General features: G+C 41.5%; 1 protein-coding gene across 1 annotated transcript; it reads right to left on the bottom strand.

Moving 5' to 3' along the window:
- Window positions 1-25368: 25368 nt before the first annotated feature.
- LOC120914552 (serine-rich adhesin for platelets-like) lies at window positions 25369-46576 on the bottom strand. Its single transcript, XM_040325229.1, has 5 exons — window positions 46452-46576; window positions 45167-45219; window positions 28267-36888; window positions 27826-27920; window positions 25369-26179 (listed from the first exon to the last, which is right to left on the bottom strand). Exons 1-5 carry the CDS (start codon window positions 46574-46576, stop codon window positions 26117-26119), a joined length of 8958 nt encoding a protein of 2985 aa, XP_040181163.1. The 3' UTR covers window positions 25369-26116.
- Window positions 46577-72089: the final 25513 nt, after the last annotated feature.

The following is a 72089-nucleotide window of genomic DNA, read 5'->3' as shown; positions in this document are numbered from 1 at the left end:
GGTAAGCATTTTGAAGCTTCCCTCCAACCACTTTGCATATTATTTTATATATACTCTGATTCTGTACTTGCCAAATATGCTGCAGAAATCTCCCTCTACAGAGTCTGGCTCATGAATGAATGACTTGTATAGCGCTACTCATGCGAACTGAATCGCCTCTGGGCGCTCATGGCTCAAGTCCTGTGAGAACGCATGGGAACGGAGTTCCTGCACTTTTTTCACAGCAGGACCTCAGTTCCCTTTGCAGGACTAGAGCAGCCGAGAGCAACCAAGCCGCCCGAGCCAATCCTTCACTAAGCGGCGATGCCCAGCTCGAGTCACTGTCAGGGGCAGGCGAACCTTAGTAATCCTTTATGTTACTGGCCGCTTCCTGTATATGGATTAATCGGGTAGTGTGCGGGTATTCCGTCACTTCCTCGATGCCGCAATGTCTCCTGGGAGCTTTTGTTATTGTTCCCAGGAGACATTGCGGAGGTCTGCCGCGGGTTATCGCGGGATTTAGAAAGAAGCAACATTGCGGCATCGAGGAAGTGACGGAATACCCGCACACTACCCGATGAATCCATATACAGGAAGCGGCCAGTAACATAAAGGATAACTAAGGTACAGTGGATAAAAAAAAAACATGCAGTTTAGTAATTATGCATATGAGCGTATCATTTATTTATTTTTGGTGGGGGAGTGGATCTTGGGTGGGAGTTCCCACACTTTTTTCCCCAGGACTTGACCCCTGGTCTGGCTGGAGCCATTTTAACTGTGGGCAGCGCAAGCTGCTGCCTGTTCACGTCCTGGATTTAAGCAGACACACAGAGGCACACCTCCAGCTCTGCAGCACTCATCGGCCCTCTTATGACTCATTCCCCCCGCCCTTCCTGGCAAACTCTCATGAGACTAATGCCGCGTACACACGACCGTTTTTCAGGTTCTAAAAAATTATGTTTTTTTTTTATGTCATTAAAAACGATTGTGTGTGGGCTCCAGAGCATTTTTCACAATGTAAAAAATGGGCATTAAAAATTTCGAACATGCTCTAATTTTTCACGTCGTTTTTTACGTAGTAAAAAATGGTCGTGTGTGGGCTTTAACAACGTGAAAAAACCGCGCATGCTCAAAAGCAAGTTATGAGATGGGAGCGCTCGTTCTGGTAAAACTAGCATTCGTAATGGAGTAAGCACATTAATCACGCTGTAACAGACTGAAAAGCGCGAATCGTCTTTTACTAACAACAAGGGCAGAATAATATTAATAAATTATAGATGGAACATTGAAAAAAATGACTGAAGGTCAGCTTTAAGGAGTAATGAAAAAGCACTTATGCTCTGAATGCTGAGAAACATCGAAAACACCAAGCAACTGATTCCCAGACTACAACACAACAATACAAAGAAAACATATTACAGTTACTGTGACCCGTGATCTACAGTAGGTGTAAGAATCAGAAACAAAGAATTTTTTGACAACTGTAACTCTGAAACTCACATGAGCCCAACCCAAAGTCACAAGTTTTCATGTCTGTCATACAAGAAATCCCTTGCAGGCATGCCTTGAGCAACATCTTGCGGGAAAAGCAATCCAACTGACATCGTGATTGAAATTGTCAGTCACGTGATCGTGTTATGAGCCTGTTTTAGTGACATTTTCCTTATACACCAGAAACCACAATACAATAAGACTTTTTTTTTTTAAATAAAAATCACTGTGCACAAGGACTTGTCCTATTGTTTTTCAGTTGCAACAATGCATAACAAATGTGCGCCTTTGTTTTAATGTCTGTGTTTTATAACAAAAAAGGACATTACAAATATGGAAATAACAGCTTTACAACAAAGTGTAATAATTATACATACATCAATATAACAATAAGTCTACTGTACATATAAAATACAATTCAAGAAAAAATGTAACAAAACAGAGAAAGAACTAACAATCCAATTATAACATAAATATTATTAGTTACAAATTATTATGAATATACGAAACAACCACTAGGACAAAATCAAATATACACTGGGATCCGCTAAACCAGTGGTCTCAAAACTGCACCCCTGGGGCCAGATGAGTCCCTTTGCTTGCCTTTATCCGGCACTTTGGGCACTATCCCTTCCACTGACATTCACATTCGGGCATAATTCTGCCACTGATACCAACAATGGGGCACTATTTCTCCCACTGACACCAATGAAGGGGCATTATTCCTTTCACTGACACTAATGATGAGGCCGCTATTCCTTTCACTGATTTAAAAACTGGAGTCACCACTCCATCCACTGACACCAATGATGGGGCAATTTTCCTCCCATTAACACAAATGATGGAGCACTATTCCATCCATTAATAGCAATGATGGGGCATTGTTTACTCCCATTGATGTCAGGGTGTTTTCTACTATCACAGGCCACAGTCCAGCCCCCTCAAAGTCTGAAGAACAGTAAGCTGGCCCTTTGTTTAGAAAGTTTGGAGACCCCTGCTATAAACAATAGACATGTGCATTCGTTTTCGTCAGAATTTCGGGGATTTTAGTGTTCGTTTTAACAAAAGATAACGAATGTGCAGAGTCCGAAAACCGAAAGATCCAACATAAAAAATGCTTTATTTTCGTTTAGTTGCGACAACAGTTTGATATAGATAGAAGATTCTAAATGACGGTGACAATAGCGATCTGTGTCTATCGAATCTGTGGTTGAATGTGCCTAACCTAACTCTATTAGTCCGAGATTATTCGACATAGAGGGAAAAGATTCAACATTATAGAGAGGAAAGATTCAACATTTTAGAGACATGAAGTTTCGACAGAGAGAGAAAAGAGTCGACATAGAGAGAAAAGATTTGACATTATAGAGACACAAAGATTCAACGAAGCAGCTAAAAACATACAATCCCCATGAGCGGACATTAATGGTCAAATGCTCCTCCCATAGGCTATAGAAGAATTCTAATGTTGGTTGACTAATAATAATAATTAATAAATATAAATATTACTAGTCATACAACATTAGCTTGTGGGCGGAGCATTCGACCGTAAATGTACTATTGCGGCGTCGTACAGTTTAGCTTCTCCTTCGAATCTTCTTAGAACATTCGACAGACACCATGGGCCTGATCCACAAAAGGGATACTCCGGCGTATCTACTGATACGCCGTCATATCCCTGTTTCTATCTATGGAACTGATCCACAGAATCAGTTTCTCATAGATAGGCAGGAGATCCGACATGTGTAAGGGACTTACACTGTCAGATCTTAGGATGCAGTACCGCAGCCGCCGCTGGGGGCATTTCTCGTCGAAATCCAGCGTCGGGTATGCAAATTAGCACTTACGGAGATCCACGAAGCTTTTACGCTTCATTTTTTCTCTGTAAGTATTAGTTTGCCGTCGCAAAATTAGGGCTGCTTTTACAAAGTGTAAAGTTAGTACACCATGTAAAAGTAGACCCTTCTTTCCCGCGACGCTATCAACATTTAAAAAAAAAAAAGATTCACAAAACTCGGCGTAACGTAATTTTGCGCAATGCACGTCGGGAAAATCGCGTCGGGAGCATGCGCAGTATGTCCGGCGCGGGAGCGCCCCTAATTTAAATGGGACTCGCCCCATTAGATTAGGAACGCCTTGCGCCGGACGGATTTAAGTTACACCGCTCAAAATTTCTAGGTAAGTGCTTTGTGGATCGGGCACTTAGGTAGAGATTTTGTGGGGGTGCAACTTAAACGGGAAAAATTAAGTTACGCTGGGTTTTTGTGGATCAGGCCCCATAAGCATTGCTCTTTGAATGGACTTTGGTGCCCAGTGGGCTAGCACTGCAAGACACATGATCATTGCTCAGTGGTCGTCAAGTCCTGTGACGAGTGATCAGATCCTGCTTTTTCCTGTGCTATACCCAGTTTTTCCTGATCTCAATCCCTCTGGTACCTGACCTCTAGTCTTGCTTCTGGACTCTGCACCTTGCCTATTCCTTCATCTCATCTTTTGTTTGTGTGATACTGACCTTCGCACTGGCTTTCATTCAATGCTCTCATCTTCAGAATCAGTTTTGAATCTTTGCTGCCCTCTCATTGCTAATTTCTGCCTCTCTGACAATGTTTCTGCTTTTGCATAGTCACTTTGATTTTGAAATGTGACAGTGAACGTGGGGAAAGTAACCCTTGCCCACTGTCACAGGGAGGGGGATTCTGGTGGTGGGTGCCATGTGAATAGGAGCATGTTACATGTTACACCCTAAATACAGGTGTAACAGGTAACATACCTGTAAAGGTGAACTTATCCTTTAAGCTGGGCTCCTTCCCTCAGACTGTGCCTGAGCAACATGAATCCAGGGATATGCTGAGTGCCCCCTGTGTTTCCTAGTGGAGCAGCTTAATAATGTCCAGGGCTTCCTTAGAATATTATTTCTAACCCCAAGATTTCTAGTGTCCCTGACTTCTTGAGAAGATTCCAAGTGTCCCCTATACTCTTATGCCGCATACAGACGATCGGACATTCCGACAACAAAACCGTGGATTTTTTTCCGACGGATGTTGGCTCAAACTTGTCTTGCATACACATGATCACACAAATGTTGTTGGAAATTCCAAACGTCAAGAACAACGAGCCGCAAAAAAATAAGTTCAATAGGCAGTGCGGCTCTTCTGCTTGATTCCGAGCATGCGTGGAATTTTGTGCGTCGGAATTGTGTACACACGTTGTCGGAAAATTTGAGAACCAGCTCTCAAATTTTTGTTGTCGGAAATTCCAACAGCAAATGTCCGATGACGCCTACACAGGGTTGGAATTTCCGACAACAGGCTCACATTGAACATTTGTTGTCGGAAATTCCGACAGTGTGTGCATAGCATTAGTGTTCTATGTTCTGAGAGACTCTTAGTGACCCTGATATTAATATGGAGCTTTTAGGTGTGTGAGCAAGGTGCAGCATGGTGTGGTGGGCAGCAAGCACAGAATCCAAAATAGGCAAGAGAAATATACAGTATTGAAGGAAAGATCAACACAGTACAACTAGGCCCGGCGAGTAGGCACAACCATCTAGAACAGGGGCCTCAAACTGGCGGCCCTCCAGCTGTCGCAAAACTACAAGTCCCATCGTGCCTCTGCCTGTGAGAGTCATGCTTGTAATTGTCAGCCTTGCAATGCCTCATGGGACTTGTAGTTTCACAGCAGCTGGAGGGCCGCCAGTTTGAGACCTCTGATCTAGAACCACTTATTAACTGTAACAGCGGTCTGTAGACTTGAAAGATGCCGACAGCGTCTGCAAAGAAGGGTGGAATATGTCCTGGCTGGCCCACCCCCAAAGAAAAGGCTTCCTGAAGCAAGGTAGACATAGTCCCTGCACTGTCCCTCCACCTCCAGAACCTTTCCCTATCTTTTCCAAGCACTGTCCGTGACAGACTGGGAAATTGCTGTGCATGATGTCATAAGTCTAGACTTTTTACCAGACAAGAAACAGGAAGTGGGCTGTATAGGGTATTTAAAAAACACATGCTCTGAATTAAGTACGAGACGGAAGCGATCGGTCTGGTAAAACTAGCGTTTGTAATGGAGATAGCACATTTGTCACTCTGTAACAGGCTGAAAAGCACGAATCGTCTCTCACTAAACTTCTACTAGCACGACTCGTATTGAACTTCCCTTTAATAGTGTCGTCGTACGCGACTGCGTTCTTGGCGTTTGGCATTTCCGACAACATTTGTGTGACCGTGTGTATGCAAGACAAGTTTGAGCCAACATCCATCGGAAAAAAATCCATGGTTTTGATGTCGGAATGTCCGATCATCTGTACGCGGCATTAGTGGGGGCAGTTTGTTCTAAAACCTTAATTAAATGCAAACAGGTATGGAGTCACGTTATAAGCGATTTAGTCGAGGACCAGTAGATAGCAGCATTAAAGCTCCTTCTAGAAGTTTCACTTTCCTCCCCAATAAAAGCTGACACCGTTATATACTCCATAGTGTCTATTATTATACCCCTCAAAAATTGTTCTCTTGGGGTTGTTGACCTTCACCTAATTACATACGGGCACGTTAATTCATACGTTAAGGCACTGTCCTAAACTATTTCAGTATTGGAAAGATATATTTAAAACGTATCCAAACTTTGTTAAATTCAACTGACTCTTAGGCCCAGATTCACAGCGGAGATACGACGGAGTATCTCAGATACTCCGTCGTATCTCTCAGAGTATCTATGCGACTGATTCATAGAATCAGTTACGCATAGATAGTTCCTAGATCCGACAGGTGTAATTGTTTTACACTATCGGATCTTAGGATGCAATACCGCGGCCGCCACTGGGTGGAGTTCGCGTCGTATTCCAGCGTTGGGTATGCAAATGAGGTTTTACGCGATCCACGATGGTTTTTCGCGTTCGGTACGTCGTCGCTAGTCTAGTTTCCCGTCGCAATTTTAGTCGTCGTTTTCCCTGCCCTAACTTTACACAGCCCACGTATGTGCTGTATAAAGTATGGCCGTCGTTCCCGCGTCGAAATGTAAAAAATTTTTGTTCTTGCGTAAGACGTCCGGGAATACGAAAGTACGCTACGCACGTCGCCGTTCGAAAAAATTATGTTACTTCGCGCAAAGCACGGCGGGAATTTCAAAACGGAGCATGCGCAGTAGGTCCAGCGCGGGAGCGCGCCTAATTTAAATGGCACACGCCCCTTTCAATTACGCGGGCTTACGCCGGAGGCCGCCGGCGTAAGTTTTCATGCAAGTGCTTGGTGAAGCGATGAAAACTTGCGATGAAAACTTGCGGCGGTGTAACGTATCTACGATACGTTACGCCGCCGCAGTTCTATGTGAATCTGGGCCTTAGTCCTAAACTTGCCCTGTTGGGTATGTTTCCAGAGGATTGGACATTATTCTCTCTGAAAATTGTATTTACCCTTTTGTTATTTCTTGCCGGTAAGTTAATTTCTCAACATTTGCTATCTTCTAACCCACCAGCTTGTTTTCAGTGGTGCACGGCGGTAAACACTGTGCTGGATAGAGAGTGACTTATTTATAAGCACAGGGGTTATATGCATAAATTTAATAAGGTCTTGTCTTTTTGGTTATCCTCCCCAAATATAATATCCACTACTGTTGATGATCTCTTTGTTTATATCGGTAGCGTTGCTGCACCATGATGGACCTATGGCATTTAATTGAATTAATGACTGTTCTATAATGCTAAACAGCGATGACTGCTATATACCAAAACAAATTACCGGTATTGTTATTGTTAACTTTATTTATTTAACCACCTCAATGCTGGGCATTTTCACCCCCTTCCTGCCCAAGCAATTTTTCAGCTTTCAGAGCTGTCACAATTTGAATGACAATTGCGCGGTCATGCAACAATGTACCCAAATGTTTTTTTTTATAATTTTTTTCCTCACAAATAGTGCTTTCTTTTGGTGGTATGTGATCACCTCTGCCGTTTTTATTTTTTGCGCTATAAACAAAAGAAAAGCGCCAATTTTTTTAAAAAAAAAACTATATTTTGTACCTTTTGCTATAATAAATCTCCCCAAAAAATACATAAAAAAAAAAAAAAATTTTCCCCAGTTTTGGCCGATATGTATTCTTCTACATATTTTTAGTAATTTTTTTCTGCAATAAGCATATATTGATTGGTTTGCGCAAAAGTTATAGCGGCTACAAAATAGGGGATAGATTTATAGCATTTTTTTTTTTTTTTTTTTTACTAGTAATGGTGGCGATCTGCGATTTTTATGGTGACTGCGATATTGTGGAAGACACATCGGACACTTTTGACACTTTTTGGGACCATTCACATTTATACAGCGATCTGTGCTATAAAAATGCATTGATTACTGTATAAATATGACTGGCAGGGAAGGGGTTAACACTAGAGGGCGATCAAGCGGTTAAATGTGTTCCCTAGGGAGTGATTCTAACTGTGGGGGGAGGGGACTGACTGGGGGAGGTGACCGATCAGTGTCCCTATGTACAAGGGACACACCATCAGTCTCCTCTTACTGACAGGACGTGGATCTGTGAGTTTACACACACAGATCCACGGTCCTGCTCATTTACAGGGCAATCGCGGGTGCCCGGCGAACATCGCGGCCGCTGGGCACGAGCATCGGGTCCAGCCAAAAGTGCGCGCGTGCCCCCTAGTAGCTCGGGAATGGGAAGACGTCATATGACGTCTGCCCAGACAAGAACCTCATCGCTTGCTGTCATATGACGGAGGGCAGTAGGCTAGTGGTTAAATTATTTTTTTATTATTATTGTATTTGTTTTGTTCTGTATAGGTATTTGTACTTTGTTTGTATATGTGTAAGAAAAAAAGACTAAAATATTGTACTTGTGCTTTGTTTGTATATGTGTAAGACTAAAAAACGTAAGGCCCGGATTCAGAAAGACTTACGACGGGCGTATCTGTGGATACGCCGTCGTAAGTCCGAATCCGCGCCGTCGCAACTTTAAGCGTATGCTCAAACTGAGATACGCTTAAATGTTGCTAAGATAGGACCGGCATAAGTCTCCTACGTTGTCGTATCTTAACTGCATATTTACGCTGGCCGCTAGGGGCGTCTACGCTGATTTACTAGATACGCCTATTCACGAACGTACGCCCGGCCGTTGCAGTACAGATACGCCGTTTACGTAAGGCTTTTTTCCGGCGTAAAGTTACCCCTGCTATATGAGGCGCAGCCAATGTTAAGTATGGACGTCTCGCCAGCGTCGAATTTTTCATCGATTACGTCGTTTGCGTAAGTCGTTCGCGAATAGGGCTGTGCCTCATTTACGTTCACGTCGAAAGCATTGGCTTTTTGCGGGTTAATTTGGAGCATGTGCACTGGGATACTTTCACGGACGGCGCATGCGCCGTACGTAAAAAGCGTCATTTACGTGGGGTCACAATAAATTAACATAAAACACGCCCACATGTTCCAGATTTGAATTAGGCGGGCTTACGCCGGCCTATTTACGCTACGCCGCCGCAACTTTTCTTTGTGAATACTGCACTTGCCTGCCAAAGTATCGGAGGCGTAGCGTAAATAGGATACATTACACCCGCACACAAATACGCGCTCCCTACCTGAATTCACCCCTAAAACTTTAAATTCAATAAAAATTGAGCGTGCCGGTTTTCTGAATGGGAAAATGCCGGGCCCGCGCACATGCGCGGGAGTGATGTCATCGCTGCTCCGGCCAATCACAGCACTGGAGCGGCGATACCCGGAAGACAGTCGGAGGGGACATGGCGGCGGCGGAGGGGAACGAGGAGCGCATCGGGGGCTTTGATCTCAGGTAAGTGACACATAATGAGCTAGTATGCTAGGCATACTAGCTCATTATGCCTTTAGCTTTCAGGTTTTTTTCCCCGTTTTTTTGGGGGGGTTTTCTTCCTCCTTTAATGGATGTATTAGCCTTTTATTTTTATTTAGCCATTTATTGTTTTTTTATTTAGGCTTTTATTTTTTTGTATTTATCTTTTCAATGAATTTAGCGGATATGTTTTATGAACCGTAAAGAGACGTAACTTGCCATTTTTTCTAAATTGTAGGGATCCTTTAAAAGGGAAGCCTCAAAGATATATTTAGAACTATAGTTCAGCAGCATCTGGTTTCTCAGTGAAGTTGGAGAGGTTTTAGCATATTTTACTGTCAATCTGTCTGTAGGTCCCCTGGTATGGGGCGTGGTGTGTATTGTATGACCTTCACCACTTGAAAGTCTTTCATAACAATATAGTCAAGGCAAACTGTAAATACATTTAACCATGTAAGCCTTTAAAGCTTTACTGGAAACTGTAAAATGGCCATTTCTCAATGTTCTGAGTTGCTTTGTGAAAATATTCAAGTAATCTTCTGACATCATATAACCAAATGCGTTTTTCAAGAATAGACAGCTTAATAAATGATTGCGTACTTTAGAGGGGGAAACACCCTAAAAATAATCCTGGCTTGTTTGGATGTAACAATACATAGGTTTGCCTGAAATGCCTGTCAATGATTTTTTATATGTTGCTTAAAGAAGGAAATATGAAACTACTAAGTATTAGGAAGCTAATTATATTTTGGTAAAGATATTACACACCTTATGTAAGCAATTCCTTGTGCAATTCTTTCTGTAATTCAAGCATGTCCATGTGTGTCAAGTAAAAGAATAACCGTTTCTTTCTTGATTTATTATGCTCAAGATCAAACAACATATTTTTTTTAAGACATATATAGTAAAAAAAGAATTATACAGTGGAACCTTGAATTGCGAGTAACGCGGTTAACGAGCATTTCGCAATACAGTACGAGCACTGTATTTAAAAAATTCCTAACTCGGTTTGCGAGTGTTGTCTGGGAAAACGAGCAGGATTCAGGCCAAAGTGGTGTGCAGTACCGCGTTTGGCCTGAGGTGGGGGGGCGCCGGAGCCATTCGGAAATGCACGGAAAGGCCTGAGGACAGCTCGGCTGACCTTGGAAAACCTCGGAAAGGCTTGTGAACGGAGTCTTTCTGAGGTTTGCCGAGGTGTCCTCTGACCTTTCCGTCTGTTTCCGAGGCTCTCCGGTGCCCCCCACCTCTGGCCACATGCGGTATTGCATGCCATTGAAGTCAATGCAGAACAAATAATTTTCGTTTCAATTGACTTCAGTGGGGAAACTCGCTTTGATATGCGAGTACTTTGGATTACGAGCATTCTCCTGGAACGGATTATGCTCGTAATCCAAGTATAGTAAAAAAAATTAATCCATGCTTAGGATAAAAAGGCCAAACCAGCAACTGACAAAATACTCTGATACAAAGTATAACAAAAGTAAAATACAAACATTATATATGGTGAACCACGTAGGAAGGCGCTGGGACACATGCGCATTGAGCTGCGGCCATCTTTGATGCTTGTAACCCAGTTTTTTTTAACCAGTTAAAGGAGAAGTCCAGCCTGAGCTTTTTACGCTGGGCTCTTCCTATGGGTCACAAGAGTGCAATTCGTTTTCAGCGGAGATCGTTCTGAAGTCCGTTTTCCGCTGACGTCACTGCCATCAGTCGGGGCAGCGCGCCATCACGACTTCCAGGTCGGGATCTGCGCACACACACATGAACTTTTAATGGCATCCCAGTCTTAGCCCGTAGGGTACAATATTTTGTTGTCCCATCCTTTGCAGCTTCAGCTCTTCTGGGAAGCTGTCCACAAAGTTTAGAAGTGTGTCTGTGGGAATGTTTGACCATTCTTCCTGAAAAACGTTTGTGAGGTCCGGCACTGATATTGAATGAGAAGTCCTGGCTCGCTGTCTCGGCTCTAATTTATCCCAAGGGTGTTCTATAGGGTTGAGGTCAGGACTCAAGTTTCTCCACCCCAAACTCACTCATCCATGTCTTTATAGACCTTGCTTTGTGCACTGGGCCAAATCATTGGTGTAGGGAATTCTAGTGTGGGATTGTGTTTTAAGGGTCGTCTTTGGCCCCTTAGTTCCAATGAAGGGAACTCTTAAGACGTCAGCATATCAAGACATTTTGGAGAATTTCATGCTCTGAACTTTGTGGAAACAGTTTGGGGATGGCCCCAACATGACTGTGCACCAGTGCGTAAAGCAAGGTCCATAAAAAGACAATCCGCCCAACAATTTTGGTTCGTAGTTTGTCCTTTTAGTGGTTTAGATAGTGCCTATCCTCTTTTACAAGATTATTTCCAGTATTTAACCTTTATTTTGTATACCTATATGCATTCAGGATTTTTAGTGTAGGGTTTAATCAATTATTAGCAAATACAGTATGTTTTTGTATTTTGGAGCATTTAATAGATTTTTACATTACAGTTTTCCTTCTTATTTTGATTTATCCCAATTTATTTTACAACAGCTTTTAAAACTATTACAATTATGTACATGCACCCTGCAATATAATAGTGCAATGTAAATATATATTTTTACAGCAAAGAGGGACTTTACCTGAATATTGTAAATAAATAAAAAACAAAAGTTATCCTCGACTAGCAAAGAATTAAGGAAGTGGGAACGAGTACTGCTAAAAAAAAAATAGCTCCCCCCAAAAAATTACCATTATGTGACAGGCTAGGGGGAGAGGGTAGATAAAGAACACTTTTATTTTCAATATATATGCCTATTAAACTTTAAAGGGTCACTAAAGGAAAACATTTTTTTAGCTGAAATGACTGTTTACAGGGCATAGAGACATAATAGTTAACTCATTCCTTTTAAAAATGATTAAAAATAGATAAAAAAACAATCATATAATGTGCCTGCAGTGTAGTTTCGTTTTTGCTGTTGTTTGCTGGTTCTCTGATGTACAGAGAGCCACTAGAGGGCAGTCAGCCAATAGAGAGCAGTGATACTTTGTCTAAAACTCCTCAGCACCAATCCAGTTTCGTTTTACACACAGCTCCTTGATTAGTGACCACCGTGAGAAATCTCCCAGTACTGTGGTTATCAGGAAAAAGGCAACCAGGAAGTGTCCAGAACAGAGAGGATTTACAGCAACATCAAAGCAAAAACGAACAATGAGCACATGAAACCAGGACTGCAGCAAGGTAAAGGAAGCTATTTAGCTAAAAAAAAAAATTCCTTTAGTGACCCTTTAAGGAAATCTGGGACCATGGCGATGAAACCGAGGCTTGGATCAGGCCGATAGCCGGGCGTGATGATGTCACTGGTGGGTTGCAACTGCGTTTTGGAGCATACACACTGGTAGATGGGACTCAGGGTGACAAAGTAGGGCGCTCTGAGTCCCATCTACCAGTGCGCATGCTCCGAAACACAGTTTTAACCCACCAGTGACGTCTTCACGCTCGACACCGCGTTCCAGCCCTTACCATCGGCCTGATCCAAGCATTGGTTTCATCGCCATGGTCCCAGAGATCCTGCTGGCTAGGATTTCTCCCCCACAGGCAGAAAAATCAGCTGTTCAGAGCACCGCTCTGCAGTGAACGCCACGCCAGTGTAGATGGACTTGTGCCTTACTTCCTTAACCTCCATGTAAGTGGATAATGCACCTCTATCTCATTAAAATGTTTAAAGTTCTAACCTAGAGACGCCTGTGTTTCTCTTTTCATTTTCATTAAAGTATGTTAACCCGGATGCTGCACAGCTAGCGCTTCCTTTCCTTTGTTGTTTTCTATCATTTGAATTACACAGAGCCGCACACAAGTCCGAGGATATCAGCTGCAGGTGGTCCAGAGCAGCCTCCCCCCCTCTGCCTTTATATCTTGTCCTACAAGGTTAGAGACTACTTTGAACTACCCCCTACCCCCATTAATGGTCTCATAAACATTTCATTGACAATTGAAAATGATCTCTCTTTTTAATGATCATGGTGTCACTGAGCTTGATTGGCTAGCAAACTCGCCTGACCTAAACCCCGTAGAGAATCTGTGGGATATTGACAGGAGGAAGATGAGAGGCACTTGACCCAGTAAAGCAGATAAGCTGCAGGCCGCTATCAAAGCAACTGATGTATTATGTAATGAGTGTAGCGCCCTGCTACTTTTATAGCGGGTGCTGCCTTAAATTTAGAGGGTGGTCAGAGATATAGTTGCCTCTGACCGTGTTATTTTTGCCAAATTTGGGCCTCTGTTCCAGCCATGGCTGTACTGTGAGTGACCACTATTGCTGTCTGGGGTGTTGGAACCCCCCAGGCCAAGGGTGGCAGCAGTCGAGTCAGGGCGTATTGGGTGTTTTTCCTCAGCAGCCAATCAGTGGGGGTTGATCGCCTCGCTGTGCATGCTGGGGGAGAGTACTTAAGGGACAGACGTCATTGGTTCGTGGTCGACAATCGCTGGTCTGTCATCCCACCACCCCCCGTGTGTGGCCCTAATGGCCGGGGGTGCGTGTTCAAGTGTTCCTAACTCCGGGACCACGTTGGTCCAGGGTTGTGATCTACCGTCTAGACCTGGTAGTCAGACTGGGTCTACAGTTGCAGAGTGGTCCTGTGCTGTCCGTCCTGAGGGAGGAAGCAGTCCGATGAAGACCCTGTGTGGGGGAGTACCGAGCACAAGGCTGGTATCTCAGGAGAGAACAACAAAACCTGGGGAATGCCCAGGGAAAAACCAAGCCTCCTTACCGGCCAGCTCACAGAACAGCCAATTAACCTGTCTAACAGTATGCGGTAAAAGCAGGGGTTTTGTCCGCACGTATTTGCAAACGCATGCGTGAGCCACAGAGTCGCGCCAAGGCACCCTCTCAGGAGAGGCCTTGAACTTCATCGAAGGACGCACGCTTGCTGAGAGGCTGAATGATGGTCGCCTGTCAGTTCTGAATTCGCTAACGTTTACTCGAGAGGGAGATCTGGGTGCCTAATCCTTTGAAGGATTCTGGACCGAATACATCTCCACCTTTGGGAAGGTCTGTGGCAGAGACTTTGCTAAAGTTTCCATGTGACACTCTGGGGGTGATTTACTAAAGGAAAATCCACTTTGCACTACAAGTGCACTGCAAGTGCACTTGGAAATGCAGTCACTGTAGGTCCGAGGGGGACATGCAAGGAAAATAAAAAACAGCATTTTAGCTTGCACATGATTGGATGAAAAAGTCAGCAGAGCTTCCCCTCATTTCAGATCTACCCCTCAGATTTACAGCGACTGCACTTGAAAGTGCACTTGTAGTGCAAAGTGGATTTGCCTTTCGTAAATAACCCCCTCTGGCTGCTAGGCTGGTGAGAGAGGCCTATCCAGGTGCACAACACTCACTCTGGCTAGAGTGGCGACGAAAGTTTTATTGCTGGAAGCAGGACTGTTTCCGAACAAAGTTATACACCTGAACCTACTACTTACTATCCTTCCTATCTCTTCAACTACTACTACTTTTATTATTTTACCCCGTTGGGTAATAAAGCACAGAAAAAGACACCTTAAGTGTGGACATTGCAGTTCTTCTCAGCTCTCATCGTACACCCTAGACTGCGGAGGAATAGAGGTAACATGCCACCCAAAACTAACCAGCAGCTCCTTCGGGGGTAGTGCTACACAAGGATTCCACACTTAGGTATGGGCCAGGCTGCAGCCTCCCCTAAAGAGCTCCACAGAGAGTGTAAATGTGTATGTGAATCAGAGAAATGGCGCTGCCTAAGACCTAAAGAGTGACCTAATAGATTGCCTTTCACAATTAGAAGTGCACCAATTTATAACATAGGTGACTAAACCAGTGGTTGGTGTTCTTACAAAATACACTCGTTACTTAAAGGGTCACTAAAGGAAATTTTTTTTTTAGCTGCTCATGGTGAATAATGACAGTCACATGGCTAATGCATTCAAGTGAATGTGAATATGGTAGAAGGGAGACAAAAAATCTAATAAATCTCTTACAGTAAATGCATTGACTGGCAGTCTACAGCTCTCGATGCGGCATTGGACTGATGCTGCATCCACCTAGGTAAGTAGTCACTGTGTTGGACGGCAGAGAGGTGGACATCTGATTATCACATAGGAACCGAGTGCACTCTGTAGGGAGATTCCCTGTAAGATTATACGTCACAGCAATACAGGAGGGATTGGGAGGATTTAAATCTGAAGGCAGCCTGGTTATTGCTGTGGTCCCTTAGGCTACTTAGGAAGTGAATAGCAGCAAGATCTTACACTAAGGACATTTCTGTTTGTCGAGATCTGCATGTCCATTCTTCATCGTTGCCCATTATTGGACTTGTGTGGATTGGTAGGGACCTACCCAATTACCTTGTCCTTGGACATAGGAGGTGTATCTGTGCCTGACTTAGTCTGTTGCTGGTCCAGCAGTGAATTACAGTGATGAGTCTTTTGGTGTGATCCCGTCCAGACAGAAGCCCCTGACGAAGAGACGGACTGTGTCCCGAAACGAGCCGGGCCGACTAGTGTCATCTATGTTTTAAATTGTTTTTAATTGTTTTGCCATTCTATAATGTATATGTAGCACTATCCCCGAAGGAGCTGCTGGTTTGTTTTGGGTGGCATGTTACCTCATGGCTCCTCCGTCGTCTAAGGGTGTATGGTGGATGTAGCATTAACCTCCCTGGCGGTATGACTTTTTCAGAAAAAAGGTGCTGAAAGAGGTACCATTATTTGCAAGGAAATTTGGCGTTTTATACTGTAGGCCTGTAATTCTTAGGAATAACTCACTTAAATCTGACCAAACAAGAGTCTAGTAGGCATCCCGGGTATGGATTTTGTTTAAAAACAAAATTATAAATGATAATATAATAAATAATTATAACAAATAATAATATAATTATAATACAAATTATTCAATAATGTAATCAACTCAAAAACACTGAAATTTGCTCAGTGGCAGAATTGTCGATGTCATTACTTTTATTTTTTTATGACGAATTTCCCAACAAATCGCTATCGCACAATTCTGCAAGTGATTATAATTTATTATCGCTGTTTTCTAGCTGCTCTAAAACCATTTTTGACATAAAGGGACACTTTTGGTTGCTATGGACAATCTACAGTTTGCAGGCAGAAAGAAGAGTTTTTATATATAAAAGTACATGTAGGGCACTGGGCAGACCACTAGGGACAAGAGGGTGTGTATTTTTTACATACAGTACTGTAATCTATAAGATTACAGTATACTGTATGTAAGGTGTTTGTTTACCTTTTTGAATTTGGTGCCGTTCTCCGCTCCCGTGCGTCGTAACGTCGCAGGGAACAGAGATCGGCGGCACAGGAGGACGCTGTGTGAATCGAGCGAGGTCCCGCTCGCTCACACAGCGCGGTGGCATCGCTGGATCCAGGGACAAGGTAAGTAAACGAAGCCTGTGGATTCTGCGAGGCAAGCCCGAGTCTGACTCGGGGTTACCGATCGCAGCACAAAAATGTAACCCCGAGTCAGACTTGGGAATACTGCCAGGGGGGTTAACAGAATGTCCACAACAGGTGTCTTTTTCTGTGCTCTTTATTACCCAGCCGGGTAAAAACAATAAAACTTTGTGGTGATAGAAGAGTTAAAGTAGAAGGAGAAATAGCAGATTCAGGCGTATAAAAAGGGAAACAGTCCTGCTTCCAACAACACTTTGGGGTTGATTTACTAAAGGCAAATAGACTGTGCTCTTTGCAAAGTGAATTTGTACTCTGCAAGTGCAGTTGCTCCAGAGCTTAGTAAATGAGGTAAAGCTTCACTTTGCAAAGAGTACCCAATCACATACCAGGAAAAAAATAAAATAATGTTTTGCTTGCATATGATTGGATGATGGAATTCAACACAGCTTTTCTTCATTTACTAAGCTCTGGAGCAACTGCTCTTGCAAAGTGCACAGTCTTTTTTCCTTTAGTAAATCAACCCCTTAGTCTTCTTTGCCACTCCAGCCAGAGTGGGTATAGTGTACCTGGACAGGCCTCTCTCACTGACCTGGCAGTCAGAGTATCACTCGGAACTTAGAGGAAAAGTCTCTGCCACAGACCCTCCTTAGGATTGAGGTAGCGGAGGTAATCCTCCTTAAAAGACTTTGGCCTGGATCTCCTTCAGGTAGTTTACAGGTGACTGACTGACAGGTGACCAACGTCCAGCCTGTCAGTATTCGGTTCCCTTGATCCCCGGTGGATTGTCGAGACCCTATTGGATTGCCAGCCTCTCTTGGCTCTCCTCAGATGGACTCCCCACTGAACAGCTATATCGCTTGGGATCTTCTCAGGATTGGGGACCCAGTCGATTATTGGGGCCCGCCACCGCTTTAAATGTTCCGGACCAACATGGTCCTGGAACCAGGAACACCGCGTGGCACGTGCACCCCGCCGGGGCGCCGTGATTCAGTCACCCTAAAGGTGGATGCTGCACTCGAAGAAGAACCCAGACCAATGGCGTCTGTCTCATAAATACCCTCCCCCAGCATGCACAGCGGAGAGAAACCCCCCTGATAGGCTGCTGGGGAAAAGCACCCAAACCTCGACTCCACTGCTGCCACCTATCGTCCTTGGGTGGGAACAGCACCCCAGGAACAACAGAGTAAGCCCACAGCACAGCCAAGCTGAGACAGAGACGAAAATTGAACAGATTAACTGGATCAGAGCCAATTAACTCTCTGATCCCCCTCTAAATTTAACAAAGCACCGGTACTTGGAAGTAACCAGGCGCTACACATATTTGTACAATTTGTTAATAAATTATATCTAATCTTATTCATACTGTTGTTGGCGTTAAAGTCCCATTTGGGGGTATCTTCTTTTTCGAGTTACCTATCAGGGATGTTGGCAGCGTTATTGGGTCTAATGGGATGTTCTTTTTATATCCACCTAGGTATGTATGAAACTAAAAAAATCCCATACTTCTCTTTTAAGCTTTGACAAAACCTGGAAGCTGATTGGTTTCTATGCAGAACTGTTAGTATCTCAGTGTCTGGCAGAGGGGAATCTTTCAGCACTGACTCTGAGATGTTACTGTATGTGATGGAATGCATGAAGTTGCAAAGCAAACTGAAGCTGAACAATTCACCACTAAAGAGAAGCCTCTCCATGTGATCACATTAGCCACCCATCCACAGCATAGCCATGGTTTAGGTGAAGGGGCTAGCACAGCTCGTCTGCAGAAACACAATCAAAAGAAATCCAGATACCAATCCTCCCCTAATGTTAGTATTGTGCTTTCAGCACCTCAGCCATTGTGTTACCTAATTTTTCCTTATGACTAAATAAAATCTTGTAACATAAGAGGCAAACCCAATAGAAACTGATACGTTTTCTCAATATCTGCATTCCTGTATGACACTGAGCTGTGTATTTCATATACAACTACTTTTTTTATTAGTGACACCCAGCAATGCTGTCATTCAAAGAGCAAACGACTATACAGCCAGTGACAAATAATTGATTCAGATGTCATCTTTGTAGTCATATTATAGTTATAATCCTATGCTACATGTAAATACGTGAGAACAATAAGATTGCAAACAGGGAGAAGAGTATCTAACATAGCTCCCAACTGTCTCTGATTTCGAGGGACTGTCCCTGATTTGGAGCAATGTCCCTCTGTCCCTCTTCCCCCCCCCCCATTTTGGTTTGATCTATATAGTTGGATATAAAATGCACTTTTTATCTTTAAAAAAAGTGTTTCTCAGTGCTAAACCTTTCATCAAATTTCTACATTTGTATATTTAAAAAGCCAATCCATATAAAGGAATAGCAGTGGTTAAAAAAGAAAAAAGCCCTTTTGGATTTAATATTTTTTTTTAATTCTCCTTTAAGGGTGTGTGGCAAAGGGTGTGTCCTATGCCTCATACATTTGCTAGTAGGTGTCTCTCAAGCCTTGTACACACGACCGAGTTTCTCGGGAAAAAAACAGCAAGAAACTTGCTGTTTTTTTTTTTTTTTTGCCGAGGAAACCGGTCGTGTGTACATTTTTCGATGAGGAAACTGTCGAGGAACTCGACGAGCCAAAAAGAGTGCATGTTCTCTTTTTCCTCAACAGGAATGGAGAAAATTGGCTTGTCGAGTTCCTCGACAGCCTAACAAGGAACTCGACGAGCAAAACGATGTGTTTCGCCCGTCGAGATCCTCGGTCGTGTGTACGAGGCTTTATTCTCATCTCAAAATGTTGTGAGGTATGATCTAACCTTCCCAGAACACAGGGGCAGGTGGTAAAGTGTGTCTCATGTTGTTTTTTGTAGTTTCTTAAAGTGACTGTAAAGCTAAGTTTTTTTAAAAATAACAAACATGCCATACTTACCTAGCTTTGCACAGAGTGGCCCCGATCATCCTCTTCTGGGTTCCCTCGACGGTGCTATCAGCTCCTCCCCGCATCGTATAACCCCCTAGAAGAAGCGCTCTGCCAGGGGGGTTACCTTGCAGACGTACTCCTGAGTCCAGCATTTGCATCCTCGACTCCACCCCCCTCGACACATGCATAATTTAATTTGATTGACAGCAGCGGGAGCCAATGGCTGCGTTTCTATCAATCTATCCAATCAAGAGCCGAGAACCACGGGAAGAGAGGAATAGCGCGTCTCCGCCGTGGGAATCACAGGGCTCAGGTAAGTAAAATGGGGTGTGAGCTGAGGGGCCGGTCACTGTAAGATGTTTTTTAACCTAATGCCTAGGATGCATTAAGGTGAAAAAACACAAGGGTTTGCCTTTAAGTAACCTTTCAACTGGGAGGACCATTGTTGCTATCATATGCAAAATGTGCCAGTATTAAAAAGTGTCCTTGTTGTTCCACCATCCATTTTACATATACATATTCCAGCTGGCATTCAAGCAGGTGAGGATTTGGTGTTAATTCTTATAATTAATGTAATATGATACTGTGGTTTTATGAAATACCCGCGCATGCAAATGATTACTTATTGAACAGCCTGTTTGGCTTGCTAAAGCTGTGTTATAACTGGCACTAGTTGTTGACTGTGCTGTTGCTGGGTTTACTGGAGTCAACATGCCTTGAAACCCCAATCTTTGTGGTTTGATGGGCAATGCACTAAAAGTGGGGCTTCAAATGTACCAACTAGGAATAAGCGTTATGTTCGGGTCGAACATGAGCTTGACTCGAACATTGGCTATTTGCCCGTTCGCCGAATAGCGAACAATTTGGGGCGTCAAATTCAAAAGCGGAACACCCTTTAAAAATCTATAGGAGAAATCAAAAGTGATAATTTTAAAGGTTAATATGCAAGTTATTGTCATAAAAAGTGTTTGGGGACCCGGGTCCTGCCCCAGGGGACATGTATCAATGCAAAAACAAGTTTTTTCAGGAGCAGTGATTTTAATAATGCTTAAAGTGAAACAATAAAAGTGAAATATTCCTTTAACTTTCGTACCTGGGGGGTGTCTATTGTATGCCTGTAAAGTAGCGCATGTTTTCCGTGTTTATAACAGTCCCTGCACAAAATTACATTATTAGAAAAAAAGTAATTTAAAACTATGGCTATAATGAAGGGTGTGCCAGGCACACCTGGCACACCCTTTGTACATGCCTATGAATAGAACAGTGGATATTTTTCTTTACTCTGGTTGCTGAACAAAGTATCTGGTAAGTGAGGGAAGGTGAGGGCAACAGATATGTAAACTTTTTGCTTTATCTTACATGGTTAAAACAAAAGTTCACTTTAGGCCAGTGGTCCAGATAGTGCCAGGGAAGCCATTTGAGAGCTACTGTGTGTTACAGCATTATTAAAGATGAACTCCAAGATTATTTTTTTTTTAACACATACATTGGACAAGATTTGGCTTTGTTTGAGTATACAGGGCCAGATTCACGTAGAATCGCCCTACGCTGCCGCGGCGTAACGTATTACATTTACGTTACACTGCCGCAAGTTTTCAGCGTAAGTGCTTGATTCACAAAGCACTTGCCTGTAAACTTGTGGCGGCGTAGTGTAAATCCGCCCGGCGCAAGCCTGCCTAATTCAAATGGGGCGGGGACCATTTAAATTAGGTGCGTTCCCGCGCCGAACGTACTGCGCATGCTCCGTCCCTAAAATTTCCCGACGTGCATTGCGCTAAATGACGTCGCAAGGACGTCATTGGTTTCGACGTTAACGTAAATGGCGTCCAGCGCCATTCACTGACGTCTCACGCAAACGACGTGAAATTTCAAATTTCGACGCGGGAACGACGGCCATACTTAACATTGGCTAGACCACCTAGAGGGCAGCTTTAGTTGTACGCAGTGTATCTCTACCGAAACAACGTAAATTTACAGCGACGGGCAAAGCGGACGTTCGTGAATCGGCGTAACTAGTCATTTGCATATTCTACACCGACCGCAATGGAATCGCCACCTAGCGGCCGGCCTAGAATTGCAGCCTAAGATCTGACGGTGTAAGTCACTTACACCTGTCGGATCTTAGGGCTATCTATGCGTAACCTGATTCTATGTATCAGGCGCATAGATACGCCATCGTATCTCTGAGATACGATTGTCGTATCAGGAGATACGCCGTTGTATCTCTTTTGTGAATCTGGCCCACAGTATATATCTGATAAGTAGTGGGCCACTGGGGATGCTGTAAAACACTTCTTTAGTAGTGCTACATATAGTGAGAGCCATGATCTTCCAGGTTCTGTATGAGTGGCTTTCCCTCTGCACACAAGGGGGTGATCTCTCACCACCACTACCACCTCTACCGTTCCACAGTGGGCATGGTTTACATGCTTGATTGAAACTGTGGTTTACAATACATAGGGAGGACCTCTAGGCCCCTACACATGCACATAGGTAAGCATGTAAGTAATATTAAAAAGGGCATAGTAACACATAATGTGTCCAAGCATTTTGGTTTATGTCATAATAGGGCCCCGACACACTTAAAATTTTGGGGTGCTGAGATGGTTAAAAAACATTGGAGGGGAGGGAATTTTGTGAGGCAATTGAGCAGAAGAGAATGGTATTGAATACATAAGACCAAAGTTTTTGTGCCATTGGGTTTGAATTTGACCTAAATTGTTTATATCTGATCGTTATAGTTTTAAGTACTATTTTATATATAATTTATATACCAGATGATGGCCACGGATGATTTTATTATTCATTTTCAATTTATGATTGAATTTTTTTATATTAATTGTATTTATTTGCTATTTTATTGGGGTTATGCAAAGTTTTCTAAGTTTTCTCTTGTACTTACACTGGCAATTAAATAATGTATGTTTTTCAATGCTTACTAATCAGATGCGGATGCTTATTCCTTAGTAGGTGATCATGTGATGCGCCATGAGTATCCCATAATATGTCATTGGCCCAGAGTATAAATATGCGGGGGAGGCAACGTGATTCCGTATCCGCTGATGAACAAAATAAATCACGTGACATCATCCGTGGCCATCATCGTGGTTATACTGAATGCTTGTTTACCTGGCACTAGGTGATAGTGCCACGTCTGTAAGTTTTATTCTGCAATTTTTTATAAAAATATTTTTTTACAGAGAGCACTAGATATCTCCCTTTGCTACATGTGCCATAACCGTTTGTAGATCTGCTATATATTGCCATAAGGACATCAGGATTTGGAATATCAGACCTACGCCCTTGTCCCTGCTGGTGGTCACCTCATTCTTCGATACGGATATTTACCCTTTATGGGAGGGTGCAATTGACCCATCTGTTCATTCAGAGGGTCCACGTTTTGAGGTGAGCGGCTAGTAACATCAAAGGTGCTGAACGTTGTCACCGTTATGAATATACATCACAAGAGATCACCACTTTGAGGAATCAAATATATGGACTATATTTATTTTTTCTGTATAGTTATTTATTGCTTTAGTGCTGCACTCATTTATTTGATATTACTGGGCTGGGATTTGGTTTACTCACTCAGTGTTCAGCAGATTACTTTATTTTTATTTTTATTAATTTGGATGGTAGTGCTGATTGATTTTCTGTATAATATCATTCATAGAATGTGTAAAAAATAGTACAGCGCTCAAAAAAACAAGTGAAAAGGATCTAAAATAATAGATCTTAGATATACAATATTGAATAGTGAAATGGGAAAAAATTCTCTCACTGGTAGATAGAATAAAATAATGTGACAAAAATAAGTGAATATAAGAAAGTTCCACTGTGTGAATGTAACATCCAAGATATTTGAAAAATAAATAGAATTAAGTCCTTGCAGGATAGATAATTCCTTGAAGGGAAATCCGAATGGACACCGAGAGAGGATAGAAGGAAATTCATCCACCAGGAAGACACCCAAATGTGGTAATGTAGTCTCCTTACCCTGTCAGTGCGATCACCATTACAGTGATCTCAGCGCACCTGAGGATTTTAGGTCTCCCTCTGGACCCTCTGTAAGATGTATGAAGTGGTGCCTGTGGTCTGCAGAGTAAATGCCCTGAAGTGTTACATACAATATTGCTGACAGAGGCATGCAGCATGACTACAATAGCGAGGTGACAGACAATGCAGCAGATGTATGAATGGGATGTATACACTCATACGTTGGACACATAAGAGGTGCAGGTGACAGTACCTGGTGGAGAGGGCGGTAGCTTTGTATATGGCTGTTACTAAGCAGATTTCGGAAATCTGCCTAGTTTCTAGTCCAAGGTGGTAGAACTTCACTTGTTTTTTTGAGCGCTGTTGTCACGTATCTGGTTATAGAGCCCAACGTGCAGGGAGCGGCCTCTCGTAAGCCTCTGACTCAGGAGCCCCTGATAGAGCAGACAGAGGGTCAAGAGTCTAGAGGGGCACAAGCGCCTGGCGGTAAGCTGGTAGCGGACCTGAAGAGGACGTAGACAGGTGTAGACGGGGTCCGGGTAAGGAGCCAAAGCACACAGGAACAGTGGGATAGCGCTTGCTGAAGAAGGACCAAGTGACAGGCACACACTGGATCAGGTAACAGATCAGGAGAACGGAACAGATCCGAAAGGGTTAATCAAGTCCAGGCCGGGTCGGTTTATCAGGCGGGCAGGTAACAGAGCCAGGGGTCAAGCAGAGTCGGTGGTCAGATCAAGCCGGGGTCAAGGGCAGGCTGCAGGCAGAGATAAGTCACAGGAAGCCGGGTCAGGTAACAGTAATCAAATAGGTAGCAGGTGCAGGTTCTTTCAGGAAACGCTGTAGTCTGGTCAGCAAGATGGTGAGGGACTGGACAGTTTAAATAGCACTTCCTTGGCGGCAAAACGCCGTCAGCGGGCGCGCCGCGCACATGGCCGCGCACATGCGCGCGCAAACGCGCGCCAATGCGCATGCGTCGGGACTGAATTCTCCTGACGTTACCACTGATGGCAGAATTGCTGGATCTTCTATCATGACAGCTGTACTATTTTTTACACATGTTTTAGGAATTTTTTGTATCACGATTTTTTGGTACTGGCAGCTTACTATTCATTTGATTTTGATGTTCATCACTTCATCTTTGTATCTAGTGCAGTGTTTTTTCTTCTGGATTTTTTTTTTTTTATATCATTCATAGAATGCCTTGTATTTTTCTTTTTTTTTTCAATAAATGCAAAGCATTCTCTGGATAAGGTGAAGAGAAGGGGCTGTGACATCACATTCTTGACTCCATCCAATCAGTCAGCTGGTAAGTTGTAGCAACAGGATTTCTAATGCCTCATACACACGGTCAGACTTTTGAGCGTTGAAAAGTCTGCCGTGAGTCCGTCGGAAGAACAGGTTCTCTATCTAAGGTCGTCGGACTTCCGACATAAAAAGTCTGATGGAGGCTACACATGAACGGACTTTCCGAGAAAAAAAGCCTGTCTGACTTTTTTTCTCTGAAAGTCCGGTCATGTGTACGAGGCATAACAGACCACTTACCTTTTGCAATGGATGCACTCTTTTTCTGGCTAGACAAATGAGATGTCGCTCCTTTCTAGCAGGTGAGATTTTTCAATATTCCTGGCCAGCAAGGGAGTGCCTCCATAAGAAATAAAAAAAAGCCTCCCCTCCAAGATTTAGCATCAGGATTGCCCCTGTGACATGGCACCCAAAAAAGGGGAATTTTTAGAAGACTTTCATCATTGTTGATGCATTAAACAGACTGTACCCCCTCACCCCTGAAAACTCAAAGTTGTGCTCATGGTAATGGTAAGTTTAATTATATTAGAAAAATATAACAGTGCAGTTATGCATCCATAATAACATATAGCATTCAATGTAATACTTTATTCATTTTCACATAGCCGTATTGTGGCCATGCGATATTACAAATAGTAATAAATATATTATACAGCAATATATCATAATACAAGCCACCCCTTGACTGGCTATGGTTTTGCCTGCAATACCAGTGTAGACCATCAGAGGCGTATTTTCAAGTAGGCAATATTTAATGTATATAAAATATATATATAAAATTACGACACACAGTGATCACCAGGATCATCCTTCACACTGATTTCCCATTTGATTGCATCCCACCCCCTGGCTGAACCTCTCTATATATCTTATACAATGCTTGGCAAATGCTAGTACACTAGATCTAATTTATCTTGAAGGTATATTATGCTTGAAGTAGTACACAAGCATTGATTTGTAGGCTTCAATATTATAAAGTGGTGACTAAGGAAGTATTTAGTAGATCCTCTTGTGCTCAGTGGATATAGATGACACCACCATTCCAAGGACATGTAGCACCGTATCAATAGGAATAGACCTCTTGCATACCCAGTGAGTACACATCACTGTATTTCAGTCATAGGAATACACCCATTACAGCATGCCACCATATTGTATGATAGTTCAATCTAGTCCAATAGTCCACGAACACTGCTTTTGTTGAATGTAAACATATTGAAAATGAAACAAGGTAATTGGGATTGTCCTTATACTCCCACGTTGGAAACATTATAACTGGTTGTAGTGGATCTTCTTATGCAGTAGGCAATCTGAAGGAGAAAGAAGAAGATTCAAATTAGCAAATGTTGCACATTTCAGTCATCCTCAAATATCTAACCATTATTAGTAGTAATTGTAGTACTAGTAATTATAATTAAAGTGATATACATAATGGCATTAGACAAAAATTACATTGGAGTAAGTGCTTTCAATGGACATCTTTTATTTACATGGTTTAAAAATTTGCTCCTAAAGCGGAGTTCCGGGCATAACATTTAAAAAAAAAATCTCAAATGTATTTTGTAATCTATAAATATTAATTTAAACATATTATTAATGCGCGATCGGTACATGAATAGTTACAAACACTTACCTGATATCAGGGATCTTGTGGCGGTTTCCATTTTAGCTGTGGGCATTATGAAGTTCATGTGTCTTCCTGTATTTTCCGAGGAAGGTGCATGCTGGGTAACCAACATGCACCTCTCGATCTCACGCATGCCCAGTATAACGGTGCTCGTAGCGCCGTTAGTTTGGATTGTTGCCATGACAACGGGAGGCGACGGAGGAACGTCTTGCCCGTTGTTATGACAATGTAGATTGCTTCATTTCCTGTATGGAAATAACGCAATTTTAAGGCACAGAAATGCCCAGAGACTCCTGGGAAAGGAGTATCATAATTTCCCAGCAGGCAATGGGGTCTTAGGACAGGAAGTTTTACCACCGCGGACTAGGAACTAGGCAGATTACGAAATCTGGCTAGTAACAGCCATATAGAAGTGAGTAAAAACATTTGCCCAGATTCTCAAAGGGCTCTCAAAGTCCTAATCTGGGCCGTCGTATCTATGCGACTGATTCTTAGAATCAGTTACACATAGATATCCATTAGATCCGACAGGCGTAAGGCTCTTACGCCGTCGGATCTTAAATGCAATTTTTTTTTGTCCGCTAGGTGTTGCCTCCGTCGTTTTCCCCGTCGAGTATGCAAATTAGCTATTTATGCGAATTCCCGAACATACGCGCGGCCGACGCAGTAAAGTTACGACGTTTACGTTAGGCTTGTCCCGGCGTAAAGTTGCCCCTGGGTATATGAGGCGCAATCAATGTTAAGTATGGCCGTCTTTCCCTCGTTGAAATTTATAAATTTACATTGTTTGCGTAAGTCGTCCGTGAATGGGGCTGGACGCCATTTACGTTCACGTCGAAACCAATGACGTCCTTGCGACGTTATTTGGAGCAATGCACCCTGGGAAATTTTACGGACGGCGCATGCGCAGTACGTTAGGCGCGGGAACGCGCTTATTTTAAATGCTACACGCCCCCTACCCGCCTAATTTGAATTAGGCGGGCTTGCGCCGGGTGATTTACACTACGCCGCCGCAACTTTACAGGCAAGTTCTTTGTGAATAACTTGCGGCGGCGTAACGTAAATGAGATACGTTACGCCCGCCCTAAGTTACGCAATTCTACGAGAATCTGGCCCATTTGTTTTAAGAATTTATTTTTTTTTTTACATTAAAGGCAAGCTGTTCATAAAAAGTTTGTTTTTAGGTTGGAACTCCGCTTTAAGTGACTTATTTGCTAAAATAAAAATACTAAATATAATGCAAAGAAAATAACTAATATGCACCTCTCCCTCTGCCTTTAAAAATAATATATATACAGTATGTATCCCATGACTATTAAGGTCACTTACCAAAAATCCAAGAGCCAATATTGACACTAAGGTAAGGATCACGGCAAGACATATGAGAATGATGCCCCATGCAGGAATAACGGTGGTTGATGGTCCTGTAATCAATTGGAAACAGTGAGATTGCATGTTTGGAAAGGTCAGCACCATCAACACTCTCTTATTCTTCAGAGACTGTGACAGCAGGATCTCTGAACATGAGTAGTTGGATTTTGCTTTTTTTTTTTTACATTACTGATAACAAGGGGAGCATGACTCCGTTACTGCAGAAACAGAGGCTGGAACTCCAGTGAAGAGGTCCCGCTGCTGGAATTCTTATAGATATAAAACAAGTACTATAAACAAGAATCCCTTCTAAGTAAATATCAGTTTAAGAAATACCTATTATTCAATTACTTTTTACTATCAATACTCATTTTTTTATTATTAGTATAGTGACCATACCTGGGCTTGCAGCAATAGTTGAATTTGTAGTTTTTGTATTAGTGGTCACTGTTGAGGTTCCTCCAGTTGTTGTAAGTTGACTCTTATTTACAGTTACACTTGATGTTATACTAGTTGAGGTTGTAGTGCTCGAACTGGTTGTCACCGATGTACTTGTTGTAGGACTAGTTGTAGAAGTAGTGCTTGAACTGCTTGCCACTGAAGTTCTTGTTGTAGGACTGCTTGTAGAAGTAGTGCCTGAACTGCTTGCCACTGAAGTTCTTGTTGTCGGACTGCTTGTAGAAGAAGTGCCTGAACTGCTTGCCACTGAAGTTCTTGTTGTAGGACTGCTTGTAGAAGTAGTGCCTGAACTGCTTGCCACTGAAGTTCTTGTTGTCGGACTGCTTGTAGAAGAAGTGCCTGAACTGCTTGCCACTGAAGTTCTTGTTGTAGGACTGCTTGTAGAAGAAGTGCCTGAACTGCTTGCCGCTGAAGTTCTTGTTGTAGGACTGCTTGTAGAAGAAGTGCCTGAACTGCTTGCCGCTGAAGTTCTTGTTGTAGGACTGATTGTAGAAGAGGTGCCTGAACTGCTTGCCACTGAAGTTCTTGTTGTAGGACTGCTTGTAGAAGAAGTGCCTGAACTGCTTGCCACTGAAGTTCTTGTTGTAGGACTGCTTGTAGAAGAAGTGCCTGAACTGCTTGCCACTGAAGTTCTTGTTGTAGGACTGCTTGTAGAAGAAGTACCTGAACTGCTTGCCACTGAAGTTCTTGTTGTAGGACTGCTTGTAGAAGAAGTGCCTGAACTGCTTGCCACTGAAGTTCTTGTTGTAGGACTGCTTGTAGAAGAAGTGCCTGAACTGCTTGCCGCTGAAGTTCTTGTTGTAGGACTGCTTGTAGAAGTAGTGCCTGAACTGCTTGCCGCTGAAGTCCTTGTTGTAGGACTGCTTGTGGAAGAAGTACCTGAACTGCTTGCCACTGCAGTCCTTGATGTAGAACTGCTTGTAGAAGTAGTGCCTGAACTGCTTGCCACTGAAGTTCTTGTTGTAGGACTGCTTGTAGAATTAGTGCCTAAACTTGTTTCCACCAATGTTCTTGCTGTAGAGCTGCTTGTAGAAGAAATGCTTGGACTTGTATTGGAATGACTGGTTGATGTGGTAGTGGATGATGTATTTGGAATAGTTGTTTTGGATGTGGAGCTAGTTAATATAGTTAAAGTTGCAGAACCACTACTAGTAGGAAATGGTATAGAACTAATAGTGGAAGGCGTTTTGTTACTGGTTATTGTAGTAAATGTTGTAACAGTCTTGCTGGAAGTTGGGTTAATACCTGTTGAATTAGTAGAAGAAGGAGGGTTAGTAGTTGAAGTTTTCTGGCTATTAGTTGTGATAGCTGAAGTTGCGGCCGTATTAGTAGATGTGAGTTTACTACTAGTTAAAGGAGAGATAGTGTTAACAGTGGAAATATCCAGGATAGTGGTTGCATTAGTTAAAAAGGTTACTGTGTTAGAGAAAGTTATTTTACTTGTAGTTAAAGTGGATGCACTGTTACTTGTATTTGTCTGCTTTGTGGGTACTGTAACTGAATATGTCACTATGCTGGAGGATGTTGGATTGGTTGTGGTCAGTGTAGTAGGTGAAGTTGAAATAATAATGGAAGGTTTCTGGCTATTGGTACTGCTGGTTGGGAATGTCATTGTATTGGCAGAGGTTACTAAGTTTGTTGGTTTAGTAGTGATTAAAGTGGTTGAAGAAGATATAGTATTATTGGAAAGGTTTTGGCTATTGGTAACAGGGGTTGAAAATGTAGCTGTATTGATGGAGGCTGACTTAGTTGTGGACACTGTAGATAAAAAGGGAACAGTGTTACTGGTAGGTGTAAGATTAGTCGTTTTAGCAGATGATGTGGTTGTAACTATAAATGGTGAAGTATTAGAGAAGGTTGAGTTATTAGTAGTAAGCGTAGATGAAGAAGATACATGAGTAGTACTAGAAGTCTTCTGGCCAGTGGTTGCTGAGTACCCCGCTGTTTTGGTGGTGGTTGATGAACTATTTGTCAAACTACTTGTCGAATATGAAATATTGTTAGTGGACGTTGTACTACTTGTCACAGTAGATGAAGGTGCAACTACATTAGAGGAGGTTAGGTTATTAATTATAGTATTCGAAGGAGATACAGTAATACTGGAAGATGGCTTCTGGCTATTGGTTGCAGAAGATAGGGATAACATTGTGTTCAGGGAAGTTAGTTCCCTGGTGGTTAAAGTAGCTGAAGAAAATACTGTGTTACTACTGGAAGCTTGATTACTGTATGGTGAAATGAAAGAGGTCACAGTGCTGATAGATGCTGCATTATTGATAGTAGAAGCTGTTTGGCTACTTATTGCTAATGTATTAGAATATGTCACAGTAGGGGTTGATGCTTGAGTTCCAGTTCCAGTTCCAGTAGAAGATGTTGATTGTGATGATGGTGATGACTGGCTATTGCTTACACTATTTGAAATTGATGTTTGCCCAGTTGTAGATGTGTTACCTGCCAACGTGCTTGATGAAACTACATGGTTAACAGTAGAAGGGGTTAGGCTGCTTGTTGCCAAATTACCAAAAGATGTACCTGTGGCGATTGATGTTGGAGTACCAGATGAAGATTGGTATGGGATATCTGATGGCAGCTTGCTGCTACTTCCAGTATTTGAAGCTGATGTGTGATCAGTGGTAGGTGTGCTACCAGACAAAGTAGTTGATAAAATTGCATTCGTAATGATAAAAGGTGTTTGGCTGCTAGTCGCTAGAGTACTAAAAGTTCCAGTAGCAGTTGCTGTTTGTTTTCCAGGAGAAGATGTCAGTGGTGAAGATGTTGATGATGGTCTGTTGCTAACAAAATTTGAAACAGACGAGTGCCCAGTTGTAGGTGTGCTACCTGACAATGTAGTTGATAAAACTGAAGTGTTAATAGTGGAAGGTGTTTGACTGCTTGGTGCTAACGTACTAGAAGATGTACCAGTAACAGTTGACCCTTGAGTTATAGAAGAAGATATCAGTGGGGATGATGCAAATGACTGACTGTTGCTTGCAGTATTTGTAATTGATGGGTAAATTGTTGTAGGTGTGCTACTTGATAAAGTAGTTGATGATGCTGAATTGGTAATTGTAGAAAGTGTTTGGACATTTGCTGCAGAAGTACTTGGAGATGTCCCTGTGGCAGTTGATGTAGGAGTAACAGATGAAGATAGATATGGGACACTTGATGGCATCTTGGTGCTACTTCCAGTATTTGAAGCTGATGTGTGATCAGTGGTAGGTGTGCTACCAGACAAAGTAGTTGATAAAATTGCATTCGTAATGATAGAAGGTGTTTGGCTGCTAGTCGCTAGAGTACTAAAAGTTCCAGTAGCAGTTGTTGTTTGTTTCCCAGGAGAAGATGTCAGTGGTGAAGATGTTGATGATGGGCTGTTGCTAACAAAATTTGAAACAGATGTATGCCCAGTTGTAGGTGTGCTACCTGACAATGTAGTTGATAAAACTGAAGTGTAAATAGTAGAAGGTGTTTGACTGCTTGGTGCTAATGTACTAGAAGATGTACCAGTAACAGTTGACCCTTGAGTTATAGAAGAAGATATCAGTGGTGATGATGCGGAAGACTTACTGTTGCTTGCAGTATTTGTAATTGATGGGTAAATTGTTGTTGGTGTGTTACCTGATAAAGTAGTCGATGATGCTGAATTGGTAATTGTAGAAAGTGTTTGGACATTTGCTGCAGAAGTACTTAGAGATGTCCCTGTGGCAGTTGATGTAGGAGTAACAGATGAAGATAGATATGGGACACTTGATGGCATCTTGGTGCTACTTCCAGTATTTGAAGCGGATGTGTGATCAGTGGTAGGTGTGCTACCAGACAAAGTAGTTGATAAAATTGCATTCGTAATGATAAAAGGTGTTTGGCTGCTAGTCGCTAGAGTACTAAAAGTTCCAGTAGCAGTTGCTGTTTGTTTTCCAGGAGAAGATGTCAGTGGTGAAGATGTTGATGATGGGCTGTTGCTAACAAAATTTGAAACAGATGTATGCCCAGTTGTAGGTGTGCTACCTGACAATGTAGTTGATAAAACTGAAGTGTAAATAGTAGAAGGTGTTTGACTGCTTGGTGCTAATGTACTAGAAGTTGTACCAGTAGCAGTTGACCCTTGAGTTATAGAGGAAGATATTAGTGGTGATGATGCGGATGACTGACTGTTGCTTGCAGAATTTGTAATTGATGGGTAAATTGTTGTAGGTGTGCTACCTGATAAAGTAGTTGATGATGCTGAATTGGCAATTGTAGAAAGTGTTTGGATATTTGCTGTGGAAATACTTGGAAATGTCCCTGTGGCAGTTGATGTAGGAGTAACAGATGAAGATAGATATGAGACACTTGATGGCAGCTTGGTGCTACTTCCAGTATTTGAAGCTGATGTGTGATCAGTGGTAGGTGTGCTACCAGACAAAGTAGTTGATAAAATGGTATTCGTAATGATAGAAGGTGTTTGGCTGCTAGTTGCTAGAGTGCTAAAAGTTCCAGTAGCAGTTGCTGTTTGTGTTCCAGGAGAAGATGTCAGTGGTGAAGATGTTGATGATGGGCTGTTGCTTACAAAATTTGAAACAGATGTATGCCCAGTTGTAGGTGTGCTACCTGACAATGTAGTTGATAAAACTGAAGTAGTAGAAGGTGTTTGACTGCTCGGTGCTAACGTACTAGAAGATGTACCAGTAGCAGTTGACCCTTGAGTTACAGAAGAAGATATCAGTGTTGATGATGCAGATGACTGGCTGTTGCTTGCAGAATTTGTAATTGATGGGTAAATTGTTGTAGGTGTGCTACCTGACAAAGTAGTTGATGATGCTGAATTGGTAAATGTAGAAAGTGTTTGGGTATTTGCTGCAGAAGTACTAAGAGATGTCCCCATGGCAGTTGATGTAGGAGTACCAGATAAAGCTTGATATGTGATACCTGATGACTGCATGCTGCTGGTTCCAGTATTTAAAGCTGCTGTATGCCCAGCTGTAGGTGTGCTTCCTGGCAATGTGCTTGATGGACTTGCAGTGGTAACTGTAGAAGCTGTTTGACTGCTTGTTGCTACAATAACAGAAGAAGTTCCAGTGCCAGGTGATATTGTAGCTCCAGTGGAGTATGCTGTAGGTGATGATGATAAGGGCTGGCTAATGCTTACAGTATTGGAAGTTGAAGTGTAACCACTTGGTGTGCTACTTGTCAATGCGTTTGCTGAAACTGAAGGGCTAAGAGTAGAAAGTGCTTGACTGTTTAATGTTACAGTACTGGAAGATGGCCCAGTAGAGGTTGATGTTGGAGCACCTGATGATAATATGCTGCTGCTTCCAGTATTTGTAGATGATATGACTTCTGCAGTAAATAAAGTTGTCTTAGTTGGCGTTGAGATTGAACTGCTAGTAGAAGGACCCACAGAGGTCCCTGATAGAACTGTGCTGCTGCTTCCGGGGTTTGAAGGAGTAAAATTTGTAGATGCTGTTTGACTGTTGGTTACTGTGGTGGCCAATGTTGTAGTGGTGCTTGATGTTAGAGTACCAGTAGAAGATGTTACTGTGGTACCTGGTGGGGATGATTGAATGATGCTTATTGTATTTGAAGTTTGTGTGTTTCCAGCTGCAGATGTGCTACTTGTCCCTGTAGCTGATGAAACAACATTAGTAGTTGAAGCAGTGTGACTACTGGAAAATGTTGCTGTAGTTGAAGATGCGGGAACACTAGTTACACTTAAGGTTGATATGCCACTGGTTACAACTGATTGACTGCTTGGCACTATAGTAGCTGAAAGTGGCTGGCCACTGGTTCCAGTAGATATGGATGAGCTGCTAAATACCCCAAGACTAGAAAACGTTTCAGTGTTGGCTGATGAGGACTGTGTACTGGGGTTATTAAATGTTGTTATGTCACTTGATACAATTGATTGGCTGGGTAGTTCTGTGACAAAAGAAGTAAATGCATTATCTGTAGATGGATGGTTACTGGTTGCGGGAGTTAAACTGCTTAGCTGCGAAGATGTTTCGCTGCTTGAGGAAGGTGATTGGCTAATCGTCTCAGTTATCAGTGATGAAATGCTGCCGGTAAGAACTGACTGACTGCTTGCACCTACATTTGAAGATGTGAATACATTGTCTGTTGATGGTTGAATACTTGATGTGGAAGTTCCAGTGGAGCTGCTAAATACAGCATGGCTACTTGTGCCAAGTAGTGAAGATGTTATTGAACTGGCCGAAGGTGATTGGGTACTTGTCTCAGTATTCAGGGTTAATATGCTGCTGGTTTCGATAGACTGGCTGCTTGGTTCAGAAATAGAAGACATGAAAACATTGGTTGTGGTTGGTTGGTTACTTGTTTTTGCAGTAAAAGCGGAGTTACTGGATACAGTTTGACCATTTGTGCCCAGACTTGAAAATGTTTCCGAGCTGATAGATGGCGGTAGACTGCTGATTGCAGCTCCAGTGGAGTATGCTGTAGGTGATGATGGTAAGGACTGGCTAATGCTTACAGTATTGGAAGTTGCAGTATAAACACTTGGTGTGCTTTTTGTCAATGTTTCTGCTGACACTGAAGGGCTAAGCGTAGAAAGTGCTTGACTGTTTAATGTTAAAGTACTGGAAGATAGCCCAGTAGAGGTTGATGTTGGAGCACCCGATGATAATATGCTGCTGCTTCCAGTATTTGAAGATGATGTGGCACTAGTTTCTGTAGTAAATAAAGTTGTCTTAGTTGGGGTTGAGATTGAAGTGCTAGTAGAAGGAACCTCAGAGGTACCTGACAGAACTGTGCTGCTGCTTTCAGTGTTTGAAGTAGAAAAATAAACAGATGCTGTTTCACTGCCGGTTGCTGTGGTGGCCAATGTATCAGTCATACTTGACATTAGAGTACCAGCAGAAGATGTCACTGTGGTGCCCGATGGGGATGACTGAATGACACTTATTGTATTTGAAGTTTGTGTGTTTCCAGCTGCAGATGTGCTACTTGTGCCTGTAGCTGATGAAACAGCATTATTAGTTGAAGCAGTGTGACTACTGGAAAATGTTGCTGTAGTTGAAGATGTGGGGACACTAGTGGAAGGTATAAATGTGTTGTCTGATGTTAGTGTACTACTGTTTTCAATATTTGAAACTGGTGTGGAATAACTAGTGCTGGTAACAGTACTTATTATATTAGGGGATTGAGTATTAGTTACACTTACGGTTGGTATGTCACTGCTTACAACTGATTGACTGCTTGGCACTATAGTAGCAGAAAGTGGCTGGCTACTGGATCCAGTAGATATAGATAAACTGCTGAATACCCCAAGACTAGAAAATGTTTCAGTGTTGGCTATTGATGACTGTGTACTGGGGTTATTAAATGTTGTTATGCCACTTGTTACAATTGATTGGCTGCTTGTTTCTGTGACAGAAGAAGTAAATGCATTACCTGTCGATGGCTGGTTGCTGGTTGCGGCAGCTAAACTGCTAAACTGCAAAGATGTTCCACTGCTTGATGAAGGTGATTGGCTAATCGTCTCAGTTATCAGTGATGAAATGCCGCTGGTAAGAACTGACTTACTGCTTGCACCCAGGTTAGAAGATGTGAATACTTTGGCTGATGATGGTTGAATACTTGATGTGGCAGTGCCAGTGGAGCTGCTAAATACAGCATGGCTACTTGTGCCAAGTAGCGAAGATGTTGTTGAACTGGCTGAAGGTGATTGGCTACTTGTCTCAGTATTCAGGGTTGATATGCTGCTGGTTTCGACAGACTGGCTGCTTGGTTCAGAAATATATGTGAAAACGTTGGTTGTGGTTGGTTGGTTACTTGTTTTGGCACTAAAAACTGAGTTACTGGATACAGTTTGACCACTCGTGCCCAGACTTGAAAATGTTTCAGAGCTGATAGATGGTGGTAGACTGCTGGTTTCAGTAATGAGTGATGTTAGACTTCCAGTTACAGGTGGTTGACTACTGCTTACTGAATTTGAAGAACTGAGTTCAGTGGAAGATGGTTTGTAGGTAGTTTGAGTGGCTGTACTACTGGTAAAGTCAGTAGAGCTACTTATTCCATCACTGGAGGATGTTACCAGATTAGTTGAAAGTATTTGACTACTTGATTCAAATGTTGCAGTTACTACTGTGTTAGTTACTGACTGACTAATTGCTCCAGTACTTAAGGGTGTTGCTGTATTCTGTGTGCTAGTCAAATGTCCTGTGCTGGCTGTTAATGTTACTGGATTTGTTGACACTGATAACACACTAGTTCCAGAGATAGGTGTTGATGTTAAGTGGCTACTTGTCCCAGTATCAAAAGGCGTCACAGTGTCAGTTGATGACAAAAGTGTACTTGTGCTGCTACTAGTAGAAGATGTTGAACTACTGGTGGAAACTGAAGAAGCACTGGTTGCAGTACTAGAAGATGTGCTAGTTGATGTAGGCTGTTGAGTGCTGGTTTTAGTGGTAGTTGCAGTCACTGTGGTACTGGAAACTGTAGGAGCTGCTGTAGTTGTAGGACTCAATGCGTTGCTTATCTGGCTTATTAATTTTGTTATAGCTTGAGCCAGGGTTGAAATTATACTATTAATGGCCTGAAGTATTGCGTTAGTACTCTGTGCTTCAACAGGAGATGCTGTAAAAAAATAAAAATGGTTATTAATGATATAGAAACCATTGATGTTTAAATGTTTGTCTTTTGAAAATTATTAGCAATGTATCTTTATGTAGCCTTTAATGCATTGTTACTATATACTGAATTATTTATTGGCACTAGTCACAGGGCTTTCTGCTGCTCCTCCAAAACCTGCTAGACCTCTGCAGCATGTTGTACAGAAGTAGCAGTATGGGTCTTTTTTTAAATGTTATGAAACAAATGCAGTTGTAAAATGTCAACATTTAAAAGTGTAAAATACCTTGTATTCATTTTAGTAAATCATGTATTGGTGGGTCCTTGTATTTGAATGAGTTTTTAGGTGAACCCAAATCCAACTGTTCATTATAAAGTCAGTAAAGCCATAAAACTGTTCTTTAGCTCAAAAAGGAGGACTGTAGCATTTTACCAATAAGAAACGCCCTTAATTAAACCTAATATAGCCCATTAGTAAGGTATACTACTCAGTTCATAACTATGTTCAGTATAGCAGTGGGAAAGCTACTTGAATATCACCAGCCTGATCACTGACCTAAGATAGAGGTCAGGAAATATTACTGTTAACAATAGTAGGCATGTATACGTATATGAAAAAATATATGAAAAAATATATATAAAAATAGGGGTGCAATCAGCGCAAAAATATCACTTAATTTTATACTTTATTGATTTATAGTTATACTTATTTCACATAATACTGGATATATTCAATTGAATATGTTCTTATTGGTTTTGCGCTGCACTGCTTTCCTTTGTATTTATGTATACTTATACCCTGGGTGAAAACCGCTACCACTGGCTGAAATTGGAATGAACAATAGCAAACAGTTGGGAAAATCAAGTCCAGCCAATCAATTCTTCCCCCGAGATAAAAGGTCCATAGGGATGCCTCTGGAGAATGAACTGTGCCTGAAGACATGCAATCATGTCCCAATCAGACCAAGATTAGGTAGAGTGTGAGATTATGTGACTAGATTTAAGTGAGAAGATGGTTGCACTGGACCATTTGTTACAATTGGAGTATTCCATGTGTAGATGTGTATCTCCAGTAAGTGTAACTGAGACACCTCTGAAGTCACAATTGCTATGCCAATGATGGAACCTCACAAAAAAATCAGGTTTATGAAGCCAAAATCCTATACTTTTTCGGGGATCAGGAGGCATCCCCCCTCATCAGGGCCTCAAAAAGGTTAGCCCTGATGAGGAGAGTATATCTACTGATTAATTGTGTCTCTACATGAAACTTAGGCCGCGTACACACCGTTGGTCCAAACCGATAAAAACGGACTGAAGAACCTTTTCATCGGTCCAAACCGATGGGCCCCATCGGTCCGTTATCCTTTGGTCAAAAATTTTAGAACTTGCTTTAAAATTGAACCGATGGACGCCTAACCAATAGGTCAAAACCAATGGTTAGTATGCAAAAGCATCGGTTAAAAACCTGCGCATGCTCAGAATCAAGTCGACGCATGCTTGGAAGCATTGAACTTCATTTTTCTCTGCACGTCGTTGTGTTTTACGTCACCACGTTGGACTCGATCGTTTTTTAAACTGATGGTGTGTAGGCACATCAGACCATTAGTCAGCTTCATCGGTTAACCGATGACAACGGTCCTTCGGACTGTTCTCATCGGATGGACTGATTGTGTGTACGCGGCCTTAAGGATGTTCATAGATGTCCCAGTTAGTACAAGCAATGCTTCCAATTTGAGCATTACATAGGAAAACCAGGCCAACTGCGAACTTCAAAAGTGCAACAGCAAGCTTCTCTGGTGGTCAGAGGGCTTTTTTGTCACACCTAAAGATTTTAGGACTGCATATGTGGGAGAGACCCTATCAGTTCCTCTTCTATGTATATTGTATATGACATTACAAGCTTATGAGCATCCATTTGTCTACCTTTCAGATTTCTGTGAATGTTTTTGCTTCTGTTAAAGATACAATCATATGTGTTAATTCTGTGATGCAATGCTAGTAACTATAAACATTTGTATGCACCAAAACCAAAGCGTGACTTACCAGATGTAAAACACAATGTGTGTAAATAATGTGTTAACTAAGGTGGGGAAGTGCATACAATTCCTGTCTAAGTCATGTGATCTTTTAATATGAGTAATAACATGACTAATATATCAGTAACTATGTTTGACTTGTACAGTAGCTGAGGAGATAAGATAATGGATGATTGATAAGCCACGGAACAGTGTTACTGGCTAAACAAAAAAAAAAGACAAATGGTTGCCATTGATGTATCTAGGGTGTAGCTTACTAATTCAATATCTTTTGTTGCTTTACATTTCTTTCTACTGTGGCAAGCTGCTATTGATAGAAATGGTGTAATGTTAATTCAATACTGATTTAAAAAAACATTTAGTCGGTGTTATCCCAACCTAAATTGGTATACTAGTTTTGGGTCAATACATGGTTGAAACTGGCTGGCTACTCTGCTGCAAAAGAAGTCTCAAATGGGTCAGTTTGTGCTTACGAGCAAAAGGTGTCTCTGTTACCCTGCTAAACATTACTTTTTCATTACCAAAAACTACAAATCTGTGCATTTGTCTTATATTGGACAAATATGCAGACTAAAAGGGTCAGCACTCCCTGAAGTGATATTTCAGATTTTGTTAAATAGTTGACAAATTAACCACCTGAGAGCATGGTGGGAGCATGTTTTAAAATTTTCCGACAACAAAATCCGTTCTCGTAAAATCCATTCTCGTAAATTCCGATCGTGTGTGGACAATTCCGATGCACAAAATTCCATGCATGCTCTGAATCAAGTGCTCAGTCTGGTAAAACTAGCGTTCGTAATGGAGATAGCACATTCATCACACTGTTACGAACTGAAAAGCACAAGGCTGAAAAGCGCGAACCGTCTCTTACCAAACTTCTACTAACACGACTGGTATTGAACTATCCTTTAATAGTGCCGTTGTACGTCTTGTACGTCACCGCCTTCTTGGCGTTCAGAATTTCCGACAACATTTGTGTGACCGCGTGTATGCAAGACAAGTTTGAGCCAACATCGGTCGGAAAAAAAATCCACGGATTTGTTGTCGGAATTTCCAATCGTGTGTACGTGGTATTAGTGATTCTGTTGGGTCCCAGCGACTTCTGGTGCTAAAAGTGTCTGCTGTCAGTGACAACCAGCTCTGTCCAGCCTTTCCCTGCAGCAACAGTTCACTTCTGATATTTTCCTAGATGATTGCAACCAGCAATAGACCATTACTAGAAGTGATTTCATGCTGCATGGGTGCATGCAGGATCTGGATCATGTCTCCACTGACCAGATCCACAATCTCAAAAAAAAAAAAAATGTATAAAAAAGCATAAAACATATAAAAAATGAAATACTTGTGTGTGTATGTGCTTGTATGTACTAAATATTTATATATAAAATCTCCAAAAAATAAATAAACATATTCCTTGACAAAATGAATCCCCAGGTTGCAACAAAGATGACATTTGTGTTCTTTGCGCAGGCAAAAAAAGCTCACATAATTGAACCCAAATATTATTTACAATTTTAGCCATCATTAACCTATAAAAGTCACAAGTTTGCTATTTTTTGCCCTTGTCCATCTGACTTAATCTTATCCAAATGTTATGCTAACTGGTCGCATCGTAATGTAATACCGAAAGGGGAATAATCTCCTGAAATAAAACGTTCACTTTGAGCTTTGCCATCCCACTATGCTACATACAAGTCTAATATGATATCATGTTAATCAGCACACATTGATATTTATATTTTGCGGTAAATATATAGGGGGGTGTGCAAATTACACCCATGTTGCATTGGTTAAAAATATTAGAACAAAACTTTTTTCAAATGTTTTACTATTTATTCCTAATAAAACCAAGAAATTAAATATATGTTTCCAAATTTGCTACCAAATTAAAGTCCTATCTGTCCCCTTCCAAAGAAAAACTGTATAATGCACTGCGGTAGACTACAAATGCTATAATATAAGGAACTGAGATATCTCAAAAACAACAACAACAAAAAAAGTTCAGAGACTTAAGTGGCTAACTACATTTGCATGACCCTATGTGATAGAGTTATTAACAAGCAGATTGTTATGGTAAACATTTAAAACTTCAGCAAAAACTTTTTCTCTTTGCTTTAGGCTGCATTCAAACCTGAGCGTAGGTCGTTTGGTCGTTTTTTCCGTTGTTTTTTTTCGTCATTTTGTCGCGCGTATTCATACAGCGTCGTCTGACGTTTGATGTTTTTGTACTTCGACGTTTTATATTTTAGCCAATAGGAAAAATGATCATCTTTTCATCACTTGTTGCTATGTTGGTAGATTTTTTTTATCTTCTGTCTGGGTGAAATGTTCTATTGATTAAAGCGACAAAACGCCCGTAGCAAACGCTCATTGTCGCTTGAATCGAGCGTTTCCATTACTTTCTATGGGAAATAAAAACGTTCAAAAATGCCCAAACCGCCCGATTCGCACAACAAAAAAGGGTCCAGGAACTTGTTTGAGCTTCAAGCATTCGGCGTCAGGCGTTTTGGAGTGGAGATGTGAACCATCTCCATAGGGAATAATGTATTTTTTCCCCTCTAGCGTTTTTGAGCATCGCGCTTCAGGCGACAAAACGCTCAGGTGTGAATGCAGCCTCAGAGAGGGTGTGAAAGAATTTGACCCCCATCAGAATTTAGATGTGTCCCCTGTGGGAAAGTTCCACTCACTTCAAGTATAGTCATTGGGGCAGGAAATGAGGGGACATTTAAATGAATGAAGATACCATCACCAATATATAGACATATCAGAGGTTCTACCCCTTCCCTACTGTATTCTACCCAACAAAATGGCCAGATATATACTTTAAGGAGCTGTTAATATTACTAACATCGACATTCTTATATCTGCAGAAACATGATATTTGATTAACATATGCAACCTCTCTGTACAGATTTTTGTTAGCTGTGATATCTATGATTAAAATAAACCTGTGCTTTGTCATGCAGGACAAAGCAATGGGTTTACTTTATTCCCCCCTCTCTGGTAGCACAAACTCACCACATGTCCTCCATTCACCTGCTGCATCCTTCAGCAGATGGGAGGAAAAAAAAAACTACTAACACCGGCACTGTCAAACAGTAATGCCGCGTACACACCATCACTCTATGTGATGAAAAAAAATGACGTTTTTAAAAACGTCACTTTAATTGACTGTGTGTGGGGGAAAACGTCGTTTTATGTCTTGTAAAAAACGACCAAAAAAAATTGAAGCATGCTTCAATTTTATGTGTCGTTTTTCAAAAGTGCACTTTTTACTTCACAGAAATTGACCGTGTGTAGCAAAAAACGTCGTTTTCTAAGACGTTTTTTCATCCACGCATGCCCAGAAGCTGGTAAAACGTGGTGGAACGTAACCTCACTTTGCAAGAACATTGTGAGAAAAACGATGGTGTGTAGGCAACTTCGTCTTTGAAAATTGAAGTTTCAAAAACGTCATTTTTTACTTCACAGAAAGTGTCGTTTTTTTTCATCACATAAAGTGATGGTGTGTACGCGGCATAAGAGTCTATTGTCCTATGTAAGCTGCAACTTGGGTGACTCATATCATACACAGGATACCTTCTGCTCCAAGCAAACGTAACAGCAGGAGGTGATTATGTGCTTCTGATAGAGTGAACCCATTGCTTCGCCCTGCAGGTTCACAATTTCATTTGTGAGAAGTTGATCTAATGATTGCTCTATCACAAATGGGCTTGTTGGAAAATTTGTGTTCAATCAACACTGCAGCCAATCATCTGAAGGGCTGATCATTGTATTCTGACATCAGAAGAGTCCCTGCTGTCAGAATACAAATGCACAGCATTGAGGATTCCTCTTTCCACCTCGCTTGTGTGGATGTGGAAATTTGGGGGGGGGGGGGGTACAAAACAAATTCATCTATGGCTAGCTTAATGGAGAAAAGCATTTATTTTATTCAAATGTTTAAAAAAAAAAGATTTTCAAGACAACAGAGATTGGAAGCGATAATGGCATAGCAGGGGACTCTTTTTACAAACACACAGTTGCCTTCTTATCCAAGCACTCTATTAAAGAAAAGTGTCACTTTGTTGCATCATTTTATCTTTTATAGCAAGTATTTTGATTACAGTAGAGATAACCACAAAATGTACACAAACCTCATATATCTCTCTTCTGTCTAGTTATAGAAACCATTGCATATACACGTGTAAATGTTATTCATACACCTTCACAAAATGCATATTGTGAATTTAATTTAGTATAGAATTTCTTTAAAAAAATGTTTTTAAAGTGACAGACAGTATTTATTTGCTATTCAATTACTTAGCAGAATCAGCTGTGTGGGAAAATACATCCCCTGCTATACATAATCTCTTTACATCTGTTCAGTAAAAAAAAAAAAAACTATTATTGCAGTTATGTATTAAAATAAATCTCTTCAGGTCCATAAACCAACTTATAATTTATATTTGTTGTAAAAAATAATGAAACATTAATAATATAAACCAAAATACACCAGCCAATCAAAAATCTGATTTCAGCAGCCTGCGTTTCATAATGAGTTCTTATTGGCTGCTTCATGTTAAAGTTTTACAGGGCTATTTACTGTTATCAGTTAATAAAATACACTAGTCATTATTTTCTGTAATAAGGACTCTATTAGAAATAAATGAATAAATTGTTAAAAAAGCAAAGAGTTTTCTTACCACACGACAGCAGTAGAATTCCAAAGGTAAAAAAGGTGGCAGTCCCCGAAAGATACATGTTCAATAAATATTAAATTAAGATACTCCGTAAAAAAAATTGGCAGCGATAATATTGGCAATGTTTCAGAACCTGTTAATATAGTATTGTACTAGGTATCCTTGTTCTAGCAATGCTGAAAGTATTAAAAGCTCTGTCTGTGCTTTTATATATATATATGTACAGACAATATAGATATAGATTTGATGAGTGGGGAGTGCTCTAGGGTGTGTGTGATTTGTGACATCATACATACCAATCACAAGTAACAGACCTACAGTTCCTAGAGCTAGATAACGAAGAGGGAGGTTATGGGTGAAGCAACATCTAAATATAGATGGAAATAAAGGAAGGTGTCGGCATCACAGATTGGTATTTGTACTTATAAGAATCGAAAGTGCTTATCTCTTAAACATTCTGCACTGTACTTCATATGATATCCTAGACAGTTTTGGTAGCAGAGTCTCCTTAATCACCAGCATACTGTACATTGTTATTATGGCAGGAAAATCACCAAATTACCATTTTGATTACTGCAGAAATTGCTGAAGATTGTACAAACATTTTTACTTATATTATATATATGTAGAAGAATAAAAAATCAAATCAAAAGATTCAAATAAAAGTTATAGGAAAACACTAATCCCATCACTGATAAATGCCGCAAAAGGATTGATACCAAAAAATTGGTTAAGTTCAAGAAAACCGGGTTATAATAATATGGATAGGTAAAATTATTTAAAGCGGTGGTTCACCCTAAAATGCAAGTTTCTACCATGAAATACAGCATAGTAGCGTGAGCTACAGTATGCCTTTATTTTATGTTTTTGCGCCGTACTCACTGTTTAATCCCGGAGATAAGTTTCAGACTCCCCGCGGGGAATGGGCGTTCCTATGCAGAGGGGACAATGATTGACGGCCAGCTATGGCGCGTCACGCTTCCCGAGTAGGACTCGGCTCTTCACGGTGCTTTACGGCGCCTGCGCACAGACTAGGAGCTGACTGCGCAGACGCCGTGAAGAGCCAAGTCCTATTTTGGCTATTTCCGTGAAGCGTGACGCGCCATTGCCGGCCGTCAATCATGTTCCCCTCTGCATAGGAACGCCTACTAGACTGAAACTTAACTACGGGATTAAACAGTGACTACGGCGCAAAAAAATAAAATAAAGGCATACTGTAGCTCGCGCTAGTATGCTAGATGGCATGTTAGAAAAAAAATAATTTTTTTAGGGTGAACCCCCGCTTTAAGTAAAATAAAAATAAAATTAAAGTAATAAACTAATAAATAAATTAAACCGTTATCCGGAAAACCACAAATGATGCAAAACTGAATTAGAGACAATAATAATGAATAAAATCATGAGCAAGTCTCTTGCTATGGTTGAGTCTGAAGTGTAATAAAATCCAAAATGTCGAAATAACCAATTTTGTCTAATTGAATTTGCTTTGACATTCCTTAGACATTAGCCTTCAGTGTGGAATGCTTAGTTGAAATTTGCTTGAAAGAAATGCACAACCAGAATTACCTGTTAAAGAAAAAGCTTCAGAATCTATTATGTTCTCAAATATTGAAGGGGCACTTTTGGCACAAAAAGGTCAAGGATAGTTTAAAAGATTTCTAGCAAATCTCAGGAGCCATTTTAAGCCATTTAGTCAGAAAATTAGTTCAGTCCAGCCTGAGCTTTTTTTTTTTTTTTTTTTGTAATAATAATAATAATTTACAACATGAACACCACTAATCCCTAAAGGTCTGAAATGTTGTGCATAACTTATATTTCAATATAAATACATTCATAACAAAGTCACTTAATATGCTCAACTCAACTGTTAGCGACTCATCTAAAGGTATACCGTACATGAGTTAATTTGTCAAGTCAATTCAGCTGAATCTGAATGTTAATTTGGATCGAATACCGTTTTTGGGCACACTGGTTTGCAAAAAAGCAGATGTATTACACACTGATTTATACACCAATTATGGCAGATGCTGAATTGATCTTTTGTAATGTAATCATTGCTTATGAGACTGACTGGTGAGGTCAAAATTCAGGAGACAATCCGTTGTGAATTTTAAAAAAATTTTAGGACACAAACATGGACAACTATTTTCCTGTTTGGGTTGACTTCAGTGTCCCCTTTTACTTAACGTACATGTGAACCCTTGTAAGACAACCCATTTAGTTTAAAATAGAAATGTAAGGCAAAACATGTGTGTGTGTGTGTGTGTGTGTGTGTGTGTGTGTGTGTGTATATATATATATATATATATATACACACACAGTGGGGGAAATAATTATTTGATCAACTGAAGTTTTTGTACATTTTTCCACTTACAACTAAATGAAGGGTCTATAATTTGTATCATAGGTGTATTTTAAATTAGTCCTCAAGTACCCCCAACAGGCCATGTTTTGGGAATTTCTCTGAGATAAAATAGCTGTCCAAAATATTAAGCCTTTGACTGTTTTAAAGCAGCTGTGTAAGATAAAGGAAAACCTGCAAACATGGCCTGTTGGGGGTACTTGAGGACAGGGTTGAGAACCACTGTTTTAAATGAGAAAAAACACATGATCCAAATGTTACAAAATGAGTTGCAGTTCAGTGAGTAGATTAAGTATTTGATCCCCAAGCAAAACATGACTTAGTACTTGGTGAAGAAACCCTTGTTGACAGGCACAGAGGGAAGACGTTTATTGTAGTTGGTTACCAGGTTCGCACACATCTCTGGAGGGATTTTGGTCCACTTTACAGATCTTCTCTAAATCCTTAATTTTTCCTGGCTGTCGTTTGGCAACTCAAAGTTTCCGCTACCTGCTCCTATTTTCTATAGGATTAAGGTCTGGAGACTGGCTAGGCCATTCCAAGATCTTAATGTCTTTCTTCTTGAGCCACTCCTCTGTGTCATTATCATGCTTGTTGACCCATCCACGACCCATCTTCAGTGTTCTGGCTGTGGGAAGAAGGTCCAAGATTTTACAATGCATGACCCCATCCATTGACCACTTAATGTGGCAAAGTTGGCCTGTACTGTTAGGAGAGAAACAGCCCCAAAGCACAATGTTTCTACCTCTGTGCTTGACTGTAGAGAAAGTGTTCTTAGGGTCATAGTCAGCATTTTTCTTCCTCCAAACAGGGCGAGGTGAGTTAATGCCAAAGATGCCACAAACTACGGTGAGCGGGAGTGAACCACAACTGCAATTAGCAAAAGATTTCAATGCACCTCTCTATGTTATGTGAGATTTCAGTATTAGACCCCAGGCGTCACTCCAATCAGAGCACAAGAGTTTTGGGGGTTCTCTACATCATATCTCTCACACAAAGGAATGCGTTGAGCTACTAAGGGAGAACGTATTATAACATGCGTCCAATCCTTAGCGTTAAAAGATTATAATGCACATAAAGACTCCAATGCACCTCTGTATTCAAGTGACAATCAGTACGGCACCCCAGGTGTCACTCCAATCAGAGAACAGGAGTTTGGGGGTTCTCTACATCATATCACTTTAAGATAAAGAATGCCTTAGGCCGCTAAGGGTGCAGGTATGAAATACCTTCAACCCTTAGCATAGAAAATTTAAGGTGAACATGTTCAGTAACTTAGGGCGTGGACCCATAAACAGGTGATAACATATGTCAAGCACATAGTAAATAGGAATAGTGTGGGCAACTAGTAGTTGCGTAAAAGAGGCAAATATAGCTCAGCTAAATAGGAAGTATATGTTCCTTTAAGATACTTCACAGCAAGCAACTGAGGACACAACAGACAATCCCAAGTAATATGTTAGTACTTAGTAAGCCAGAGTCAATTACAGCAATTGATTAGAAGTAATATATGTAGCAGGTAATGCTAGGCACTACAAGTAAAACAATTGCTACTTATTCGTTTGCAGAGCTTGAGTCTTGCTGTATGTTAGCAGCCATGGGATTCCGTAGTGCAGGATGTCAGGAAGGAAGATCTCCTTACGGTGTCCCCAGAAATGGCAGCATTAATGCAGTGAAGGCATTAGCTAGATGGCCATAGAGTCCAGTATAGCAAGTTTTGTAGCATGGGAATTGATGGTGCCAGTAGTTCAATAGTAGCCAAGTCGGCTACGGCCAACAATAATAGAACCCTGTTTGAAGGGGGCTAGAAGCCTTTATATGCAGCTAACAGGTGCAGCTCAAAGAGCGGTGATCCGTGGCGCACTTCCGCGTTCCATGGTGGAACGCACGCGGCGCCGGGCGATGACGTCATCGTGCGGACACTTTACTCTTGTACTACAGCTGGCTTTTTTTGTGTTATGCCACGTACACACGGTCGTTTTTTGTGATGAAAAAAAATACGACATTTTTAAAATGACCGTGTGTGGGGAAAACGTTTTATGCCTTCTGAAAAACGACAAAAAAAAAATTCGAACATGCTTCAATTTTTTATGTCTTTATGTTTTTCAAAACGTTGTTTTTTGTGTCATACAACCATCAGACAGAAATCTCCGGGCGGACATGTCCGCTGAAAAACGTCCGGCCGACCGTTTACACCAGAAGCAAGTTATGACGCGAGCTTGAATGGAACAGAGTGCCGCCGTACGTGCTGAACATAACCGCGCTTTGCTAGAGCATTTTGAAAAAACTATGGTGTGTAGGCAACATCGTTTTTTAAAATGAAGTTTGAAAAACGTCATTTTTTTTCATGAGAAAAAACGTTTTTTTACAAGACAAAAAACGACCGTGTGTACGCGGCATTAGACTATCTCCTCACCCTGTCGTTCTGCCCCATACAGGGCGTTTGCAGTAGCTGACTACATACAGTATGTATAGCTCTGGGGTATTTGGCTCCTATGCCTTATCTGCCCCATCCTGGCATTCACATTGACAGTGATTACCAACTACAGGATCTCTCCAGCGATAGGATTATTATAATGTGCAGTAAAAACATTCACCTTTGTATGTGTCACTCCCCTACTGAATTTTGCAGAAAAACATCACTCACCCACTGTCAAAAATGCATGCAATCTGGTAAATATGTCACCTCCCTGCTTTGTCCTCCATAGTGATCCTGAATTTGGTGAATTTTCACCATAAACAAGATCTCAAGTGGGATATTAGCTTTAGAGGAACCTAAAAACATTACTGAAAAATTACAGTACTGACAGCTTAGCTGTTGTGCATTGAGGCTCTGGGAGTGTATATTCCATAGAAAACCCACACCTAGATTATTTTAAGTGTTACTAAACCCAGGAGTCTGCATTCACTATATCTGGTCTCCCACAGTACACAGAACACGGAAATGCAATTATTTTACTAAATATAAACTGCTACTAGGCAGGGGTGGTGCATAGGATCAAGGATCAACTCTGTCTTTCAGTTGGTCCTTCCCATAGACCCAAAGGCCTGCTTATTGGGTATATTGGAAGAGTATGAATGGGAGGTGTATACCAGAGATGCTATCCTCAGAGCTTTATTCCAGGCATGCAAACTGATCATGGAACATTGGAAGTCGGAGGCCCCCCTTACTGTGGGGGTGTGGGTCAAGAATATTAGTGAGCTGTTGGAATTGAAAAGCTTATATACCAACATTGGGGGAAATGTACATAAATTTGAGAGGTTATGGGCACCAATATTGGATGTTCCAGGGCTCTCTCGGGTGGATTTGACCATGGATGGGCTACTTATACTGGCTAGTTTGGTGTACCTCTGCAGGGTATATTGAGAGGGGACAGTTTGTCTCTGTATATGGTGCTTACTGATGCTGGTCCCCTTGTTTAGCCAAGATGTCTTGTTTATTGAATTAACAGGCTTACCGATTTTTTACAATTGTCCTTAGAGGCGTGAGTGTATGTGTATATTTGGGCCCGGATTCACAAACATCGGCGCATATTTATGCCACTGTAGCGTATCTCATATACGCTACACCGTTGTAGCGCAGAGAGGCAAGCACTGGATTCACAAAGCCAGTGCTGCCAAATCTGCGCTGGGTTTCCTAGGCGTAAGCCGTCTTAAGCGGAAGTGGGCGTGAGCCATGCAAATGAGGCGTGACCCCATGCAAATGATAGGCTGAGCGCCATAAAGATACGAATAATGAACGGCGCATGCGCCGTCCCGTGGACGCATCCCAGTGCGCATGCTCAGATTCATGTCGGAACTACCTAAGATACGACGGATCACTGCCTACGACGTGAACGTAACCTACGCCTAGTTATATTCACGTACAACGTAAACGACATTAGATACAACAGCTTGTGTTCCCTGGTCCATACCTTTGCATGGGTTGTGCCTCCTATATGGGGAATAACTTTACACCGGACGTACGACTTACGCAAACCGCGTATATTATGCGCCGGGCGCAAGTACGTTCGTGAATCGACGTATCTCCCTCAATTCCATATTTGAATAGGAAATCAATGGGAGCACCACTTGCATCCAGCGTAAATATGCGCCCACGATACGCCGGCGTAGGCATGTTACGTCGGTCGGATGAAGCCTATTTTTAGGCATATCTCGGTTTGTGGGCACGGCGCATTGATACGACGGCGCATATTTGCACTTACGCAGCGTATCTCGAGATACGTCGGCGTAAGTGCTTTGTGAATCCGGGCCATACTACAGTGCCTTGCGAAAGTATTCGGCCCCCTTGAACTTTGCGACCTTTTGCCACATTTCAGGCTTCAAACATAAAAAGATATAAAACTGTAATTTTTTTTTAAGAATCAACAACAAGTGGGACACAATCATGAAGTGTATCGAAATGTATTGGATATTTCAAACTTTTTTAACAAATAAAAAACTGAAAAATTGGGCGTGCAAAATTATTCAGCCCCCTTAAGTTAATACTTTGTAGCGCCACCTTTTGCTGCGATTACAGCTGTAAGTCGCTTGGGGTATGTCTCTATCAGTTTTGCAAATCGAGAGATTACATTTTTGCCCATTCCTCCTTGCAAAACAGCTTGAGCTCAGTGAGATTGGATGGAGAGCGTTTCTTAACAGCAGTTTTAAGTTCTTTCCACAGATTCTCGATTGGATTTAGGTCTGGACTTTGACTTGGCCATTCTAACACCTGGATATGTTTATTTGTGAACCATTCCATTGTAGATTTTGCTTTATGTTTTGGATCATTGTCTTGTTGGAAGACAAATCTCCATCCCAGTCTCAGGTCTTTTGCAGACTCCATCAGGTTTTCTTCCAGAATGGTCCTGTATTTGGCTCCATCCATCTTCCCATCAATTTTAACCATCTTCCCTGCTGAAGAAAAGCAGGCCCAAACCATGATGCTGCACCACCATGTTTGTCAGTGGGGATGGTGTGTTCAGGGTGATGAGCTGTGTTGCTTTTACGCCAAACATAACGTTTTGCATTGTTGCCAAAAAGTTTGATTTTGGTTTCATCTGACCAGAGCACCTTCTTCTACATGTTTGGTGTGTCTCCCAGGTGGCTTGTGGCAAACTTTAAACGACACTTTTTATGGATATCTTTAAGAAATGGCTTTCTTCTTGCCACTCTTCCATAAAGACCAGATTTGTGCAGTATATGACTGATTGTTGTCCTATGGACAGAGTCTCCCACCTCAGCTGTAGATCTCTGCAGTTCATCCAGAGTGATCATGGGCCTCTTGGCTGCATCTCTGATCAGTCTTCTCCTTGTATGAGCTGACAGTTTAGAGGGACGGCCAGATCTTCATGGATTTGCAGTGGTCTGATACTCCTTCCATTTCAATACTATCGCTTGCACAGTGCTCCTTGGGATGTTTAAAGCTTGGGAAATCTTTTTATATCCAAATCCGGCTTTAATCTTCTCCACAACAGTATCTCGGACCTGCCTGGTGTGTTCCTTGTTCTTCATGATGCTCTCTGCGCTTTAAACGGTTCTCTGAGACTATCACAGTGCAGGTGCATTTATACGGAGACTTGATTACACACAGGTGGATTCTATTTATCATCATTAGTCATTTAGGTCAACATTGGATCATTCAAAGATCATCACTGAACTTCTGGAGAGAGTGTGCTGCACTGAAAGTAAATAATAATTTTGCACGCCCAATTTTTCAGTTTTTTATTTGTTAAAAAAGTTTGAAATATCCAATAAATTTCGTTCCACTTCATGATTGTGTCCCACTTGTTGTTGACTCTTCAAAAAAAATGAAAAAAGCCCGAAATGTGTCAAAAGGTCGCAAAGTTCAAGGGAGCCGAATACTTTCGCAAGGCACTATATATATATATATATATATATATATATATATATATATATATATATATATATATATATAAAACTGCTAAATACTTTTTTTTCATCAGCAGTTTATAGAAGTCTTCTATCAGTGTCTGGTTAAAGCTTGAAGGGGGAGTTTTTATTCTCCTCTAACTGACCCTCTGTCTGGACAGTGCTAATTGGCCCTGTCACATGCACTTCCAAGAAAAAATATATATCTATCAATAAATTTACACCAAGCTGAGCATATGCAGAGTGCCCCAGAGGCTCTATTCTATCAGGCGATGTATTGGGGACAGTAGAAGAAGGGGAGGATCAGAGAAGACAGGATCAAACAGCCTTTCTACACAATGCATATTATTAACCACTTAGGTTCCACAGTGAGTATAATAAGCATGCTTTACTGCATATACAGACTGATTTTACTGTTTTGGGTTTAGTAACACTTTAAAGCATCATACTGTATCTTGCCAGTTTGAAATGATGACAGCATGCACATAAGTTTGCAATAACCATTAAACTTTGTGTTGAAATTATTATTAGTAACTAAAGCATATAATATGCATAGAAGTAATTGATATGTTTTGGTCCTGTCAGTTTATCTTATCTATTAGAATCTGAGCTATGTATAGACATTTATAAATGTCTTTAAAGGTAAAAGAGAAATTAGTTATTCTCCTGCCCTCTAACTGCTACCGCCTCACACCTAGTTTGTAAATAAAGTGTTGACGTAGACCAGTGTTTCTCCACCTTTTTCCAGTCGGGTCGCCCTTAAAAAGTATTTTCAGTCTTGAGGCACCCCTGTATAAAGCTTGGTTTACGTTACTGCGTGTCACAGAATGCGAACAGAATTGCGCTCATTCCTGACATGCAGACAAATGCTCTGTTCTTTAGCAGTTCCATTAATTCTTAATAGGGATGAGCCGAACACCCCTCCCCCCCCCCCCCCGGTTCGGTTCGCAGCAGAACGGCGAAAAGGCAAAAAATGTGTGCGAAGTCTATGAGACCCGAATGTGAAAAATCAAAAGTGCTAATTTTAAAGGTTAATATGCAAGTTATTGTCATAAAAAGTGTTTGGGGACCTGGGTCCTTCCCCAGGGGACATGTATCAAGGCAAAAAAAAGTTTTAAAAACTGCAGTTTTTTCGGGAGCAGTGATTTTAATAATGCTTAGAGTGAAACAATAAAAATTAAAGTGGTTGTAAAGGTTTGTCTTTTATTTTATAAATTGGTTCCTTTAACCACTTAAGACCCGGACCTTTAGGCAGTCAGGTTTTGCGATTCGGCACTGCGTCGCTTTAACAGACAATTGCGTGGTCATGCGACGTGGCTCCCAAACAAAATTGGCGTCCTTTTTGTACCACAAATAGAGCTTTCTTTTGGTGGTATTTGATCATCTCTGCGGTTTTAATTTTTTGCGCCATAAACAAAAATAGAGTGACAATTTTGAAAAAAAAATCAATATTTTTTACTTTTTGCTATAATAAATATCCCCCAAAAATATATCCTCAGTTTAGGCCGATACGTATTCTTCTACCTATTTTTGGAAAAAAAAATCGCAATAAGCATTTATCGGTTGGTTTGCACAAAATAGGGGATAGTTTTATTGCATTTTTATTAATTATTTTTTTTTTACTACTAATGGCAGCGATCAGCGATTTTTTTCCGTGACTGCGAAATTATGGCGGACACTTCGGACAATTTTGACACATTTTTGGGACCATTGTCATTTTCACAGCAAAAAAATGCATTTAAAATGCATTGTTTACTGTCAAAATGACAATTGCAGTTTGGGAGTTAACCACAAGGGGGCGCTGAAGGGATTATCTATGACCTAATATGTGTTTCTAACTGTAGGGGGGTGTGGCTGTAGGTGTGACGTCATCGATTGTGTATCCCTATAGAAGGGATCACATGATCAATGACACCACCACAGTGAAGAACGGGGAAGCTGTGTTTACACACAGCTCTCCCTGTTCTTCAGCTCCAGGGAACGATCGCGGGACTCCAGCAGTGATCGGGTCCGCGGGTCCCGCGGTCCCAGTCACGGAGCTTCGGACCGGGTCGCAGGCGCGCGCCCGCGACTGGGCACTAGAACAGGACGTACCTGTACGTGCATGTGCCCAGCCGTGCCATTCTGCCGACGTAAATGTGCAGGAGGCGGTCCTTAACCACTTCCCTACCGGCCCATAGTAAAATGACGTCCACAAAGAACCTCTGCCGTTCAGAGTGGACGTCATATGACGTCCTGGGCTTTGTGGGGGGGATATCTGAATGATGCCTGCAGCTAGAGGCATCATTCAGATATCCTTCTCTTGTGCCGGCGATTCTGCACAACATAAGAACGATCATAGCGGCGGTTCCGCCGCTAGATCGTTCTTACAAGCGGCGGGAGGGGACATCCCCCCCCTCCCGCTGCCATCCGGTGCTTCTCCGGGCTCTCCCGTGCCATCGAGGGCCCGGAGAACGAATCGTCCGGCGCTCGCAGGAAGCATAGAGATCTCTATGACCGTCGGAGGACCCGGGCGCGATGTGATGACGTCACGCCCGGGTCCCCGTAAGTAAACAAAGCCGCGATTGCGGCTGCTAAGCAACGGTAAACATGAGATCTGTGAATTTTTTTTCACGATCTCATGCTTTCAGGCCTGGAGGAGAGATGTGGGGTCTTATTGACCCAGCATCTCTCCATAAAGAGTACCTGTCACACACATTCCTATTACAAGGGATGTTTACATTCCTTGTAATAGGAATAAAAGTGATAATAAAAAAAAAAAAATAAAATAAAAAAGTGTAAAAAAATAAATAAATATGTAAAAAAAAAAAGAAATATATATTTTTTTTAACGCCCCTGTCCCCAGTAGCTTGCGCGCAGAAGCGAACGCACACGCAAGTCCCGCCGACATATGTAAACGCCGTTTAAACCACATATGTGAGGTATCGCCGCGTGCGCTAGAGTGCCAGCAACAATTCTAGCACTAGATCTCCTCTGTAAATCTAAACTGGTAACCTGTAAAAAATTTCAAAGCGTTGCCTATGGAGATTTTTAAGTACCGAAGTTTGGCGCCATTCCATGAGTGTGCGCAATTTTAAAGCGTGACATGTTAGGTATCTATTTACTCGGTGTAACATAATCTTTGATATTTTACAAAAAAATTGGGCTAACTTTACTGTTTTGTTATTTTTTTAATTCATGAAACAATTTTTTACCAAAAAAATGGCGTTTGAAAAATGATTGCGCAAATACCGTGCAGAATAAAAGGTTTCAATGACCGTCGTTTTATTCCCTAGGGTGTCTGCTAAAAAAACATATATAATGTTTGGGGGTTCTGCTTAATTTTCTAGCAAAAAAATGATGATTTGTACATGTAGGAGAGAAGTGCCAGAATTGGCCCGGTATGGAGGTGTGTATAAAAGCCCTGTATGGAAGAGGTTAAGTGGTTAAGATAGTGCATTGTTGGTTTACTTACCTTTTCCTTCAATTTCCCTTCTAAATGTTTTTTTTTCTTTGTTTGAATTTCTCACTTCCTGTTTCTCCTCAGTAAGCATACTAGACACAGTGCTTGGTATTGGCAGGGATCCTAGTCGGATCACCGTTCAATATCGTGCCGCGGCCAAACGCAACCGCAGCTAAAAGCACTGTACAAATGCAGCTGATTGCTGTGCCTGGAGTCTTGAATTCCAGCAAAACATAAACATGCTTTTAGCTGCGGCAAAACAGCCGTTCGTCTGAAAGGGGCCTTATACTCATCCTTGAGGGGAGCAGGCATTTTAGCAGGTGGTGGTGTGCACTGAATATTGGATCCATTTAAATATGATTTTACACAGTGGTGACAGCTTTGGAAACCTACATATGAACTGTTTTTTTATTTTTTCATAAATTGTTTTATGGAATGTATAATAATATACGCTTGTTGTGATTTTTTTCTAACAAAAATATGTAGAAGAATACATATCAGCCTAAACTGAGGAAATTGTAATTTTTTTTTTTTAAATTGTGGTATTTATCAAAAAGTTAAAAATATTGTTTTTTTTTCAAAATTGTCGCTCATCTTTTGTTTATAGCGCAAATAAATAAAAACCGCAGAGGTGATCAAATTCCACCAAAAGAAAGCTCTATTTGTGGGGAAAAAATAATAATTTGGGTACAGTGTTGCATGACCACGCAATTGCCATTCAAAGTGTGACAGCGCTGAAAACTAAAAATTGGCCTGGGCAGGAAGGGGGTGAAAATGCCCTGTATTGAAGTGGTTAAGCTAGTAAACTAGGTGTAAATGTCACACAACATGTCACATTGCACAGTTTTGTAATCTGAAACACAGTCTAGAAGGGAAACAGAAAGGCTGTTACCTTTTCTTATGTATACAGGTATCCATTCCAACATTTTGTGAGCTTTAGACAAAGTAATATATCAATATTTAGAAAGGGGGCTGGAAGTAATACACAAAGCAACATATGTCATTGACCAAATATTACCATGTGGCCATATTAGACCAATGATATTACCAACATCCCCACCCCTTTGTTATGTGCAGCTGCAAGGCAGGGAACTCCCCTGTTACAGCTAAGTGGGCCAGTGTCCTGCTAACATGTGACCATTAGTGCAAGTTCAGGCCATCCTGGGTTTGGCTCAAACCTTAGCTCATTCCTAGAGTTTATACTTAAAGGTGTTGCAAAAATGTCAATGCCTTGGCTCATCACTAGTGAACCCTAAAAGTATAGCCTACTAATAGTCAGAAAGATCAGCATGTAATATAAGAATTATGATGACCCGTACACAGGACCGGTTTTCCCGTCGGAAAAAATCAGATGAGAGCTTTTCGACAGGAATTCCGACCGTGTGTATGCTCCATCTGACTTTTTTCCCACAAGAAAACTGCCAGAAAAAAAAAGAGAGCAGGAAAAAATCCTAGCAGGAAAACCATTTGTCTGTATACAATTTCAACGTGCAAAAAAATGCGCATGCTCAGAATCAAGTCGGCGCATGCTCAGAAGCATTGAACTTCATTTTTTTCTGCACGTCGTGTTTTACGTCACCGCGTTGGACTCGATCGTTTTTTTAACTGATGGTGTGTAGGCACATCAGACCATCAGTCAGCTTCATCGGTTAACCGATGACAACGGTACTTCGGACCGTTCTCATCGGATGGTCTGATTGTGTGTACGTAGCCTTAAGGATGTTCATAGATGTCCCAGTTAGTACAAGCAATGCTTCCAATTTGAGCATTACATAGGAAAACCAGGCCAACTGCGAACTTCAAAAGTGCAACAGCAATCTTCTCTGGTGGTCAAAGGGCTTTTCTGTCACACCTAAAGATTTTAGTACTGCATATGTGGGAGAGACCCTATCAATTCCTCTTCTATGTATATTGTATATGACATTACAAGCTTATGAGCATTTCGGCTCGTCGTAGTGTTGTACGTCACCGCGTTTTTGACTTTCGGGATTTGGTGTGTACGCAAGACAAGCTTAAAGCGGGGGTTCACCCAAAAATCAACTTTCTGCCATTAGATCCAGCATACTGCTGACATCTGCAGTATGCTGTTTTTTTTTTTTGTACTTTTTGTTTTATCAGCCGTTGTTATCTGGCTCCGAGCGGGGATTCCTTCCGGGTATAGGCGTTCCTAAGCCAAGCGGAGTTGATTGACGGGCTGCTAAAGCGCGTCACGCCTTCCGAAAATACCCGAAGTGACACTCGAGTGTTTACGGCGCCTGCGCAGTCAGCTCTACACGGCAGGCGCAGGCACCGTAAACACCCGAGTGTCACCTCGGGTATTTTCGGAAGGCGTGACGCGCTTTAGCAGCCCGTCAATCAAATCCGCTTGGCTTAGGAACGCCTATTCCCCGCTGAAATCCCCGCTCGGAGCCAGATAACAATGGCTGATAAAACGATAAGTACAAAAAAAAAAACACAAAAAAAACCAGCATACTGCAGATGTCAGCAGTATGCTGGATCTAATGGCAGAAAGTTGATTTTTGGGTGAACCTCCGCTTTAAGCGGAATTCCGTCGGGAAAACCATAGTTTTTTTTTTCCACTGGAAAACCGCTCGTGTGTACATGGCATCACAGTGTGGGATAGCCTAAACTCTAGGCCTTGATCAACTTGGAAATTGTACTCCATTTTTAAAACACTAACAAGGTCTTGATAATGCGGTCTGGAAATTAAACCGCTAAATGTTAGCAGGTTGTTAACATAAAAGACGGGAAGTTTAAAAAGCAAGTGAAATGGCTTCCGATAACTTACTTTATCTCATGTAAATCTTGCTGATAAGATATTTCTACATAATGCAATGAAATATAAGTTCATAGCCCGAGTTGTTTATTCCATGTTTATAGAAATCACCATGCACACAGGTAGGAAAGTGAGACAGCAAGCATAGTATACTCATTGCCTCATTATTTTATTACTGATTCATGAATGGTTTCCTTCAGAGATAACCAGTTATAAAACAGAACGGGCATTTTACTAAAGTCTGGAACTCTAGACAGTCTATTAATAAAGGATTTCTGGTATGATACAGTGAATGTTTGCTGGACATTCACCGCCTATATTTTTTAGCTATTTGCCTATAATTTTTAGAGGATTTGTCAATCAGCATACAACATAACAGAGAGATTCCAATTACATGATTTGTCTGTCACATTTAAAGGAAGACTCGCCCATCAGCATCATCATGCAACATAATAGATTCTGATTGCAAACAATATATGACCATCACACTTTTAAAATCAAACAATCTGCATACAACATAATAGTTTCCAATTGCAAACAGGATTCCCTATTTATATTTACAACTAGCTGAATACCCGGCGTTGCCCGGTCTTCCTATCTTAACCTTTTGGGGAGGAAAATCATAGTAATATAAATATACCCATCTTTTATATAAGGGTGTAGGTAAGGGTTAATTTAACTGTCATATATTTTTATTTGGCATATAAGTAATATCTGTACCAGGTATTATTGAAATATCTCCAGGCGTACAGAAGTTATGTGGGAACATACATTTCCCATTGATTTGCATGGGACTTTACCAATTACCCCCCGGACCATATTGCTGCCCAAAGACCAGAGTACTTTTTGCGATTCGGGACTGCGTCGCTTTAACAGACAATTGCGCGGTCGTGCGACGTGGCTCCCAAACAAAATTGGCGTCCTTTTTTTCCCACAAATAGAGCTTTCTTTTGGTGGTATTTGATCACCTCTGCGGTTTTTAGTTTTTGCGCTATAAACAAAAATAGAGCGACAATTTTGAAAAAAATTAATATTTTTTACATTTTGCTATAATAAATATCCCCCAAAAATATATATATAAAAAAAAAATTTTCCTCAGTTTAGGCCGATACGTTTTCTTCTACATATTTTTTGTTAAAAAAAATCGCAATAAGCGTTTATTGATTGGTTTGCGCAAAAGTTATAGCGTTTACAAAATAGGGGGTATTTTTATGTCATTTTTATTATATATTTTTTACTAGTAATGGCGGCGATCAGCGATTTTTTTTTCGGTACTGCGACATTATGGCGGACACTTCGGACACTTTTGACACATTTTTGGGACCATTGGCATTTTTATAGCGATCAGTGCTATAAAAATGCATTGGATTACTATAAAAATGCCACTGGCAGTGAAGGGGTTAACACTAGGGGGCGGGGAAGGGGTTAAGTATGCCTGGGTGTGTTCTTACTGTGGGGGGGGGGTGGCCTCACTAGGGGAAACACTGATCCTCGGTTCATACATTGTATGAACCGAAGATCAGCATTTCCCCTGCTGACAGGACCGGGAGCTGTGTGTTTACACACACAGCTCCCGGTCCCCGCTCTGTACCGAGCGATCGCGTGTGCCCGGCGGCGATCGCGCCCGCCGGGCACACGCACGGGAGTCGGGGGCGAGCGGGGGGCGCGCGCGCCCCTAATGGCGGCTGGGAGAGAGGACGTCATACTACGTGCTCTCGCCCAGCCGAGCCAACTTGTCGACGTATAACGGCGGTGGGCGGTCGGCAAGTGGTTAAACAAAAACCCTGACCCTCACAAATGGGGGTAGTTAAGGGATAAATTAACTATCCTATAGTTTAAGTGGACATATAAGTAACATGTGACCAAGTGTTATCGAAATATCTACAGCCGTTTGGAAGTTATGAAGTAACATGTATTCCCCATAGAGTTGAATGGGACTTTAAAGGAAAACCCCGACCATGGCAAATGGGGGTGGGTAAGGGTTAAACCACCTATCCTATGTTTGTTGCTGACATATAAGTAACATGTGTGCCAAGTTTCATGTTAATATCTTTAGCCGTTTGGACGTGATGCTGGAACATACATACATACACACATACATACATACATACACACACACACGTTGAGTTTTTTATATATAGATTTAACCACTTGCTTACTGGGCATATATACCCCGCTCCTGCCCAGGTGAAATTTCAGCTTCCAGCACTGCGTCGCTTTAACTGACAATTGCGCAGTCGTGCGACGTGGCTCCCAAACAAAATTGACGTCCTTTTTTCCCACAAATAGAGCTTTCTTTTGGTGGTATTTGATCACCTCTGCGGTTTTTATTTTTTGCGCTATAAACAAAAAAAGGGCGACAATTTTGAAAAAAAAAATTATATTTTTTACTTGTTGCTAAAATAAATAGCCCAATTAAAAAAAAAAAAAAAAAAAAAATTCTCAGTCTAGGCCGATACGTATTCTTCTACATATTTTTTGTAAAAAAAAACGCAATAAGCGACTAGTTTGCGCAAAAGTTATAGCGCCTACAAAATAGGGGACATAATTTTTTTTTACTAGTAATGGCGGTGATCTGCGATTTTTATTGGGACTGCGACATTATGGCGGACATATCGGACACTTTTGACACATTTTTGACACCATTCACATTTATACTGCGATCAGTGCTATAAATATGCACTAATTACTGTATAAATGTGACTGACAGGGAAGGGGTTAACACTAGGGGGTGAGGAAGGTGTTAAATGCATAGTGTTTCTAACTGTGGGGGAAGGGGACTGACTGGGGGAGGTGACCAATCTGTGTCCCTATGTACAAGGGACACCGATCGGTCTCCTCTCTCCCTGACAGGACGTGGAACTGTGTGTTTACACACACAGATCCTTGTCCTTGTCTGTGTAAATGCCGATCGCGGGTGCCTGGCGGACATCGTGGGCATGCGCATCGGCATCTCAGTGATGCGGCGGGCACCCTGGCAATTGGCATCCACACTGCGGCCGTACAAAGTCGTTCGGCCGGCAGGAAGTGGTTAAACAAGATTCGCCATCAGCCACGGCATTACACATATAGTGAATTCACTGAAAATGATAGGCTACCAATTATTGTATTGTTATAAGAACAATTTTATGAACCAAGGTAACTCGGTTGGTTACTAAGGATTAATATGACAATTTTAATCTGTACTGTTCAGTATATACTTTCAATAAAAATCTATTGTTAAAAAAATAAATAAAAAAAATGATAGTCTAAATAATGTAAAATACAAACAGACAAATGTCCGGCAAACATTCACAGCAAATTCATTAAAAATAGAGTTTTAACCAATCGGCGTACCTGCCGCTATCCACGAGCCGCTAGATGTTTACCTAACTGTAAGTACATAGGTTTTATTTGGTTTAAACCAGTTTTATACTACACCATGAGAAGTTCTCTTTCTCTTCTTGATATATGATTGACATCGTATCGGTATTGGCTGCCTTTTTCCATCAGAGGATCCATCATTTGTGATATTCAGGCTCATTTTGACTACCTGTGATGGGTGCCATGCCTTGTGGTGAGTAGGATGTTTGCTCATATACAAGGTGGAAGACGGCACTTTGTTCACCACACAAAGTATATTTACTTCACTTGATTGGAGATTTTATCGGTGGCAGTTTTATGGACTTTATTTTGCTATTGATTTATTTAGAGTACGGTATGGAAATATGATTTGTATTTTCTCCTTTCATATTCAGACCTTTGGTCTCACTATGAGCAGCTCTGTATTCACATTAGTGTTTACTATTCACTGTATATATATATTGATGCATTGTTATATTGTTATAATTGATTTATTTGACTGTCAGGGTGCGCGGGCTAAAAGAGAATTATTTTTTCTTTCTTCTTTTTTTCTCACATGACATATTAGGTATCTATTGTTCATTAAAGTGTATTTTTTCCAAACAAATGGCGTTTTAAAAACCACTGTGCAAAAACCGTGTGACATAAAAAATTACAACAACCGCCATTTTATTCACTAGGGTCTCTGCTAAAAAAAATATATAATGTTTGGGTGTGTCCTTGACAGGGGCTGGGAGAAGTTGTTCCCGGAAAGTGAGTGATGGGAGCTGATTGTTTCGGTGGTCAGCAGTTTTCTCTCTTTTTATTCTTTCTTTGTGTTGACAGGCATCGTTTATCATGGTTGACATTGATATATATCGTTGGATGATGTGACTGACAATGGATTTACATTGTGGGACTTTTTTTTTTAATAGTAGAAATACTTTCGTAGCAAGATTTGCAATCAAGTGCTCTGTGCCCAGAGCCCAACCTTGTTTTAAGGCTATTAGAGCCTCAACATCAGGTTGGATGAATAAAAAAGAAAAACCAAATTGGTGAACAATATAATTCTATGCCGTTTGGGCCACATGGATCCATTATACTTCAGGGGCTTTAGGGACTCCGTAACCCCTTGACCAGAAACTTCAATGCCTCCAACGGTGGAGGTCTGACCTTTTGTTCACAGCTCTTTTTTCTCTATAGGCCCTAAAAAGTATATATTTGAACCAATACTTCTACTGCCTATGATTTGATTTGACTTGTCGCCTACTCCCATTGCTCAATGTCCCAACCTTGTTCGAGTGCTTTTAAGTTGTTTTCCTTCTTCATTTTTCTTATATTTTTTTGTTTATGGATACTTGCCTACTTTTGCAGCATGAGTTACACAGCTGATGGGAATTCACACCAAATGATGTGAAAATCCTGCAGAATTGGCCCTACAGAGACCCAACCCATTGTTGTGTGTTAATTTCACACTGGTGTACAATTTCTGTTCTCTGTCACCTGTTTGTCATATTATGTCATAATATTTTGGCTGCACTAATTTTATGTATGGTCATGTTCATTTTGACTTATATGTACGGAAAATCTTCCTATAAATAAAAATTACATAAAAAAAAGAAAATAACAAGACAGTAAAACATACAGACAATCTAACGCTTATGAATGTATATACAACGTTGTATGTATACATTGTATATTACATAATGAATACAGATGTTGGCTGTGGATCTTAAAGCGCTTTGAGAACATGCTTCTCTTCTCCTGCCCCTACTGAAATGTCCTAGGTGTACTGTCTTGGGTTCCATTTGGCCTCGGCAGTTTGACCATCTTGATATCTTATAAACCCATACATGTTGTGACGAATCCTTGTCCTCAACAGGACTATGTCTGCCGTAAATGCTTCCCTTGTCCAGAACAGCAATATCCAAGATTCTTTAACCCACCCAGTCACCAGCTGTACTTCAGTGTAGGGTGAAAACCAGCAGACTCCTTTATTCAAGCACATGTTACAACAGATAAATAACTCAGAGACACTTCCCCCCCCACCATTGGATTCAGGGCTGGGTAAACTGTCCAATAATAATAGACACACAGGTCAGGTGTATTCAAACTTCTCATCAGTAAACAGTCTTATCAGCAGGGAGAGCTGTTTAGGAATCCCCCCTCCCCCTCCCTGCCCTGCCCCCAGTCTTTAAAATACTCTTACAAGAGTCTAGCAGTCTTAAAGGTGAAGGATATTGCTCACAAACATTAATGTCCCAAGTGAAAAGATCCCCTTCACTTCTTCAGCACAAACCACACACACAGAATCCAGGACAACAGTGTCAAAAGAAAAGAGTCCAGTGTGGTTGTACAGTGAGTTGGGTTAGGCAGACACAACTGGAGTTCTCAGTTACCCTGAGCCCCGAATGGACACAGGGTAAGTTACATATAGCAGGGGCACAGTGTAACTTACACATAGGAGGGGCCATGGGAGCTGGACCAGGAGCTTCCAGTGCTCACCCAGGTAAGCTGAGTTGCACAAATCCCCCACCAGTGGTGGTGTGTCCATAGAGGACGCAGGTGCGCCACCCCCTCTCGCTCCTGCACCGCCACTGAAAAACAATACATAGATTCATGCATTGCATGAATCTATGTATTGTCACTGCTGCCCACTATTCAGATGGCCGGCCCCCTGGTGAGCGCTGGCCATCTGAATAACGGCAGCTGGTTGGCTCTGGAAGTGTCTATCAGAGCCAGCGGCTCTGAGGGCTTAAGGGCTGAGGGCTGAGGCCTGAGGGCTGTAATCAGCTTTCAAATAGTTAACCAGGGGACGCAGGGGGTGTGCGTTCCCTAGTTAACACTGACAGGCGTCTCATCCAATCAGGTTAACCGGTTCTGGTTACCGGTAACCTGATTGGCTGAAGCGACATCGATGGCGGGACTACTTTGAGGGATCGTGGAGGAGAATCCGAGGATGGCTGACCGAGAAAGGTAAGTGCCAGGCGGAGGGGGGGGGGGGGGGGCTGGCGGCATTTTAGGGGCAAACTGGTGGCAATTGATGGGCACAGTGGCGACAATGGCATGGCACAGTGGCTGCATTTGGCATGGCACAGTTGCAACAATTGATTGGCACAGTGGCTGCATTTGGCATGGCACAGTGGCTGCATTTGGCATTTCACAATGGCGACAATTGATGGGCACAGTGGCGATAATGGCATGTCACAGTGGCTGCATTTGGCATGGCACAGTGACGACAATTGATGGGGACAGTGGTGACAATGGCATGGCACAGTGGCGACAATTGATGGGCACAGTGGCGACAATGGCATAGCACAGTGGCTTCATTTGGCATGGCACATTGTTGGCAATTGATGGCACAGTGGCTGTGTTTGGCATGGCACAGTGGCGACAATTGATGGGCACAGTGGCGACAATGGCATGGCACAGTGGCGATAATGGCATGTCACAGTGGCTGCGTTTGGCATGGCACAGTGGCAACAATTGATGGCACAGTGGCTGCGTTTGGCATGGCACAGTGGCGACAATGGCATGGCACAGTGGCGACAATTGATGCCATGGCACAGTGGCGACAATTGATGGGCACAGTGGCAACAATTGATGGCACAGTGGCTGCGTTTGATGGCATGGCACAGTGGCGACAATTGATGGGCACAGTGGCTACGTTTGATGGCATGGTACAGTGGCGACAATTTTATGGCACAGTGGCGACAATTTTATGGCACAGTGGCTGCGTTTGATGGGCACAGTGGCGGCAATTGATGGGCACAGTGGTGGCAATTGATTCGTTTGTTTGCGCCCCCCCAAAAATATTGAGCACCAGCCGCCACTGTCACCCACCCATGTGTTGTGCCCTCATATAAATAATCAGTCATATTAAATCAAAAAGTGCCAACACTGTCAAAACAAAGAAAAAGAAAATAAAAGAAAAAAAGACGAATAAATAAAAAGAGTCCTGTGCAAGTAAACTTTGCCAGTGAAAGTCTTTCAGAAGGTATATTTCAACCAAGACGCTGTATCCTGCAATTCTTAAGTAAAAATCCTCTTCAAAAATCACCACAAGTGCATCCAAATGTGCAACACAGATTGGGGCAGATCCACAAAGATCTGCACCGGCGCAGCGTATCTGAGATACGCTACGCCGCCGTAACTTACCTGGCTTTGGTTTGAATCCTCAACAAATTTGCGCCGTAAGTTACGGCGGCGTAGTGTATCTCTCGCGGCGTAAGGGCGCGGAATTCAAATGCGGCGGGTTGGGGGCGTGTTTCATTTAAATGAAGCGCGTCCCCGCGTCGAACGAACTGCGCATGCGCCGTCCCTAAAATTTCCCGCCGTGCATTGCGCTAAATGATGTCGCAAGGACGTCAGTGGTTTTGACGTGAACGTAAATGGCGTCCAGCCCCATTCACGGACGACTTACGCAAACGACGTAAAATTTTCAAAATTATACGCGGGAATGATGTCCATGCTTAACATTGAGTACGCCACCAGATAGCAGCTTTAACTATACGCTGGAAAAAGCCGAACGGAAACGACGTAACAAAATGCGACGGCCGCTCGTACGTTTGTGGATCGTCGGAAATAGCTAATTTGCATACTCGACGCGGATTACGACGGGAACGCCACCTAGCGGACGCTGAAAAATTGCATCTAAGATCCGAAGGCGTACGAAGACGTACGCCTGTCGGATCTAACCCAGATGCCGTCGTATCTTTTTTTGAGGATTCAAAACAAAGATACAACGCAGGAATTTTGAAATTACGCCGGCGTATCAATAGATACGCCGGCGTACTTTCTTTGTGGATCTGCCCCACTCTGTTTACCAGAAGGTTAGACCCCTAATCCTAAAAGGTTTAACAGCACTTATAGGGGACAAATCCCACCAATGGATGGATGGATGCATACATGGATGAATAGATAGGATCTAGTCAAAAACAGAAGTAAAAAATTAAACCAAAGGACATCAATAAACTTACTAGGTATATATAAAAATAGTTTAACCACTTAAGCCCCGGACCAATATGCAGCCTAAAGACCCAAGGTGTTTTTACAGTTCGGGACTGCGTCGCTTTAACAGACAATTGCGCGGTCGTGCGACGTGGCTCCCAAACAAAATTGGCGTCCTTTTTTCCCCACAAATAGAGCTTTCTTTTGGTGGTATTTGATCACATCTGCGGTTTTTAGTTTTTGCGCTATAAACAAAAATAGAGCGACAATTTTGAAAAAAAAGCAATATTTTTTACTTTTTGCTGTAATAAATATCCCCCAAAAACATATATAAAAACATTTTTTTTCCTCAGTTTAGGCCGATACGTATTCTTCTACCTATTTTTAGTAAAAAAAATCGCAATAAGCGTTTATCGATTGGTTTGCGCAAAATTTATAGTGTTTACAAAATAGGGGATAGTTTTATTGCATTTTTATTTTTTATTTTTTTTTTACTACTAATGGCGGCGATCAGCAATTTTTTTCGTGACTGCGACATTATGGCGGACACTTCGGACAATTTTGACACATTTTTGGGACCATTGTCATTTTCACAGCAAAAAATGCATTTAAATTGCATTCTTTATTGTGAAAATGACAGTTGCAGTTTGGGAGTTAACCACAGGTGGCGCTGTAGGAGTTAGGGTGCACCTAGTATGTGTTTACAACTGTTTGGGGGTGTGGCTGTAGGAATGACGTCATCGATCGTGTCTTCCCTATAAAGGGAATGACGCGATCGATGCGCCGCCATAGTGAAGGACGGGGAAGCCGTGTTTACACACGGCTCTCCTCGTTCTTCAGCTCCGGGGAGCGATCGCGACGGAGCGGCTATAAACAAATAGCCGCGCCGTGGTCCCGGATCGCTCCCCGAGCGGACCCGACCACCGCATGTAGCGGGGGGGGTCCCGATCGGACCCCCCACCCGCTAATAGGCGAGGACGTACCTATACGCCCATGTGCCTGTACGTGCCATATTGTGGACGTATATGTACATGCGGTGGTCCTTAAGTGGTTAATGAACCTCAGAAAAAAAAGAGAGAAAAAATATAATTTAGTATTATAAATCTATAGGCTTAAAATAATAGCACCATTGAGAGATGTATTTTGGCCAAAACATCAAACCGCTAATAAAATAATATAATAAAATGCTTAAACTTACATATTAGTATAAAAAGTACATAAAATTATATAAGAAAAATACAAAAAAATTATATAAATGACTACTTTCCATCTAGTGAGAACAATGGGTATAAAGGGCCAGATCCTCAAAAGGGATACGCCGGCGTATCTACTGATACGCCGTCGTATCCCTGTTTCTATCTTTGGAACTGATCCACAGAATCAGTTTCCAAGAGATAGACAGAAGATCCGGCAGGTGTAATAGTTTTACACTGCCGGATCTTAAGATGCAGTACCGCGACCGCCGCTGGGGGCATTAATCGTCGAATTTACGCGTCAGGTATGCTAATAAGGAGTTACGTCGATCCTCAAAGCTTTTTCGCGTTCGCTACGTCGCCGGTACGTTAGTTTCCCGATGCTTAGTTACACTTTTGTAAACCAGCCCTACTTTTACACAGCAGGCGTACTGCTGTGTAAAGTATGGCCGTCTTTCCCGCGTCGAATTTTTAAATTTTACGTCGATTGCGTAAGCAGTACGTCCGGCGCGGGAGCGCGCCTAATTTAAATGGGACTCGCCCCATTAGATTAGGAACGCCTTGCGCCGGACGGATTTGAGTTACACCGCCGCAAATTTCCAGGTAAGTGTGTTGTGGATCGATACCTAACTTAGGAAATTTGCGGCAGTGTAACTTAAATCTGTTAAATTACGTTGCGCTGCAGGGCTGTGGATCTGGCCCAAAGGTTTTATCTTCAGGTCCTAATTCCTCCAGAACACCTACCATCAAAATTGGAACCAAATCAACTGTTATTAATGAAACAGTTGATGTCCAATGCTATATTAAGTCTTAAGGGACTATATTTATTATTTTAGTTTGTATATCCAAGTGGGTTTCCTGCCTGGATATTTCATACACACTATTGTTGCCTCCAATGAGTTGGAAACTTATAATTTCCTACCAGCTTCAAACCAGATGGATCTCTATGATGTTTAGAGGCAAACTGTTTATACAGGCTATGTATAATCCTAACCTGCAGTGCCCTCTTAGTCCTGCCTACATATTGCAGGCCACAGGGGCACTGCAAGAGGTGGACATCCTTCTTAGTAGAGCAAGTTATAGAATCCTCAGGGTCATTAGGCAAGGTTATCTTTAAGAATGCTCCCAATTTGAGGCATTTGATAAATCCAAACCTGATTGAATTCACCTTTACATTCATCTATTTTTTGGAAATCTCGTTTTTTTTTTTCCATGTAGACATCATGGGTCAAATAAATGAAATGAAATATGCTTTTCTGTCGATGGGTCTGTACAAATGAGGTCTGTGTTCATAAGGGTTAGGTGCTCTGTATGTTTTTACAGTCTTGTTTTTTTCTTTTAACTATTCAACCTGATGTTTGGATGTGTAATAATAAACGTTCGATTTTAACAGTTATATACGTGTGTTAATTCTTTAAGAGATTATGCAGCTTAAAAATCCTACAAAATATATTTGTGTCCCGAGGGGCATATGTTGATATGTAATATTATTGTAATGTGGTGGTCATTTGCTCCACTTATATCCTTGTCACTGATATGTCCTAGGACAGAAAGTGTGTTAGGACTACAGAACATATCTCCTCATCGGAAATATTCTGCAGTCCACAGAGGGAGTTCAGGCGAGTTCACTTTGAAACCTTTCATAGAAAATAGAACATATGCAACTGAGTAGACATAAAATTATATAATATAGTATTTAGGTATTTCTGAAATGTGTCATTTGGCAAAGAATGTTGTCTGTCACTGCCTTTGGTCTTTCCTTGAAGTATGAGTGTGTAAAACATTGTAAGCAGAAAACAAGCTAGCTAACATTCCATATGGCTTGATTGTCTTAAATTGACAGTAGTTAGCGTCGGCAAATGAAGCATTTGTTAGTGCATTGTTTTGTAAATTTTATGAAGTTCCCAGTGAATTCCTTTCTTATTATTAATGATTTGGTTGAATTTTAATTCATCAATTTCTCTTAATGCAGGACATCCCCACAGACAGGCCAATGCCTCTGTAAATCAATAACTGTATCAGAAAAATTGTTTTAAAAGCAATCAAAAGACATGACTGGGTAGCTACATTCACTCTATGAAATGAATAGCCAAATGCCATTGTGGCTTGGGTAAACAATTATGTGGCTGTCTTGCATTGGGGCCCAGATATCCTACCATATACAGTCTTCCTCAGGGGGGGGGGGGGTTGGGTTATTTACAAAAAAAAAAAAAAAACAACAAAAAAAAACATTTAAAGCATTTCAAAGTGCACACATATCTATGTACAGGGTAATGGTATATTTACTGCTAAAAGATGAAATTGGGGCAGAGATCCTATAACCAGAAAATTAAAAGAAATTGAATAGTCCCGACGGATCCATGATCAATCCTCATCCCCCCAAGATGGAATTCAGTCCAAAGGTGCTTGCAAGAAGCCACACTCTTGACACCTCCAGAGAAAGAAACAAATGGCACCTGCGGTATGATTCCCAACGATGATAATAAATTAATATATGTTATATGATTAAATCTTGAGGGTACTGACAAAATTAAAGAATGCCAGACTAACAATAAAGATTATTTTTATTTGTTATTCATATTTGTTATACAGTTGTGCTCTTAAGTTTACATACCCTGGCAGAATTTATGATTTCTTGCCCATTTTTCAGAGAATTTGAATGATACCACAATTTTTTTTTCACTCATGGTTAGTGTTTGGCTGAAGCCGTTTATTATCAATCAACTGTGTTTACTCTTTTTAAATCATAATGGCAACAGAAACTACCCAAATGATCCTGATCAAAAGTTTACATACCCTGGTGATTTTGACCCGATAACATGCACAAAAGTTGACACAAAGGGGTTTGAATGGCTATTAAAGGTACCCATCCTTATCTGTGATCTGTTTGCTTGTAATTAGTGTGTGTGTGTGTGTGTGTGTGTGTGTATAAAAGGTCAATGAGTTTCTGGATTCTGAGTCCTGGGGAAAGCAAAAGAATTGTTAAAGGATCTGCGGGAAAAGGCAGTTGAACTGTATAAAACAGGAAAGGGATATAAAAAGATATCCAAGGAATTAAGAATGCCAATCAGCAGTGTACAAACTCTAATCACAAAGTGGAAAATCAGGGGTTCTGTTGAAACCAAACCACGGTCAGGTAGACCAACTAAAATTTCAGTCACAACTGCTAGGAAATTTTTTTCGGGATGCAAAGAAAAACCCACAAATACCTTAATGCGAAATACAGGACTCTGAAAACATGTCGTGTGGCTGTTTAAAGATGCACAATAAGGGGGCACTTGAAGAAAAATGGGCTGCATGGTCGAGTCGCCAGAAGAAAGCCATTACTATGCAAATGACACAAAGTATCCTGCTTACAATATGCCAAACAGCGCAGAGAAAAGTCTCAAACCTTCTAGCACAAAGTCATTTGGAGTGATGAGACCAAAAGTGAGCTTTTTGGCCACAACCATAATCGCTGCATTTGGAGAGAAGTCAACAAGGCCTACAATGAAAGGTAAAACCATCATTAACACCTAAACAGAAAAAAAAACAAGGGTACAGTGGGCTAAAGAAAAGCAATCATGGACAGTGCATGACTGGATGAACGTGATATTCAGTGATGAATTACGGATCTGCATTGGGCAGGGTGATGATGCTGGAACTTTTGTTTTTTGCCGTTTCAATGAAAGGTATGAAGACGACTGCCTGAAGAAAACATGATCATTTCCACAATCATTGATGATATGGGAGAGATGACAGTCATTAAATCTTCAATAAATGCACAAGTTTGTATTGAGATTTTGGACACTTTTCTTATTCCATCAATTGAAAGAATGTTTGGTGATGAAGACATAATTTTTCAGGATGTAATCTGATGCAGATGTTTGTTTTAGAACTGCAAAGTACATGGTGATTCCATAATATTTTCCTTAGAATTTAGTGATTCCATATTTTTTTGCTTGATCTGCAAAAACAGTTGCAACTGACTACAGTTTTCTTTATTTTTTTTATATTTTTTTAACTATTTCTTAAAGCCAGAAGGTTATAATGTCTGTGATTATTTTTTTTCTACACAAGCAAAAAATTGAATGAGAATTTTCCAAGAGTGGTGATTCCATGCTTTTTGCCAGGAGTTGTATAAGCCAGTGAATGCTTGCACTCTTTGCATGCGCCGATGCTCTGCCATTCGCTAATGTGCATGCGTAAATGATCGCCGCCATGTTGGATATTGGCATATTGGCCAGGTCTTCTCAGCAATTCTTCTCTGACATACTTAAAGAGGTTGTAACCCTAAAAAAAAAAAAAAAAAGGAGATCCTGTTGCCTTATAGCAGGTTAAACAGCACAGTGCTTGTGCTATCTAAGCTGTCCCTCTCTTTGCTGTAAAAAACCTGTTCCTGTGTCCCTCTTATTGTGCTGACCACTGTAATAATGGCTGCTGATCCATGATTACTATGGTCAGGTTACGTGCCTCCGTCATGCCGCTTCTCTCTTCTCTCCCCCTCCCTCCATGCCTGTCAGCTCCTGTGTGTGTGAGCTACCCCTCCTGCCGCTATTAGTAGCTGACAGTAAAGTTAAAGAAAGAATACTGCC

This window comes from Rana temporaria, chromosome 9 (assembly GCF_905171775.1).
Source record: "Rana temporaria chromosome 9, aRanTem1.1, whole genome shotgun sequence".
NCBI classification, from domain to species: Eukaryota; Metazoa; Chordata; class Amphibia; order Anura; family Ranidae; genus Rana; species Rana temporaria.
This window is presented reverse-complemented; position numbering and strand designations above follow the sequence as displayed.

Coding starts and splice junctions, on each gene's coding strand:
- LOC120914552 (XM_040325229.1), bottom strand. CDS start 46,576: ATGGGTCGTGGATGGGTCAACAAGCATGATAATGACACAGAGGAGTGG. Junction 36,889..45,166: donor TGAAGCTTTTTCTTTAACAG/GTAATTCTGGTT, acceptor ATTTTTTTACAG/CATCTCCTGTTGAAGCACAG. Junction 26,180..27,825: donor TATTGGCTCTTGGATTTTTG/GTAAGTGACCTT, acceptor TTTCTCCTTCAG/ATTGCCTACTGCATAAGAAG.